The 67,694-nt window shown below is 29.9% G+C and overlaps 7 protein-coding genes and 1 long non-coding RNA gene across 18 annotated transcripts in view; 5 read left to right on the top strand and 3 right to left on the bottom strand.

Moving 5' to 3' along the window:
• LOC109807680 (mediator of RNA polymerase II transcription subunit 15a) overlaps nucleotides 1–2,255 on the top strand; it is an 11,395-nt gene extending 9,140 nt beyond the window's left edge. Inside the window, exons 10-12 of one of the 2 annotated variants that reach the window (XM_083064603.1) lie at nucleotides 378–575; nucleotides 665–753; nucleotides 1,699–2,255. In XM_083064603.1, coding sequence (XP_082920729.1) covers nucleotides 378–575; nucleotides 665–753; nucleotides 1,699–1,903 — 492 coding nt within the window. In that variant the 3' untranslated portion in view covers nucleotides 1,904–2,255. Of the gene's footprint in view, nucleotides 1–377; nucleotides 576–664; nucleotides 754–1,698 lie in introns of those variants that run through there. The other variant, XR_014429952.1, reaches the window with a different exon arrangement.
• Nucleotides 2,256–7,058: 4,803 nt separating this feature from the next.
• Nucleotides 7,059–14,075, top strand: LOC109798498 (protein FAR1-RELATED SEQUENCE 5-like). 4 transcript variants are annotated; one of them, XM_083065959.1, is made up of 5 exons: nucleotides 7,059–7,492; nucleotides 8,655–8,746; nucleotides 9,146–9,211; nucleotides 9,313–9,379; nucleotides 12,384–14,075. In XM_083065959.1, exons 4-5 carry the CDS (start codon nucleotides 9,361–9,363, stop codon nucleotides 13,712–13,714), a joined length of 1,350 nt encoding a protein of 449 aa, XP_082922085.1. In that variant the 5' UTR covers nucleotides 7,059–7,492; nucleotides 8,655–8,746; nucleotides 9,146–9,211; nucleotides 9,313–9,360; the 3' UTR covers nucleotides 13,715–14,075. The 4 variants fall into 4 exon arrangements, with proteins under 4 accessions (XP_082922085.1, XP_082922084.1, XP_082922083.1 ...); XM_083065958.1 differs by having other exon boundaries at nucleotides 12,337–14,075; XM_083065957.1 differs by having other exon boundaries at nucleotides 12,289–14,075.
• A 2,668-nt stretch (nucleotides 14,076–16,743) lies between these two features.
• On the bottom strand, nucleotides 16,744–18,503 carry LOC145952874 (uncharacterized). 3 transcript variants are annotated; one of them, XR_014430370.1, is made up of 3 exons: nucleotides 17,829–18,503; nucleotides 17,431–17,558; nucleotides 16,744–17,346 (listed from the first exon to the last, which is right to left on the bottom strand). It is a non-coding gene; the product is annotated as an uncharacterized LOC145952874 (long non-coding RNA). The 3 variants fall into 3 exon arrangements; XR_014430369.1 differs by having other exon boundaries at nucleotides 16,745–17,346; nucleotides 17,436–17,558; nucleotides 17,829–18,499; XR_014430371.1 differs by having other exon boundaries at nucleotides 16,745–17,346; nucleotides 17,472–17,558; nucleotides 17,829–18,499.
• A 1,471-nt stretch (nucleotides 18,504–19,974) lies between these two features.
• On the top strand, nucleotides 19,975–23,326 carry LOC109807509 (Major facilitator superfamily protein). Its single transcript, XM_020370044.3, has 3 exons — nucleotides 19,975–20,706; nucleotides 21,287–22,191; nucleotides 22,624–23,326. The coding sequence occupies exons 1-3, from the start codon at nucleotides 20,377–20,379 to the stop codon at nucleotides 23,087–23,089; spliced, it is 1,701 nt and encodes a 566-aa protein (XP_020225633.2). The 5' UTR covers nucleotides 19,975–20,376; the 3' UTR covers nucleotides 23,090–23,326.
• A 1,788-nt stretch (nucleotides 23,327–25,114) lies between these two features.
• Nucleotides 25,115–25,939, bottom strand: LOC109809195 (Sterile alpha motif (SAM) domain-containing protein). The gene has a single exon (XM_083065960.1). The coding sequence runs from the start codon at nucleotides 25,884–25,886 to the stop codon at nucleotides 25,296–25,298; it is 591 nt and encodes a 196-aa protein (XP_082922086.1). The 5' UTR covers nucleotides 25,887–25,939; the 3' UTR covers nucleotides 25,115–25,295.
• Nucleotides 25,940–32,791: 6,852 nt separating this feature from the next.
• LOC109806849 (Transmembrane amino acid transporter family protein) lies at nucleotides 32,792–34,863 on the bottom strand. The gene has a single exon (XM_020369377.3). The coding sequence runs from the start codon at nucleotides 34,634–34,636 to the stop codon at nucleotides 33,188–33,190; it is 1,449 nt and encodes a 482-aa protein (XP_020224966.1). The 5' UTR covers nucleotides 34,637–34,863; the 3' UTR covers nucleotides 32,792–33,187.
• A 1,162-nt stretch (nucleotides 34,864–36,025) lies between these two features.
• LOC109808573 (hydroxyproline-rich glycoprotein family protein) lies at nucleotides 36,026–38,383 on the top strand. Its single transcript, XM_020371622.3, has 6 exons — nucleotides 36,026–36,370; nucleotides 36,452–36,528; nucleotides 36,606–36,671; nucleotides 36,747–36,821; nucleotides 36,906–36,980; nucleotides 37,675–38,383. Exons 1-6 carry the CDS (start codon nucleotides 36,049–36,051, stop codon nucleotides 38,110–38,112), a joined length of 1,053 nt encoding a protein of 350 aa, XP_020227211.1. The 5' UTR covers nucleotides 36,026–36,048; the 3' UTR covers nucleotides 38,113–38,383.
• A 27,006-nt stretch (nucleotides 38,384–65,389) lies between these two features.
• LOC109807219 (topless-related protein 1) overlaps nucleotides 65,390–67,694 on the top strand; it is an 8,738-nt gene continuing 6,433 nt past the window's right edge. For 2 of the 5 annotated variants that reach the window (XM_083065179.1, XM_020369738.3), the window contains exons 1-6: nucleotides 65,390–65,561; nucleotides 65,999–66,134; nucleotides 66,348–66,527; nucleotides 66,622–66,735; nucleotides 66,805–66,963; nucleotides 67,507–67,684. In XM_083065179.1, the coding sequence (XP_082921305.1) occupies nucleotides 66,055–66,134; nucleotides 66,348–66,527; nucleotides 66,622–66,735; nucleotides 66,805–66,963; nucleotides 67,507–67,684 (711 nt within the window). In that variant the 5' untranslated portion in view covers nucleotides 65,390–65,561; nucleotides 65,999–66,054. Of the gene's footprint in view, nucleotides 65,562–65,839; nucleotides 65,899–65,998; nucleotides 66,135–66,347; nucleotides 66,528–66,621; nucleotides 66,736–66,804; nucleotides 66,964–67,506; nucleotides 67,685–67,694 lie in introns of all 5 variants that reach the window. The other 3 variants (XM_083065177.1, XM_083065176.1, XM_083065178.1) reach the window with 3 other exon arrangements.

Here is a 67,694-nt window from a genome sequence, read left to right as displayed (position 1 = left end):
AATAATAGCAATCACAACCAATCAACAGAAACAATGTAGTAGTAGAATGCAATGATCATATATTTTAGGCGCATAGACTGGTTCATGTTTTGAATTATTACTCTTTAATTCTTTTGATTAATAATTTGTCTCATTTTTACAATTAACTATTATTCTCCCCATTTATGAACAATAATCATTATAGAATGACTTAAGTTTTGCATGACCTGGGTAGCTATGGATATTTGTTTCATTAGAGCATAATGCTTTGTCGGATATTAGGTTTTAAAATTATTCTGAAGTATGCATTGTGAGGATTAAGAAATCACTTTATAATTAATGGATTTGCTCTACACAGCCTTTGATTGCTGATAAGGAATTTGTGTCTTATATGTCAGGCTAATCATTCCCTTTTGGAAGAAATCAGGGAGGTTAATCAGCGACTTATTGACACGGTAGTAGACATAAGTAATGAAGAAGTTGATCCAACGGCAGCTGCTGCTGCTGAAGGAACAGAAGGGACCATTGTCAAATGTTCTTTCAATGCTGTGGCTCTCAGTCCGAGCTTGAAATCCCAATATGCTTCAGCACAGATGGTTGGCTTAAAACTCTATACAAATCAAGTATTTATTAATATTTTTTGTTATAGAACTTTGTCCTTTATTTGTGTCTTAATTCCATGCAGTCACCAATTCAACCCCTGCGCTTGCTTGTTCCTACAAATTATCCTAATTGTTCCCCCATACTCCTCGACAAGTTTCCAGTTGAATCCAGGTGAGAGAATGAGCATTTTGGCATCTCTTACGCATCTTATTTTCTATTAAACAAAAAATATGTATTCTCACCAAACCTTGAATTATCATGACTAATATGTTCTATGCTTGCATTTATCAACAAAAAGGAGAAATATAACGCCCACATTTCCAAAACTTCTTTCGGTATTATGACTTTTTTTCATTGATGAAAGATGTATTTGCTTTATTGTATCAGACTCAGTAAATATATCTAAGGATGAACATGCACTCATATTTAATGATGAGCCGACACTTCCATATTGATGGACGTGCACCAATATTATTGGGACATATTCATTTTTTAATCTTTAGACAAGTCAGCTTAAAATATAATATAAAACATTAAAAATTAATGTCTCAGTGTCCCACTCTTTATATTTTTGTCTAAGGCTTGTTATCTTAGAAAAAACATAGAAAGTTAGTTTAAGAAGGTTAATATACCTTTCTGAGAGATATAACTTTATTTTCTTATCTTAGAATAAAAAAAAAACTTTTTTTTTTAATTTTAAAACAATGTCTCTTAATTATTTTGTGAGACTCGTATCATGAGGAAAAGGAGAATATACCAGAGTAGACAAATATTTGTTATCAATTTAGATATTTTTTTTACGCTACTCCGATTTTGGTTTGTGTTGGTACGTTACAAATAGAAAAAGGTGTTATATTTTTTACATTAATTGTGCGAGTGTTTGTGTTGTGTTTGGTGTCCTTATCCGACTCTGCTTATTAGTATAACGCTGATGTGCTAACGAGACTTGCCATTATTAATTTTTATCATCCTCTGAAATGTTGGATTATGCCCCTTCAAAACTGATATGATCAACTGAATGCATCTCACTTTAACTTTTCTCCATTATTTATGTTAGATTTGCTGAGAATATTTCTGTTTTTAATAAAAATAAGCGTTGTTGAATATTTCTTTCAGTAAGGAGAATGAAGATCTTTCAGTGAAAGCAAAGTCAAGGTTTAGCATATCGTTGCGAAGTTTATCACAACCTATGTCCCTTGGGGAGATAGCAAGGACTTGGGATGTTTGTGCTCGCACAGTTATTTCGGAGCATGCACAACAGAGCGGTGGTGGGAGTTTCAGCTCTAAGTATGGGACTTGGGAGAATTGCTTGACCACTTGATCATATCCTTGCCGTTCCATGCAAAGCATCTTTTTGTTTTTGGGTGCAGATGAAAGCAATTGTGGAATAGTTCTGTTCTAGTGAGATTATTTAATGCATAGTTGTGTATTGAGTGTATCCATTTTCTTGTTTATTTACATATCCAAATTGCGATATGTGATGCTTCCTAAGATGCTAATTGTTGTGTAGGTGTTTGACTTAAATTAGATTGCCTTAACCAAGGCTTTGTTAATAACAAATATAGTAGCCCAACACGTAGTGCTGCCCAAGATTAACTCTTCCAGAATCCCATGTTAAATTGTGAGTTATGATTATTTGGTTATATATCTTTAAAAGACTGCTTCATGTGATAGCTTTCTATGCTCACTTTATTTTTATATTAAATTCTTTTGTGAGTATTTAACACTTTATTTTTAGAGTTAATCACTTAACTGTAAGTGTAAAAATTTATATTGGTAATTAATTATATCTTTTAATTGTGTCATGTCATTATAAACACATTTATTTTTAACAGTGACATGATACAATTAAAAGATATAATTGGTTGTTCGTATAAAAAAACTTGACACTGACAGTGTATAGATGATTAGTTCTTATTTTTATATTAAATAAATTTAATTTAAATTTTAATCATTTCAAACTCTATCGATTAATACTATTCAAAATTTCTCATTCAAATGCAACCTAAAAATAATTCCTTTGCTTTGTATCGATTAACAATGTAAATTATTTATACTATCTAACCGTCGATTCATATACTTTAAAGTTTAAACTATAAGAAGAATATAAATATATTGAATGATATACTATATTAAAAAGGAAATTGAGTTTTAAACTCACTCATTATTAATGAAGAAAGAAATACACAGTTCAAGAACAGTAACGTTAAGCACTGAGTGCGTATTGCAAGGAATTGTAGGTCGGCACATCATATCAAAGTTAATACTAAAAATAAATTTTAAATTCATTAATTGAATAAAATACATTTATACTGTTTTTAATATATAAAAATAAATAATAAAAAAACATAAAAATAAATGTGAAATATAAAAAATCACATACTTTCATATTATTAGTTAATTAAATTTTATTTTAAATATAAATTAGTATTTTAGCATAGACAATATATATAGTATATTCTTATTTTATGTAACTAAATTTTATAATAAATAAGTATTTTTAAATAAATAAATTAATTATATTATAATTAAATTTTGTAATAAGAAAATATTTTTATCATATAATTATATTTGAGATCAATGATAAATAATCTATATTATAACACTAAAATTTTTTAAATATTTTAATTTAATTATAAATTAAAAAAATGATTAAAAATATCTTTAAAAAAAATCTATACTAATATGTAAAGGGATATCCTTTTAATAATTACATTGGTTTTTACATTTCATTGACTATTATATCTTTTTATTTTTAAAAAATTTTGAAAATATTTTTTTAATCAAATTCAAAATCTTGAAATTAATCATAACATCAATTAAATTATTATATTTTTATTACTTAATTTTTATTTTCAATTGAGGTACAAAGTGTCTTGACTCGCTAATAACTAATAACACTTATTACAAAATAGTGTATATAAACTTTCTTGTTCAAGAGAGTTATTTATACTAATATATAAAAGTGATACCACATTCAATAATTATTTTTTGTTTTTATTTTATATGGATCATTTTATACTTTTATTTTTTAATAATTATTTTTTTTATAAGTAACTTCTCATTCCTTTTATTATTTATTTATTTATTTCTTTTAATACAATACAGACCTTTTTCTTGCTAATTTATATAAAGAGAATATTTTTAACTAATTATTATATAAAAAAATTCTTACATATTAACATATCATGATATAATTATATATATATATATATATATACATCATTAAATTATCAAAATAATTCAAGATTAAGATTTTTTTTTATTCTTTATTTTACAGGTTGTTTATCTTTTTTATTTAAAATTTAGTGGCTGTTTTTTATCTGAGCAGCCCACAACATTCCGAAATCTCAACAAAAACAAAGAACGGGCCGCTCGGCCGCCCAATGTTTGTGAAAAATACCGCTTTGCTGTCACACCACTGCTTCCCGATTCTTCATTTTTTTTTTAATCAAATTATATATTTTATTTATTTAGTCACTTGCATTTTATTTTTGTTGCATAAATAAACTCTTACGTTTCCGAAAAGTGAAAAGGACAGTAAACGCTTACATTCAAGTATGTTTAGTTTTTTACTTTTCGTTTTTAGATTTCGTAATTGTAAATCTCTAATCATATATAGCTTATAATATACTACTCAATCATGTTAATATTTTCAAATAACATGTTATGGTTAATCTAGTCATTCCATAAAATTAAAAGATTCAAAAATGTAATTTATTAGTCCTTATTTTAGAATTAAGATTTTTATATTTAATTGATTATAAGTTTATAAACCTCGAGAATTTTGATATTTAATAAAATAATTTAAATATTATATCTTGATTTATTATATTGATTATTAAATATAAGATTTGGTTTAAATTTAATGAGTATATGATGGATCATATGTTAAGTTATATAGGTTGTGTAAAAGGTTGAGTAATCTACAATTAATCTTCATCTATATCATCTTAGTAAATCTTTTTTCATAGGTCCATCTCAAATTATATTTAAGATAATACAATATCTTTATAAGTTTCGTAATATTGTGTTTAATCTGACTAAGAAAATATTTTACTTGACATTTTTCATCTCAAATTATATTTTTTTTTTTATGATACATTTATTTATAAGCTCCTAAGTCTTAAAATGAAAGAATTTGTTCAAAGCTTATCAATAAGTCAATCTTAACGAGTTTATTTTAAATTGTATTCAGAATGGTAAAAATATAATTTAAATTCCTTACATAAAATTAAATATTTATTCTCTAACTTCTTATTTATTATTAAATTAAATTATTTATTTTAAGACTAACATTTTTTTGATTAAAATCTAAAAAAATATGAAATTATAATAAATTTAAACTAATAATAAATGTATAAACATTATTGATATTTGTATATTTGAAATTGGAGGGAGTAGGGTATAATTACTGTTTTATCCTCCATTATGTGTTATATAAAGGTGAGTGAAGGTTGTGTTGGTTTGCGTAACTGCACAAGAAAATTGAAAGGAAAACGAGCTTCTTTCTTTCTCACTCTCTACACCAATGGCCATACCTTCCCCTTCTTCAAGAAGCCAAACGTGGACGTCGAAGAAGAAGACGTGCATGTGTTCCCCTACGACGCACCCCGGGTCGTTCCGGTGCGCCTACCACAAACAGCAAGCGGAGAGACAGCAAACGGCGTCGTGGAGCGGAGGCAGGAAGCTTGTGAAGAGGGCCTTGACCACTCTTGTTAGGCCCTCTTCTCACCACTTGCGTCGCCGTGAGGCCTTCCAGCCCAGGCCCACTCGCCTCTCCGTTATGTCCTCCGCCTCGGCCCAACATCTCCACTCTTTGTAGCATACCATTCATATTTCTTTTTATAATCAACCCAAATTGCTCTTCTTTTCTCACCATCTGCATTCTGCATTGCATGCATCTATTTGCCTCTCTAACTTCACCTTGTCAAGGACTAATTTTCTTTTAGGCTTGCCTTTTCTTTATCCACACTTTTAACTAGACTCATCATACGTTTACTTCGAGTACTAAACACATTTTAAAATTATTTTCATAACTCATACCATAATTAAAATCAATTTTATTTAAATTGGATAAAATCATTATGAAAAGTAAAGTCCTCCCTTAAATATTTAACACAAATATATATATAGAACTCGAGTTATGCTTATGCGGAAACAACTCCATACCGATAATCCATGTGTTAGAAAATTAACTTTTACATTTTAAATAGAAAACACACATTCCAACGTTAATTAAATTTTATTAAAAAAATTATTTTAAATTGTTTGACTCAAATTATAGACAAATCAACCGCTATTGTGATACACCTTAGTGTAGTTGTAGACGAAAGTTTAATCTTATTAGCGGGCAATAAATGTATAAATAATCCGCGTGTAAATCATACACATAGAGTTTGATTGTGTAAATGGAAGTGACAGTGACTATATTCCATGTTAGGCTTTGTGAAGTACGAAATGTAACATAGATATGCAATACAAGACTTAAATACGTATTAAATAGTTGTAAAATTTGGGTATACCATAACAAATGGAATATATTTATTTTAAAAGATCAAAAGTAAAATAGAATGAAATGTCAGTTTCGATATAATTCATCCCGACTTTTTGACTGCATTCAATAATATATCTTTTTTAAACACTAACAATTTAGTACATCAGATAGTTTACTATACCTCTGCTGTTATGGTCTATTTAGGACGAGGGGATGAATTTAACGCTTAATATATTATCATCTCAAAGCTTAATGAATTGTCAATTTGGCGTTATATTTTGAAATGGAAATAAAGTCAGAGCTTTCTCTATATTATCAGTGTGTAAAATGAAATGAAAACTAAAAAAAAGAGGAAAGAGATCGAGTTGAGAGTAATGAATGGAGATGAGTAGTTGAAGGATGAAGATGAGTATTAGGCGAACATCTAACATATTTCAAAGCCAACAGAATTTAGACATTGATGACTTAAGTCTATTTGAATAAATGTTAGATTCTTTATTAAAAATATAAAAAAAATATTTTTTTCAGAGAAATTATTTCTAAACTTGGATTCAAACATATTATTATAGAAGGTTCCAACAACACTGAGATTCTTGCTAAGTCACCAAAAACATTTTTCAATGGTAGTGTTTAGTCGGACGAAGTATTGGACATCATCCATGTTGAGTCAAGTCCTATCAAGTTTTCGACTGAATTTGATGATTCCTCCATGTCAGTTTAGCACAAGAAATGCCCACATTAGACCGAAGAAGAACACATGTACCTCTTAAATGAGGGGTACCGGTACTGTCGATGACGTGTCGATGACGTGTCGATGACGTGTCGATGACGTGTCGATGACGTGTCGATAACGTATTGATGATGTGTATGTACACATCATTTAAATGCCATGTTAAATGCCATGTCAGTCTTTTAAACAAGAATTATTTTATATTTAAATTTTTATATTATTTATTTTTAAGTTTTTATTAATATTTTTATAATTATACGATCCCCTCTTTCCTCCGTCTCCCACCTCTCCCTCGCCCCTCAGTCCGTCTCCCACCTCTCCCTCCCCCTCCGTCTCCCACTCCCCTCCCCTCCGCCTCCCACTCCCCCTATTTCTTCAACTCTCTCGTCCCTCCGTCCGTCTCCCACCTCTCCCTCTCCCCTCCGTCTCCCCCTCCCCTCCCCTCCGCTTCTGTTTTCATTTTTTATTTATTTAAAATTTACGTAAATAAAAAATTTAACTTTGACGGTTTTATTTTTTTCCGTATGTTTCTGCATGTTTCTCGGTTCGTGAAGATATAGGGGAAAATAGAAACAGAATTTGTGGACGTCCCCCTTCGCGAGCGACTGAGAACAAGAAAGTGACCGGATTTCTGAGTGCTGAATTTAGGCAACGCGGTTCTGGTTTTTCCCCTTCGCTTCCTGGTTTTTCCCTTCTTCTTCTTCTTCTTATTTTTTTTTTCGTTATCTCACTCACGTTGGATTTAATTCGGGGAGTATTCATAGATATCATTGCATGTTTTTATACTTGTCTATTTATACTATGGAGTAGTTAAATTGCTTCTCCGCTATCAAAGTATCATAGCAAAAAGAAGAAACATATGAACAAAGCATGAAGTGAATTAATGATTGTTTACAAAATTCTTTTGTCGTGCTCTATCCGTTTAAATGTTCTAACTTTTGTGAGCATTTTGAATCGAAAATGATTGCTACTTGCTTCGTTTAAGGGAGTACTACAATTATAATGTATGTAGAAACTGCAGCTACCTCATTTTTATTATTATTCTCTCCGTTTTTTGTTACCTTTTTTTGCGACAGACTATAACAACATAATTTTCATGTTACAGAAAGAAAATAGATATGTTTACATTAAGAACTTTGTTTTGGATTAGAAAATAAATTTCATTGATTCGAAGCTTTACCAAGTGAACAAATGTATGTATATATGGAGGCTGTTATTAAATGCCAAAAAAACAAAGCAATTACACATGCATATAAGATATTAATGTAGTCACCGGAAGGAAATACTGAAGTTATTATAGCACAATGATTAACATTTTGGTCCTCAACGTTAAAATTTGTTATTCATGTAAAATTCTGGCTGACTTTAGCCTAGTTAGTACAATAAAGTTTTCCTGATATCACTTGCCACCCTCAGTCATTCTTTGGCATACCTTTATGCATTATGTTCTTTTTTATGCATCCCAGGTTTAGCAAAAATAGTGCAATAAATATATCCATTTTTTTATTTTGCAGTTTTTTATTTTAAACGGTGAGCTAGGTTTAGTGACTTGCAGTCCTTGAAATACAGTTACCTGTAACATCATTTAGCAAGTTTAAAAGTGATAGAAACTTTTTTGATATAATATCATTGCATGTCAGAATGTGTTACGAGCCTAAGACCGATGTCATACTTGTGACTGAGTAACGTTAGGGAGAATTCAACTGTACAAGTATTAATTCTTCAAATCAATGGCAATAAGCATATAGTTTGCAATACGATGTCTAGATTTTACCATGTGATAATTGTCTTCTTCATACTAGCTGACTTGCAGTTAATATGGCTAGCCATTCTTATTGTATGCAGGCACAGGCAGATATTGTTCCCAAGGAGATTCACTCTATCGATATTAATCCATCATGCCTATATCAGTTAGCATTCCATATTGTCGATGGTTGGTAAGTTGCCAAATGTATTGAAGGCTATGTTTAGGTGTTTTCCTGCCTGCCTGGTTTCTTTCTTCAGAGACTGTTAATAAGGAGAATTTCCATAATTATATCCTCAAAAAGTTCCTATCAATAGACTATAAACTAAAAGCAGAACTTAATTCCTTATCACATGATCGGTTAATGTTGTTTCTGAATGGCCTCATTTTCTTCGGTGTTTGATTTTGAAATAATTAGTTTGTATTTATTATCTACCTTTAAACAGTGTCATTTGATGTCGGTAGGGGTTATGTACATCAAATGTAGTTGTTTGCTACTCTTCTGTTTACTGAATTTTACTAGTCAATAAAAAAGCTTCACTACATTTAATTCTTCGTTGTGCTAATTTTTTCCTTTAATATTTTCATGTAGGTCAGGCGTTTTGGATATTAATAATTTTCAAGTTACACATATACATTGCCCACCCCCTTTTTGGTTGTAAGTTTCAGTTTTCATTTAGAGTCACTTTGTTGAAATTTGTGAAATGGATTGTCAAAATATGTCTGATTATTTTGTTTTCTGTGTTTTTTTTTTGTTAGAAACGATACCTATGTTCACCCTGATCTATCATATACAGCAAAACCTGCATGGTTATCAACGTGTTTGGTAAGAAATTTTATTGAATATAATGCACCTACTTTACTTTTTCACATGATTCCCAACAAAACTTTTACCTCTAGTCATATTGGCTAGCTTATACTTTTAATCAGTTTCTACCTCTAATATAGTACCTGTGACAAATCTGGTGGCAGTTTGGGTGTTTAGATTGAATTAACTATAGAGCGATTATATCATTCACAAAAAAATACAATTAATAGTCTATTTCTGTTGTGCACATTCACGATTTGAGATTATATAAGTAAGGACTTAAGGGCTGAATCTTGATGTAATCCTATCCCTTTAAGTCTCTTGGTCTCGACTCCTGAAGAGAGTTTCAAACCCGAATGAGTGAAAAATATAAGGATTATTGGTACCAATACTTTTACAATATGTCAAAACCTCAATAAAAAAATATAGTGACCAATATAAAAAGAAAAATACAGGGATCAAAAGATAAATGGATGAAAGTTATACGGAAGAAAATTTTATTTATACGTTATTGTTTATTTTAATCTTTGCGGTGTGTTTGGTTCAGTTAAGAATCTCTAAATTATGATTTTGACAATGTTATGAGAAACAAAGTATCGGTGCTCGTAATAGTCACTTGTTTGATATAATATCACTTGTTTGATATAACATCATTTAGCAGGTTTAAAAGTGATAGAAACTTTTTCTCAAGTCATTTAGTTAAGGGCTCTTTGCACCTTAATATCCTTCATGTACAACGAGAAAATGTGTGATTGCTATGAGAACTAGAGTGCATTGAATGGAAATTTGAAAGTGTATATGTATCATCTACCCTGGCCGAATAACTATTTTTATTTGCATTGCCTGGAAAAGTTATATTGGTTTGCTATTATGGAAGTAAGGGGTTACATAGTTGTATTCAGGATTGTGAAATATTATGTTAAACTATTTTTATGGGAACTGGGGACATCTTGTAATTTTCATGCTAAACATGAGTATTGAATTCCTTTATCCTTTAAGTATTGCACTGGAAGTTTGGAATGCAATTATGGACAAATAAAAATCTCATCTAAAATTTCCCTTAAGGAGGTGATTTATTGTACTAATTCCATCATTGATTTCTTGTTATCTCTTCCTATGAAACACTGAAACCTCTCTAATTCAAAGCGTCAAACATGTTTCCAACACCCACGCTTCCCAACACCCCAAATCAGGTTCCCAATTAAAAGAGTATTAATTTGTTGTTGGCTTGGACACTTGAGTCGATAGTAGACACTTGAGAGAACTCCATATGGATGGACACACACAAATATATATATATATATATATATATATATATATATATATATATATAACTTTTAGATAAGTCAACTTAAAATATAATATAAAGTTTTAAAAAATCATGTTTCTTGCTTTTTTTGAGGTCTGTTATCATATAAAAAATATAGAAGGTTGTTTTAAAAGAGTGAATATACCAGCAATTTAGATCTTGTGTTATGTTACTTGTTTCATTTCATCAGAGTCTTTTTGTGTGTATGCACTGTCCCAACGTCCTATATTTTAGGCATTAACCGTGACAGGGTGTTCATATCCGTGTTGTGTCCAATGTTAATGTCAGAGTCCACACTTCATAAATCTCTTCTCTTAACATAATCTATATAGCCTAACACAAGTCAACCCTCTTCCATGGGTACCACTAGTAAATTTTTCCAGTGAGGATTAAATATGTTTAGTCTCAACTTTTGTCCATTTTTGTTTTTAGTCCTTAAACAATTTTTTTACTAATTTTAGTCTCTGAACTTTTTCCAAATTTCACTTTTAGTCCTTGAACTTTTCCAAATTTGTTTTTTTAGGAACTAAAACCAAATAAAATTTGTTCAAGGGTTAAAAACAAATATTGACAAAAGTTCAAGGGCTAAAAAACATATTTAATCCTTCTAGTTTCATGTTTTAAGCTACTTATTGTACTCTATTTTGCATGTTATTAGACTATTAGGTTCTTATTTACATTCAGAAACTACTTTTGCATCTTCAGCCCTTTCCTTGCATCCCCTCAATATTTTTTCTTTGGGCATTACTAATAAACCCTCTATAAAAGAAGGGTTTTGACATGCAGATCGAATTTAATAACAATGGTTTCATCTTACTCACTGAAAATACCCTGGTTTTGCCTACATAGTACAGATTGATTCACACTATGTTACCTTCACTACAAAAGACCCTACTTCAACCGTACATTGGAAACTCTCATACATTAGCAAAGCTCTCATTTATCGAGTTTCTTCACATCATTACCAATAGTTTTAGCAAAAACCAATTAAGGCAGGTGCAATTCATAATTTCAAGGCAGTAGTTGTTGATCTCTGATTAAGCAGATTTGTGGCCTAAAACCATGGTTCCGGGCAGCTGCTAGAGTAGAAGTCCGAAAATAACGTCTTTTTAGCATCTTCTTTAGAAAGTAAAGTAGCAGCAACAAGAACAAACAAGAGGAAGTAGTTAGAAGCCATCTATGCTTTCATAAAGTACACAAAAACCAAATAATTAGTGCCTTCTCTTCTATATAAAACAATGTAGGCTAAATTTGGTCAATTAAGTTATTCAATGTCGTTGGAGTTGCTTTTACGTAAAAGTAAAAATAATGCTAGTTTTGTCATGTTAAAGCTGATGGTATTGGTATGCCATGTAAGCCATTTTTCTTTTCTATTTGGCCATGATTAAAAGAATAGGATTCCTGACGGTAAAAGAATAAACATGTGCTAGGTTATGAAAAAGGTAATGGACTTTTAATTTCTAATCCAAATCAATGTTATTGTATACTTTTTATGGTTATGAGTGTATCTATGTTTTTGCCTAGTATATTACGTGAAATTAACTTAGCCATATTGATCTTTTTTTTTTTGTTTCTGTTTTGCTATTTGATTATATTATATGCATTAAATACGTAATAGTTATGAGTTTTTGATAGGTGATAGCTTCTAATAGTTCTCAAACAACAGAGGGTAAACTTTATATTTGATGGACAACTTCGATGATTTGTCAGCAGTTAATTTAAGTGATGATGGAGATGTTAAGCATTCTGTTTCTTCTAAAGAATCTGATGAAAGTGATAGTATGTATCATAATATACAGTGTGATCAAAATGTGAATTCAAATATGAAGATAAGAGATGGTGAATTTAAAAAAATTACAGACTTGACGACTGATGACATATATGGGCTAGAGTTTGGAAGTGAAGAGGAAGCATATGACTTTTATGAGAAATATGCAAAATGTCGTGGTTTTGTGGTAAGAAAAGATGAAGTGAAACGTAATGTCAATGGAAAAGTGATAATGCGGCAATTTGTATGTAATAGACAAGGTTTGAGAAACAAGAAGCACTTCAAAAGGGTAGACAGGAAAAGAGATCATAGACGTATTACACGAGTTGAATGCCAAGCTAGGCTTCGTGTACACTACAACTTAAAGAAATCAATATGGACAGTGACATGTTTTGAAGTGGCCCATAACCATGAATTAACACCTTCAAGATATGTGCACTTGTTCCCAGCTTACCGTGGATTGACGGATGCAGATAAAGCTCAAGTTGATAGCTTGCATTCATATGGAACCAAAACTTGTCATATAATGGGGTACATGGTGGCTCAAAAAGGTGGACATGCTAGTGTTGGTTTTACCAAGAAAGATTTATATAACTATTTTGATAGTCAAATGCGTGGTGAGATTAAAGATGGAGATGTTGCTGCTGCCTTAAGTTATCTTCGTGGGAAGGCCGACAATGATCCCATGTTATACGCAAAATTTGCAACTAATAGTGATGGTAGATTGAAGCAAATTTTTTGGGCAGATGGATGCAGCAGATCTGATTTTTTATGTTTCGGTGACGTTCTTGCGTTTGACACGACATATAGGAAAAACAAGTATAACTATCCTTTGGTAATTTTCTCTGGATGTAATCATCACTCACAAACTGTCATATTTGGTTGTGCTTTGGTGTCAGATGAAACCATTGACACATATAAATGGGTCTTAAATTCATTTTTAGAAGCAATGGGAAACAAACATCCCAAAACAGTTGTGACAGATGGGAATGGGGCAATGAGAGAGGCTATAAAACATGTTTTTCCAGATACATGTCATCGACTATGTGCCTGGCACTTGCATAAAAATGCATGTGAAAATGTTAAGAGTTCTGCTTTCTTGATGGATTTCAAGAAAGCAATCTATTCAGATTTCACTCGGGAGGAATTTGAAGATTTTTGGATGAACATGGTTGAGAAGCATGGACTTGTGGGGAACAAATGGGTTTCCAAAACATATGAGAATAGATCATCATGGGCCACTGCTTACTTCCGTGATATATTTTTTGGTGTGTAAGTGTCATATATATAATGCACATACCTTGATGCAGATTACGGCTTTTCCTATAAGTGATAATGAGATTGGTTACGATTTGATAAGATTGTGATCTTATCAGTTTATCTTATCGGTTGGGGAGCGGTCCAACTTGATAAGCTGATGTGGTACCGATGTGGGTAGTACAAAAATAAAAGTGCAACTTAAAATTAAAAACTCATAATTAAAGTGTCTCAAGATAAAGAAATAATATTTATCACCTAACAATCTGAAAATGACGAAGTATATATAAACTCTTTTAGATATTGTATTAAGTAACCTTATATTTTATGTTATTGTCAAAATTAAGATATATAAAACTAACACCACATATTGCTAATATTACATATTAATAACTTAAACAAATCGTAAAAACTTTCTTGTCGAATTTATTTTAAAAAATATTAAAGTATAATTTAAAGATAAATTTGATAAATCAAAATTGAATTACATGTTAAATTTTAAAAAAAACTTTAAATTTTTCTCATCAAAATTATTTAAATGACAGTAAAAATTATTTAGTAGGATATATGTGATAACTAAAATTTGAGTTACATAAGAAATTAAAATAATGTACAATTATGAAATATTATTTTATAGATAACTATGTAATTTGTCAGAGATTTTTTGAAAATTTTTTTTTTATCCAATTTGACTTATATTTTTTATAATTATTTATTAATTAACCTTTACTTATTAAACACATATATCTATCTTATCTACAAGCATCTTTAGAGACTTTTCTTCTTCAACAAAAGAATTTTTAAAAAATAAATTTTAAATCAGGCCATTGTACATGTTTGTTTATTATATATAATTAATAGGAAAAGAAATACTTTGTGCTTCTATATACTTATTTTTTAAAATATTTTTAAAGAATTTTTAATAAGTATAAGGATTATAGTGTCCAATATAAAAAAAAAATTTATTTTTTAAATAATTTTTTTTATTAAATATATGGATAATAGTATCTAATATAAAAATAAAAACTAAAAAATGTTAGTCACCAAAATTTATTATCTTTATAATAGGTATACATTAGTTGGTGTATTTTTAATGTCATATTTTTTACATAAGATCATAATTAATATTATAATTTTAATAGTTAACTAATGTGCATCTAATATTTGAACCAAAATTGTAAATTTCACTTGATTGAAGAACTAAAATTGTGAAATCAAACATTATGGAATGAAAATTGTAGATATGATATTGACTTAGTTTGTTTGAAATTAAAAACAAAGCTAATTTTTTAAAATAAGATTTACTTCTTAAAAAATAGAGAACTATTTGTAAAGAAAATAAACGTTTTTTTTAAACAATTAAGACTAGCATTTTCTTAATACCAATTTAGACCAACAGGTTAAGTAAGTAGAAAATTGTTATTTTTAGTTGAAAAAAAAGATGGTAGCAAAGAATCAATTTTTTAACAAAAAAAAAATGGTAGAAATTTTATTTCTAATAATCAAAATAACAAAACTGAATAAAGGAATGAGTGAGACTAACAAACATAAACAAATCCGAACAGATCTTATCTAATTGTATCATAATTGGATTCAAGTTAATTAGATTCTATCTAATTATCAGCTGCTGTATCCATTATTTCCGGCCTTGGCCTCCTTCAATGTGTATCATATTGCAGGTCTAACAGAAGGAGACTAAGTCTACAACAGCATTAAAGAGAGTCAGGGAGAAAGCAAGGGATGTCCCGTGAAAGAACTTAGATCATCTACAATTCGTTGGTCTGGATTATCAATGATTGACTGTGACTGAATTTTATAGAAAGTCTGATTCTTCAAATAGCGATCCATGTAGCTTGTCATCCAAGACCTCCATCTCAAAGAAAGTGTTTCTCTTGCATAATCTCTCAAAACAAAAAACTGCAATGAAATGATTAACAAAGTTAGAAACAACTAAGTCATTAACTAAGAAACCTCATCAAAATTGCTACCATACAACAGTCGTGTATTTCCCTTACATTATTTTTCCTTTTTATTTGGGATAAAATCTTCATGTAATATTTATAAAACCAGGATTTCGTTCATTTGAATATCAATTACAGATTCAGAAGATATGCTACAATGCATTAAGAAACGAAATTACTTCCAAAAAGATCAAAGGAGGAAAATTCATCTTATCTATTGTCTAAGTCCTCATATGACAGATAAAGCTCCAAAACATGAAAGGGTGTGATAAGCACCCAAACACTTGGAGAACCCTCCCTTAAAAGCTAGTTGTCAATGGGGGACAACCGAGAGCCAGAGAAGTACTCCATCAAGCATTCCATACAACTTGATGTCCAACTTATGCACCCAATAACACCCAAGCCCCTATCAGGGCATAACTTTCAAAAACATTTAGGCAATCCATTCATGAGTTAGTGTTTTTTTTCACTCTTGTTTCTTTCAAACTAAGATGCTGGATCATAGGACAGTACACATCACTCTAAGAACTAAAGCAAAGTATAGCAGAGCTATACCTAAGAAAGTGCAGCAATGTGCTCACCGGGATTCCTCCAGCAAAGCCACCCAAAGATGCTTTTGGGATTTTGCTTCCTTCTTCGCATCAAAGTCTTCATAGATCCTGTACCAGCATTTCACCTATCCAAGGACCTGCTGTTAAAAACTTTGCACTAAGGACGACTCTCAAAGTAGAATTGACACTAATTCAATCTCAATGCAATCATACTCATGAATGAAAAAATGAAAATTTTCATGAAATACCAAATACAGTAAACTAAGTTTAAATTTCAAACAATATCCTTGTTCTTATTTACGCAAATAAGCATTCTCCTAAAAGCATCTGAACATGTTTTTTTCCACCTTGGCATTCCTTTGAGCCAAGCACTACTAATATAAATGAAAGAAGCCGACTACAAGTTGGTCAAACAATAATAATATAATTTATCTTGCTACCCATCTTGAATGTGACAATTTGGAACATTTTTCATAAATAACATCTGAGATACAGGAAAAACAATGATAAAAATAGTACCATCTATCACAAAAAAAAGCTTATAGTTTCACTTATGTACACAAGTCTTGTGTGCATTCATATTTCCGTCTAGATAGAATCCATTTGTTAGATAGGATAGCATAAAAGAATGTAGGAAATCGTGCATACATGCATGTCTTTTTCAAAGAACCAAACAACAAATAATGGATTAGAAGATTGCCTCTTGTTCCATACACTCAACATTCAAGAATCTGAAGTACAATATTATATAATTATGCATTTACCTGATCCTGCCATGGTTTATAAACATAGTACATGATTCTTCAAACAAATCCAGAGAAGAATTAACATCGATGAGGAAGTAGAAAATCTACACAGGAGTTGTATACCATACCCCACAACTCCATGATATGCAATACATGTTTACAGCACTGTGAAAGGTGAGACAATTAAGATCAAGGAAGCTATATCCTTAAACTGAGGCAAGAAATGAGTCAAATGACAAATAGTCAATTAGCTTATAGGCTACAGCAGCTCAATTATCTATCTACCATAAGTAATCACACAAGAAAAGAAATGAATGTCACGTTACCTGTATCTCCCAAGATGGTAATGCAACTTTTGTTAGATCCTGGTGTCAGATTCAGCTGCATTGAATTCTGTGCAAGGGGGAACAAAACAATTTTAACATAAATTAAATTTGTATAGTTTAGTACACAGCTGAATCAAAGGTAGTTTAGTACTAAGCTGAATTCATCTAACACATTGATACGAGTCTGGATACCGTGTTGACAAGACATAATGTTTCAGCTTCATTAACAAAGCGAAAATTCCATAGCATGGAATCTGCAATAATGCCACCGCAAAGTACCTAACCATCAATTTCAAAGCATTGAAAAAAAATGAGGAAAGAAATCAGCAAATCAATTCTAATAATTTATAAGAATCAGGTATCTTAAAAGCTAGTATAGAACAAGAACTAGAGCAATTTCTGAGCTTCTTAAAAGTGTTTTTAATACAGAACAATAAAAAGTAATTAAAATAAAATTTTCTATAAATTATGCATAAATTACAATAAGATTTTGAAAAAGTCAAGAAATGGATACGGTCACCTGTTTTTTCCAGAGAAGAAGAAACTTACATTAAACAATGATGTCTTCATAGTAGTTCAAGCCAAACTAAAAATAGTGTCAGTCAAAGACTTTATACCAGAGATTAATGCAAGCATGAACAATCCACTGGAGAATCACATATGTGACTGTCCATAGGCAAAAGTATCCTATTCTGAACTAAGGGAATCTCTGAAGAGGAATAAAAAAATAAAGGGTAAGAATTTTCTGATGCATAAGAATTGGAAGTGGACAAATAAATGGAATCAAATGCAGAAACTCACCAGACAATTTAAAGCTGTATCACCTATAAGGTAAACTGCATTGATTGAGTGCATAATGACTATCAATTTAAACCACTTTCTTACCTTTACAGTCGCAAATGTTATATTATACGATTTTATTTTCTATCTCTTTGTATAACTACAAAACACACAATTAATTAATTCTTTACTGTTATGAAATTTATATTAATTAGGAACCAAAAGTGTGAAGGTAAAAATTAACCACAATAATATTGTTACTAACCCTGCAACTTGCCAATCTACAGACCATGGCCTCTACTCATCATTGCTAGAAATAGTACCTTCTTCATGTATTTTTTCTAGACATGATTTTTTGGACATGCCGACTGTAACGCTGGGGTTTGATAAAGAGATTAAGAGGGGAAAGAGGTGTACTACACGAGTATGACAAAGTGAGCAAAAGGGGGAATAAGGGTATGACAAACTAAAACAATACAGAAGGGCATGCATAAATGTTGTTTCTATTCATAATAAAAAATAGTTGAGAAAAAGAGAAGGAGATGGAATATCAGTGTAATTGTTTTACAGGCCTACATAAACCTGTTGACAGCTGCTTCAAAAACAACTAAGTCATTAACTAAGAAACCTCATCAAAATTGCTACCATACAATAGTCGTGTATTTCCCTTACATTATTTTTCCTTTTTAGGATAAAATCTTCATGTAATATTTATAAAACCAGGATTTTGTTCATTGGAATATCAATTACAGATTCAGAAGATATGCTACAATGCATTAAGAAACGAAATTACTTCCAAAAAGATCAAAGGACGAAAATTCATCTTATCTATTGTCTAAGTCCTCATATGACATTTACATTTGATGTGTTAGTTGGGAACTCTGATATACAACCCCTTTGCTCAAAAACAGAAATGGGACTAAGAAATGCAAGATTGTGCACGATTGTATATACATGATAATCATAATAACATCACATGAATCAATGATTGCATTATGTAAATTAACGATAACAAGGAGAAAGCACTGTAATCAGGGAGTCATATCCTAACCTAATTAACATTTTTTCCCAAGACATTTTATCAATATAGTTAATCCAAACATGAAAGGGGAACAAAAAGCACATAAGAAAATCTAAAACAGAGCCTCTTTTTTACACAAACCACATAGATCACAAACAGAAATAATTAAACCCTAGACTCACAAATCCGGCAAAACTAAACTAGCGCTTTCTTTCTATACAAGAAGAATCCACCAACTTTTCCAATTCTCGCGGGAATGTCAAACGCCCATGGACCACCACGCCCGCCCCAACGCCGCTTCCGCCTCTGCCGGCCACGGGGCCACAACTGAAGTGGTCAGGCGCCCCAGGGACCACCCTCCCGGCTCCAAAAACAAGCCCAAACCGCCACTCGGGAGCCCGAGACCGCTATGACCCCTTTTATTTTAGAAATCACGGGCGGAAGCGAGGTGGTCGAGGCCCGGGCCTGGTTCAACCACAGAAAGAAGACGGCCGCTTTGATGTCTTCTCCCTCTCCGCCACGCTCCTCCCCCACGCCTCGCCGGCGGTCGCGCTCTCCGCCTTCACGACTCGCCGACCCGCAAGACCAGTTCGTCGGCGAGATAGAACGGGGAAAAGAGGAAAGAAACAGAAACCTAAAAAGAAGCCAGATACGAAATTATAAAACGAGAACTTCAGTTTGTGAATTTTAAATAAATAAAAAATTTAAAATGACATGGATTTTATATAAGACACGTAAATTTATATAAACGACACATCATCTGACACATCATCGACTGTATTGGTACCCTTCTTTTATAGAAGGTACCATAGAAATTCTCTAATTTATATTCTTTATTAAGTCTAAAAAAATATAAAAATATACAGTAATATGTAAGACCCATCTCTAGTGAATTCTTTAAATATGACATGACATGATAAAACCAACTAAAAATGAGTTGACAACTGTTTTTGAAATACTCTCAGAATAGACAAGAGACACTGAACGGATGAGATTTTTTTCCAACTAAGAACATATGGAAATCTCATTGAGTTAGGTTTGGACCGTTTGGTAACACTGACAGATAAACTAAAATTAGTGTCAAGGTCATGGCTGGGCATGAGGCAGAACACTCAAGAGAAACTAGTAATTTTGGTTCGCATTATTTGCTACAAGTGTTGGAGTTGAGTATTTTGTCCTTTAACCACAATTCAATTCAATTCAATTCAATTCTCACACTAATCTAACCTTTCTTCCTTTGGAGCCTTATAATATCCAATCCTTCAACAAAACAAATAGTGGGCTTGTAGTGCAAAAATGCCAAAGCTGGTTCTCAAAGTTGGGAGCAGACCTCCTTGGGTTGGTCTTGCAGCTGCAGTTTGGACTCAAATAGCATCTGGCAATGCATACAACTTCCCACTCTATTCCTCTGCCCTCAAATCAGTGTTGGGTCTCAACCAGCAACAGGTCAGTATTCTTGGAGTGGCCAATGATGTTGGGGAGAACATGGCTCTGCTTCCTGGTATTGCCTCCAACAAGTTCCCTCCTTGGGCTTTGCTTCTGCTTGGCTCTCTCCTTTCTTTATTTGGCTATGGCCTTATCTGGCTTGCTGTTAGCCAAACTCTTTCGCAATTCCCCTATCTCCTGGTAATTCCTCATTCCAAATATGTTCACAAACCACTCAATACTTTAATTTGCTTTTACGTATATTTCATACTAACACTCTGGATACTTCAATATAAGCCTTTAAAAAAATTATGAAGTTTCAATACAATTGATAAATCTCAGAATCTCGGTTTGGGCCTAACTTTATGTTATAAAATCAGTCTAAGGTGATAATTGCTCATGCTTAAATGCTTTGTTTTTGGTTTTAAAATTTTCTCTATATACTACCTCATGCTCAACACTATTAAACTTAATACATATATAAATGATGAGTGACATTTTTTAATGGATCTAGAATAATTTTGATATCATCTTAGAATGTCAATCTAAACCTAATTCAACCCTCAAAAGTAGAATATAGAAACATAGAACAAAATTATTGTTACTAATTTTTTTGTTTTTAGTAATATCTAAGAAGCATGTTCTTAATTTGAATTTGCAAAGTTACAATTATATACTTACTATGTTTTGTGAATCTCTAGACTATCTTATACATATTGTATCCTATGTATTTTTAGAATAATTGTATCGCTATATCTCTTTGATCCTTGTGACTTGGCAGTTATGGCTTGCCCTCTGTGTTGCCACTAACAGCAGTGCGTGGTTTAGTACAGCCGTGCTTGTCACCAACATGAGAAACTTTCCTCTCAGTAGAGGCACCATCTCTGGCATTCTTAAAGGTTATGCGGGGATTAGTGCTGCAGTATACACCTTAATATATAGCATGTTGCTGAAATCATCTGCTTCTGAATTACTCTTGTTCCTGGCAATTGGAATTCCTGTCGTATGTTTAGTTATGATGTACTTCGTTCGGCCTTGTACCCCTCCTTCTGGGGAAGACTCTTCGGTGCATGTGCATTTTATTTTTGTCCAAGTTGCAAGTGTTTTACTTGCCTCCTATCTTGTTATCACCACAATAGTGAGTGACATGGTCTCTATAGATGATGCTGTATCCTACATCTTGGTTGCTATAATGGTTATACTTCTCATGACTCCCCTTGCAATTCCTGTCAAAATGACACTATTTCCTGCTAATTCAAAGAGGAGCAACGTTCCACTGCTTGGTTCTTCAGATCAGTTGCTAACAGGTGATGATGTTTCAACTCAAACAAGTCCATTGCTGACACCATCTTCCTCAGCTGCCAATCTTGGAAGTTTTCATGAAAGTGAGGATGCTTCAGATGTTGAGACACTCATAGCAGAAGGGGAGGGAGCGATAAGGAAGAAAAGGAGGCCTAAGAGGGGTGATGATTTCAAGTTCCGTGAAGCTTTGGTCAAGGCTGATTTCTGGCTTCTCTGGTTTGCTTATTTTCTTGGGGTTGGATCAGGAGTAACAGTTCTCAATAACTTGGCTCAAATTGGAGTTGCCTTAGGTGTAGAAGATACAACCATATTGCTTTCGGTCTTCAGCTTTTGCAATTTTATGGGTCGTCTTGGTGCTGGTATTGTTTCTGAACACTTTGTTAGGTATGTATTCTATTTACACAATCGTGGACCAAACAAACTATGACTATTTTCTAAAGAAGTTCCCGACTTTACATTGAGCTTTATGACATGGTCCCCATCAATTAGAAATAGTTTTTTAATTGTGTAAGGACTTACCATAAGTAGTTTTTCCCTTATGAACTGAATTGAGATTTGTTACGATGTTAGTCTCTTAGGTCGTGTTCAGATAAACTTCCTTATAAATAAATATTTTCACATTTAGTTTATTCATAAATTAATTTTAACTTTTAGAAAAAAAATAATTCTTTTTACCATCTTATCTTCTTTTATAAGTTTTTATCGATAAGTTTATCTAAACAAAACTTTACGGGAAGACTTTGAAATCTCTTCTGGTACTTGTGATTGCTTTTTACTTGGTTTGGGCGTGTATCGATGAGGCTATCATCATGGCAGGTTGATAACACTACCGAGAACATTTTGGATGACAAGTACACAAATAATCATGATCGTAGCTTTTTTACTTTATGCTTCAGCTCTTGATGGCACTCTTTATGCTGCAACGGCTTTGCTTGGGATCTGCTATGGGGTTCAATATTCTATAATGATCCCAACTGTCTCTGAGCTTTTTGGTTTGAGGCACTTTGGTGTTATCAGTAGCGTCATGATGCTAGGAAATCCAATTGGTGCCCTTATTTTCTCAGTTTTCCTTGCTGGCAACGTGTATGATGCAGAAGCTGCAAATCAAGGAAACTCCACCTGCTATGGTGCAACTTGCTTCAGGCTCACTTTTCTGGTTTTGGCTGGTGTCTGTGGACTTGGTACCATCTTGAGTATAATTTTGACACTCAGAATACGACCAGTATATCAAATGCTGTATGCTGGTGGTTCATTTCGTCTATCTCAGACTTCAAACCACTGAGTGTGTACAAAAATTACCTGCCAGGTACAAGATATATCAATTTTGTGGATCCATTCTTCAAAAAATTTTATGTGTTGCTCCTAAAAAATTATGAGCCTTAGGCGATATCCCTGTATTTGCTTGCTATTGGAAACAATTCTAAGGAGTTATTCTTTTGTGATTCTCACAATGTGAGCGATCAACAGTTTTTAGGTGTAGATTAATGAATTTCCCAATATTTAAATTGTGGTTAGTGTATGTCATATCATGCTGCTAGATTCACCTAGTTTTTCTTTCCGTAGAAGAAATTTCTTGTTTTTTCAGGTACATGTCAGAAATTTAGAATGCACTAAAATTTTTCATGGCATGCAGCATAATTTCATCAACCTCAATTTCGATGGCATAGTCATAGGTAGATAGATGTAGCTCAGTTTGAACTTTAATGTGAATCATGTGATCAATGCTTCAATCAATTGAAGCTGCCAAAGTATGCATATACAAGTCCATAGAAGCTATTGGAAACCCCTGCCCCAGTTGAGGGTTAGTTGAAGATATCATCCAAAAAGACAAATAAATAAATAAAGGCAATTGACAATATGGCCTTCTACATGTGATTCCAAGCTCTAATTGGATGAAAAATAAACTTCCATGATGTTATGATTTCAGCATTTATGGTTCCCTATTTTCAAATGTCGAATTTTTTTTTTTTAAAAATAGAATGTAAATATGGCATTGGGCATCTAGTGTTATTAATTTGGCTCAAGTTAGGTAAGACAAAAGTAATATAATTGAGTATTGCAAGTACTGTATTAGCCCATATTGTACAAGTGTTGAAAATTAACAATGGATGTAGTTCCTTTTATATACTGCCAGTGGTAGAGGTGCTTTTCTCTCCTCTCTGAATAGCCTAAAATATCGTAAGTGCTAATTTTTTAAGCCTCAATCGCAGTTGACAGTTGCTGTCTTCCTTATCTCATGTCCTTGGTTATTTTGGTTTCTAAGTTTTTTCTGACACAATTGTTTGCTTGGATGGACACTACTTATGATGTCCATTATATATTTATATTTATTATTACATAGCCAAAAGTTAAAATAAAATAAACGGAATAAACCATTAATTTATTTCATGAAGTATCACTCTCTCTGCTAAATAATTTTTAAACCAATGAAATTATATAAGTATATCTATCAATTTAGTCTCTACATTGATATATTGTACTAATGCAGATTAATTTGAAGAACTATTAATATAATTTTACTAGTTTAAAGACTATTTAAGGAGATAAAGTGATACTTGGTGCACCAAATTGATGGATTATTCAAAATAAACGTAAGCATTACATCATTATTACATGGAAGGAGATGCAAGACTGGCAATAAATTGGAACAAAAATGAGGTCCCTGCCGATGAATCCCGAGAGAGCTCTTCTGCTAGTTAAGTGCTACCTACTCGGATCTGCAGTCACTGACATCACATGGTCACCTCACGTGATCCACCTCTTCTCTCTACATAGTTTCAGGCTTCACAACATATTGGTGTTTCCCAAAGGTCTTCTACCTAGATGCAGTAAAATAAGCATTAGATGATTACGAGGAAGGCCCTATAACTCAAGAGACTTGAATTCCAAGATGGAATCAAATAAACTCGGTTAATACCATTGGCACCACGATTATACATAACACACAGTGCCTAAAGTCAAAGCCTAACACTTTGTGCTTCAAAATTTAAATTATATACTTCTTGCTACAAAACTTAAACATTTCTCTGTTCATGAAGACTCTAATCTGATACAATTTTCCCCCTATCAAACATAAAGGACATGAACATACATAAATATATACTACAAGCAAGAGAGACATATGCTCAATGTACTAAACCAACCCATCTCCATATGTTTGAATAAGTATCTCTAGAAGTATTTCTAAAAAAGAAAAATAAGAAGAAAAAAAAATTAAATAAATTTTTCTATAAATTAAAACTAACTTAAGCACCAATTAAAAATAAAATTACAAAAAACTAATAAAAGAGAATTTTTACGATACTAATTTAGCTTATGAAAAAGATTATTTCATCTTTCCTTCCATATTCTTCTCTAATAGTGTTTACACAGAAATTCAACCGAATACATGCTAAAGGGGAAGAAAAAAACCCAAACCACTCTCTCTCTCTCTCTCTCTCTCTCCAAATCATGGGAAGGAGTCAACCCAGAAAGAAAAGAGAAAAGTTTCAGTTTGGCTTTAGATCCTGGAACATGGTATCCCACTTGATCTCTTCAACAGCAGCAGTCCAATATCCATCATCATCATCGTTATCATCTCCATCCATCTTCTTCTCCTCCTTTTGGAAATGGTACACCACAGGACTAGAAAAACCAAGCTGAGCAGTGGGACTTCCATTAGTGAGAAAGAGTGTCTCTTTCTTGGCCACCGTCAACTTCTTCTTGTTCCTCTTCATCATAGCACTCTTCCACCTTGTCCCCAAGCCACTAGGCCTTGATGGTGGCACCACAACAAGTGCTGATGACGATTCTTCTTTCTGCATAAAAGTCTTCACATAGTTTTCTAAGCTCCTCTTTGTCCTCTTGATTGCCACCACGAGCCTTGCCACCGCAAGTGGCCTCTTTCCCTTCTCTTTGCGGGCGAGCTTCAGAATCTCTAGCCTGTGCTTCGCTATGGAGATGCCCATGCTTTGGAGAAACTCGTGGTTGAAGTAAAACATGTCTTCTTCTTCAAGCTCGTTGTGAGCCAAGGTCAGACCATACTCGTACACTAGGGATGGCTCTAGACCAGTTTTTGAAAGCCATGAGAACCAATCCATGTCTGCTCAGTTTATGGAACGTCTTTTGATTTCAATCCACCTTTCTTATTTATATATACAAATATAGATTATGTCAGAGAAATACTTCAAAGTCACCAACACATATTCATCATTATAATAATAAATACTTTATATCAATTTCAATATAAAAATATGAGAAAATTATGCCATAGTACCCTCAAAAGTTTTATGAAATTGGACAAGCTTTACGTTAATTTTAAGATTTACATTGATATTGTTATGGGGAAACATAATTTAATATTTATTAAATAATTAAAAAGTTAATGTAATATAAAAGAGTTTGTCAGTATAATATTTTAAAGAAAAAAGAAAGAAAGTTAGTATAAGGATAGAAAAAAAAATAAAAATTAATGTTATCTTGTGAAATCTAGTAAAATGTTTGTGTAATTTACTATAATAAATATAGAACAAAAGGAAGGACGGTAAAGAAAAATTTAAAGATAATTAAAAAAGGTTAAGTATGAGGATTGAGGAGTGACTTTGGGGTTTGAACTTTGTAAGGGGGTGGCTATGCTTTTAATAAAAATAAAAGGTATTTTGTTGAATGTTGAGATAGTAATAGTATGAAGGCATGTGAGGGCATGTAAGCCATGTTCACTGTTTGCTGCAAAATGAGGGCCAAGTGTGAGACTTTGATTTTGAGGAGTGTGAGACCAATGAATTTCATTTTCATGTGAACATGTTATGTTATGTTATGCCGACAATCAAGGCTTGGACGACGTCGATGACCACCCACACAATTTTTGGCGTATATATGTAATAAGAGCTTTCAAATTAGGCTTTTTGTTTGTATATATGAAGTATGCTTTTGCAACCAAAGGTTGTGAATTAATATGATTGATCTCAATCAAATGTAGGTTTAAGTGGTGAAGAATTTTTGTTTTTCTTTATTGAAATTCTGTAAATAGAAAAATAGGCAAATTAATTAAAGCCTACCGTGATTTTTCAACACTGAAGATTTAATAAAAAAGAGAAGTAATTGATTTGCCGTTGCTTCTGAATATTGTCCATGTTGTCCCAAGTAATACGCTCCAAGAAAAATATTTATTACACTACTAGAATTTTTTTTATTACATGCGAATTTTCTTGCGAATTTTCATGAAAAATTCGCAGGAAACGTTATTCTTGCAAATTTTCCTGCAAAATTTTATCTGCAGGTAATATCTTCGTAGATAATATTTTTTTGCGAATTTTAAAATTTGTAGAAAATTTTCTTGCGAAATTTCTTGTGAAAAAAATTTGCAGGAAAGTTTCCTGCAAAAAAAATTTGCAAGAAAATTCGCAAGAAAGTTTCCTGCGAATTTTTCGCAAGAAATTTTGCAGGAATATTTTTTACGAAAAAAAAATAAAGAAATTACTATAAATTCTATTAATAATTTTTCAACTTTCAAATGCTCGCAATAAATTCATCCGAAGCATTTGTTTCCATGCCTCTAACATGTGATACATAATCTTTTAAATTCTAAGATGATAGATTATAAGTCTAACACTCAACCATATAAATCAACTTGTAAGGTAAGTGTTGCCCCAACTTATATACTCTTTAATTTCTTTATTTTCAATCGATGTGAGACTTGAAGTTTTTTTAAAATATTAAAATTATAAATTCAAATATTTTTTTTTTATTTTTCCTGCGGATTAAAATTTGCAGGAAAATTCGCAGGAAAAGTTACCTGCAAAATTTTTCTATCATTTAGTAAACATTACTTGCGAATTTATTTTTGCAAGAAAATCTGCAAGAAACAAAATAAAATTCTTACAATATTTTCTGCAAATTTTTACCATGGAAAAAAATTTCTATGATTATTAAAATTGTAGCAAAATTTGTAAGAAATATCTGTAAATTATTTTTCGTAAATAAATTTGCAAAAAATTTCTGCCAATATTTTTTTGCAGGAAAATTTGCAAGAAAGTGACACTTTTTTAGTAGTGTTATTTTCAAAAATTAAAAAGATAATTAATTTTTAATAATAATTTGTACGGTCCATATATAATTTTCATGGAAGATAATTATCTTCAAACCAATCAAAACATCATAAATACTAAGACTCTCTTTTAGTATATATATTTTAACAACTACAGTAAAAGTTTGAACTCAAAACTACTTATTTAAGTGAAAAACTCACACTAGTTAATTCTATATTCTTTTATCTATAAAAATTACAATAACAATAATAATATTTGAATATATAATTTTGTAGATATAATTTTAATGTTCATTATTAGAACAATCTTGATTAATCCTTATATATTAAATTCAAGTCACTTTTTTATGTGAGAATGTTTTTTTTAAAAAAAAATTAACTTTATATAAATTTGATTTTATTTTGTCATAATTATTTATGAAATAAATATTAATATTTTAAATAAATTATTAATAAATAATTTTTTTTTGCTACAATATAAAATATTTATGATAAATTTAAAATATAATTTATATGTTTAAAAATATTTATTAATATAAATTTTGAATATAATTTATACAATTAAATATAATATTTTTATATATGTAATTTATTATAAACTTTAATTATATGTAATAAACATATATCTATGTATTACACAGGCTATACAATACTAATTAATTAATCAATTCTCTTCATATATAGAGGTGTTTTAATTTGTTAAAAGTATTTTATGGTAATAATCTATATAATTAATCATTTTCTTAAAATATACATAATGTAAAAGACAAATAATGAAAGAGTTTGATGTTGTGTGCCATCATGATCGAAAATCGAAATAGCCTCTAATCTATGAGCACAATATTTGTGTGATTCGTCTAAATGTTTGGATTTGTTTAATTATGCGCATCAGCGTCGTGTTGTTTCTTTGAGACTTACATTAATCTTCTTCTCTTTCTCTGAATTATATGAAAGATATTACGAGCATGTAATTCAAGTTAATATGTGTAATTTCTTTAATTTCAGAAAGATTAATAACAATGTTTTGGCCACTCAAACTATATTACTTTCATATGTCAGTGTCGGTCACCGCGTGAATTTCTTTCTTTCTTTATTTCAAAAGCATGTTAGTGTTTCAGTAACTTCCAAAATTTAATGATTCTTTTCCTAAAACTAAAGTGCACCTAAAATTTAAAACACAAAGTAATGCATAACTTATGCTGACTCATTATAATATTTTTTTAAAAGGAACTTTTCTGGGTTTTTTTTTTTATTATTAACAAGAATCGTTGAATTTAAATTCTTGTACATTTATCGTATATTTCCGTTAAAGTCAATCTTAATAGTTCTTTTTATTGTGTTTATATATGCATTATAATCCAAAACAACTGGATTGAGATGATGATAGTTTTTTTTTTCCATCAACATGTATCTACGTAGTTGCAATTTAAAGTTTAAAAAAAATATATACTGTTATAATTTTTTTAACATCATTTTGTACACATTATTTATATACATATATAACAATAATAATGAAAATTGAACTTAAGTTTTAATATATATCTCTTCCAATCTCTTTATCACTAAATCAACCTTAATAATTATTTTATTAAATGTTTTAAATAACTTAAAATAATTTTTTATCAATAAAAAGAGATGAAACTGATTTTTTTTACCAAAACATAAGATTTAATATTTGCTAATACATTAAAATTAAGTTTTATAAGAAATATTTATTTACCGGTTCTTTACTATTGTCCGAATAAAACCATATTTTAAAAAGTAAGCATTGGATTTATTTGATATAATTAATATATACTTTCAGATATTTTTACTTTTAAATTCTAAAAATTGGAATAGCTGGTCCAACCCTAATAAATGACTCAGACACTATCCATTGTCTCCCAATGGTTGTTTGTGTCTTTGTTTTGCCTTTACGAACATGCTCCTATCAATTAAAATTTGGATCCATGCAGGTTCACGAGCACAAATAAAATATCAGACCACTATTCCCATGTGAATATGTTATATATCCTTAGGGTTCGTATATAGTCCAATTCAAGGTGAAATGATGATACTCATACTCCCATAACCATCGATCACATTTTCCCTCGATTCATTTCCTCAATATTCCTTAATTATTACACTAATAATTTGTAAATCAATTGATAATAATTGGGCCCATTTTTTGTTAGATGTTTTATCATTCTTTTTACTCATCTCTTTTGAAAAGAAAATACTTATATATCTGCCATTTGAAAATTCCAAGATAATATAATTAAATCCTATCCTCATTAGAAAAATAGAGAGAAAATAATAGTGTATGGAATGTCAAAGTAAAATAAGATAGATAAAAGAATGAGTTTTATTTTAATTAATATATTGTTAGTGTAAAAAAATTACCATTAACAAATTAAAAAATACTTTAAATATGACTTCTAAAATAATAATTACAAATGTTAATAGTTTTTTCGTTGAGCCATACCATTTTTCGGTGAGCAGAAATGTTATTGAAGTTGAGTTTGGAGATTTTGATGCAAACAAAAGTGAAAATAGTCCATGAATTAAATGTAAAGGTATAAATTAATCAAGGTTTAGATCTCGCAACACTTCGTGTTAGTATTAATTAATGCTAATGAAAACAGCAGATTAAATAGATCTATGTGTTTGGTTCAAAGCACCAGTCAAATTGAATATAATCATGTGTGTCAAACTAATTAATGACCAGAGTTAGTATATGTACAAACATCAATGTTATGGAAACCCATATTCTAAAAAAATATGGTCATATTTGTGTGCACGGTATCATTTCAGCATTGTGCAAACCCAACTGCTTTGTATACGCGTGTTTGATTATGGAAATAGACATCATAATTAACCTTATTTATGGGCATTAACAAGTGTAAATTAAGCATTAACTTTGTTAACCAAATCATACTTTTTAACAATAAACAAAGCCAAATTTTCCAAAATTATAATTGGTAGTTAATTATGGGTGGAAGCAGCTAAGTCAGGCCAGGTGAACAAGTGATGAGAAGTTGAAGGAAAAATATGAAGAGATAAATTCAATTCTCATTATTATATTTTTTTTTCTAATAATCAAAAATCAATATAGTGTGAACAAGTGTTTTCTTCAATTATATATGTATGTGTGTATTAATTGATTGATCATAAAAAAAAATGCTAATTGACAAGGCACCTTAGCAATTAGCATGATATGACATAAAATCTGGACCATGTGAGTTGCGTGATGTTAGATACAAGTACTCATGTTTAACTACTGTTGCTTACTTTCATAATATTATTTATGGGATGAAGATACCCCATGTTACTGCATTTAAAAGGAAAAGTAGATGTGTTATCGAGATTTGAATACCACTAACAAGTTCTCAATATCTTATTACTTTTGACGTGTCTCATTATTAATGAGAGCATTACTTTTGTTGAATATTAAAAAAAATGAATTATACTAGACTAATTGTTTATGATGTTCATGATTTGATAGATTGATTATTAGGAAAAAAAATATTTATCTGATTATAAAAATAAATTGCAGCTTAATTTAGAGTAATTTAAATATTAAAAGTTTGATCTAATTTGATGATTTTATGGCTTAGATCAAATTAGGTCATTTGATGTTTATGGCTTAGATCTTGAGGGTTTCACCACCGAAGTCTAATTTAAAGGATTCTTCAAGAGATAATGATTGACATGTGTTTTACTGCCCAAGCCTAATTTAAAGAGGGCTTCAAGAGATCATGATAAACTTGTATTAATTTTACCGAAAAATAATACATGTGTTAACTTAAGATAACTGAATAGTATTATTTAACTAACCAAGCTTTCATTCTGTTCTCCACAAACCGAAAAAGGTTTATGTGGATTAATAGTTGGAACATACTTAGATAGGAATCTTTATCTTCATGAAAATCTAGAGCTCATTTAGATAAACTTTTTTATAATTATTTATAAATAATATAATAATAAAATAAATTATTTTTTTCTAAAATTTAAAATTAATTTATACATAAACTAATTTAATAAAAATATCCTTTACTAATTTTTTCAAAATATATTTTTTAACTAAAGTATAAGCTAATTTTAATAAAAATTTAATAGTGATACATGATAAAATAAAATAATTTTAAACTACCAATCAACCAAATTTCACCATTGATATGACTTTTTAGTTATAATAAGAGTTAACAATGGTAGTTTATAATTGAATAATAGGATAAAATTGTTTTAATCAGTGTATCATCCAATTTCTCTTTTATCAAATGAAAAAACATTTTTATTTTCTTCTCCTTATGAAAAAGTTTATCAGCACATACCCTTGGTCCCCTACTCCTTAGAGAAGCCAAATCAGTGAATTATGGTATTGCAACAAACATGGGTTCCAACAATTTAGCATTGTTTTAAAGCTAAAGATAAGGTATTCCAGAAGTCTAAAAATGAATGCAGGGAGGCAAACATAATTAAACACGTAACAACAAACAATCAAACAAAGTTACATATAAGATTCAGAAAGAAAGAAAATAATAAAAAAAAAATCATAAAAATAGTCACCTCCTTAAAGCCGAGACAGCTAGCACAACTTCGGAAAGGATCAAATCTATGAAGCAAATTGTTTGCATTCTACTTTGAATGTAATACCGAAATACCGTTAATAGTAAATGTTACCATTGTGCATGATTCTTATGCAATGCCGCGTTGTGTTGTATTGTATTGTAGTGTGGCGTGTGCAGGGCCCTCCTGTATTATTTCCTAGGCAAATATAAACCCGATTCACAAAAAGACATTTTATAACAAGCCAACAAGTAATTTTCTACTGAAAATGTTTCTAGTAGAACCAGCTTTGTTCAAATAGTGATTAAAATCAAGTTCAAATGTTTCAAGTAACAAGTATTAACAGCCCACTGTTGGGAGAAAAAAATGGTAGATAGAAAATAACTAAAACACAGATTTTCTTTTGGAAAATGAAAACAAATCTTGGAAACGAGCCGGTTAACCAATTGTATGAATGTTACAAAATGTTACAACACCATCCTTGGGTAAAATCAATGAACAAAAAAGATAATACTAGCATAAAGAACAGAACTGTATACATAGCTACATCTGTGGCAAACTAATCAGCCACAAATTCCTCTTGTACCGAATCAATTGGTCATCATTCCTCAAAATTCAAGGACTTTTTAAGGTTTATGTGCATCTCATATCCTATATATCATATCCGGGGCAAAAATACTTATCCCATATTATAGAAAAATCCTGTCACCCCCTATCTTCTACTGTTTGAACAACATTGCAGCAGAGCCAATGAACAAATGCTGCGTACTCAAAAAATCACCACATGAAAAAGAAACCAAATTGTGACTAAGACTTACTCTCAAGGCTATAGATATTGCCAACAACACCTACTATGCTAACAGTCACAGCCAATACCAACATTATCCATGATAAAACCCATTCTCCACGGCTTAAATCCCCCTGATGCCGTAATCTCAATGAAACAAGTGAAGGAAATATAAAACCCAATGAAACAGCAGTAGTTGCCCCAGTGAACTTGAAAGCTGTCCATATGCTTGGAATCATGGTAGACCCAATATATATGAGAACCAACAAAACCACAGTCAACCCAAGAGATCTCTTCCTACTTTCTGACAATGGAGGTGATCCCTCAAACACTAAAGCATCCACAGTTTGGCGCAGGGAGAAATGAATCACGGGGAAAACAAGTATCAAATGAAGAATGTATCCTACCCTAACAATGTAGTTTATGGCAGAGCTAAACCTAACTCCAAGATCCTTATCAAAATTAGTCAACACATCAGACTCAGTATCAACCCCAAACAGAAGGTAACCAGATATGGCTGTGGAGGCGTACACCAGGATGCACAAAACCGTGGTGAGCCTCCCAACGCGGTTCATCTTCTGCGGCGAACGCTGCTCAAGCTCATTGTAAATTGGCTGCACATTGAAATGACAAACATATGCATTGGTCATGATGGGAATCACAACAAGCAAATCCAAAATTGCGCTTTTTGAGCTGAGATCAGGAACCATCCTGGGAGAATCAACCTTCCCTTCAACAAGCTTAATGAAAGCCACAGTGAAAGCAACAATCACAAACAACACAGCAAGCGCCACCGACGCCGCTGAGGTCAAACTCAACGAATCAATCTTGTCAAGGGAACAAAGTGGAGCAAGGAAAACCACCATAACAACAAGAATAACAAGCTTCCTCTGATCCCAAACGCCATTCCCCATTAACTGGTCAAAAACCCCCATGTGGTGAACCGAACCAGACATAACATCACCCATGATAATCAAATAAACGACCAAAACACCAGCATTGTTCACAATTATACAAATTTCCGACACAACCCTCGCGGGCCTTCCCATGGCGTGTTGCACAACCTCACCATAGGAGGATGCCTTACACATAACGGAAAACCTCACCAACAATTCGACACTAATTTCAGATAAAATTCCCATCACGATAATCAACACAATCCCCAAAGCCACTCCGAGAACTTTCATGGTGGCGGGAAGGGCCATAATCCCTGCACCAATAATCGTAGTTGTCAAATTGAAGACAGCGCCGGGTACTCCAGAACCCAGAGTGGGAGCCGGAACAACGAGGGGATAGTTATCGATGTCGATTTCTAAATCGTCTTCGTCGTCGTCGACCTTGGATCCCAAATAGACCTCGGCTTCGTCGAAAGAAGGGGATTTGGAGGAATCGGTTTGGCGCTGCAATTCAAGGTAGGAGGAGGTGATGGGTAAGGAAGAATAGGTGTTAGTGTCGTTTCTGTGAGACATGATGTGGGAGATCGGAGAGAAGAGTCTTTGGATCTTGAAAGAGGGAGAGAAAAGAAAGGTTAGGGATTTGGAGATGAAAGGATGAATGAATGAATGAAGCTAGATCTCCGTCAACCGAATAACATGAGAAAACGGAAGGTTAGGCTATTTTTTTGGAGAGAGAGGAAAACCTCCCTTCACTCCTCTCCTACCTCACTTTCTTCTACTCTTACTAATTTATTAAATATCTATTTTCAAATCACTAAATTCTTACCATCTACTTTATTAAGATTCAGAGTTTTGACTTTTGTCCAAGTCCAATAACGTGTATAGTATGTCCAGTTGAAGGCGTAAAATATGGGAGTCTGCACCAACACAACTAAGAACATGACATGTTACATTACTTTTACTTTTCATACATATCAGCTTTGGTCATTGCACCTAATGTATACAAATATAAAATTTTCTATTTTTAGGTGTTTTATTAAACTGTTTTTTAAAATAATAAAGTTTTCATCTATATATTTATCAATTTACTATTTTATAATATAATTTTTTATTATATATCTTGAAAACAAGAAACAAATTAAAAATAAGATAAAAATTTGTAATTAAAAGTGAAAAAATAAAATAAAAACATTTTCTCAAAATGACTATGCAATTAATTTGTGAAACGCGAAATGTTTAAGGAAATTAAAAAAAAAATAGAAGAAGAATAAAAAGAAAATAATCTGTGTTGACCATATAAAAGAATTACATTATCATTCATTCAGAATTTATCATACATAGTGAATTTATTTAATTTAAAAAAATAATATTTACAATAATTTTTAATAAATTGACGATGTAAAAGTTTTTATAGTGTGTTTGGACGAAGAATTTTACAAATTCAAGGAATTTTAAATTCTTGGTATTTGAATTATTTTGATTTCAATTTCTATCATTCTTAAAATATTTTGTTTGGATGAGTCAATTCAAATTTCTTAAATTTTAAATTGTTAGGTTGAATATGATAATTTGATTTCATCATAGTAAAATTGATTTTAAAAATATATTTATATGTTGAGATTTTTAAATTAAATTTTATAAAAATAAATATTAATCTATTTTTAAATATTTAATAATTTTAAAAATTAATATTAAATAATATTTAATAATTTTAAAAAATAATATAATATAATATTTAATAATTTTAAAAATATTTTTGAATATCCAATAATTAAAAGAATGAAGAGATAAGATAAAATATATAAATGAATTTTAATATAAGTATTTTTGTTGTGAAAATTAATCTGGAAAAGGAAATTGAAAGTGGGGTGGTACGTAAAGAGATGTAGATGTAGCAGGCCTCTAAGTTTGGGCTTTGGTGAAATGGCCCAAGAGGGAGGGAAGAATATAATCTTAATCTCCATCGTGCAACAGAGAAAGCAACAATGGATCGAGAATGGGGATCGAAGCCGGGGAGCGGCGGCGCGGCGTCGGCGCAGAACGAAGCGATCGACCGGCGAGAGCGTCTCCGGCGACTGGCTCTGGAGACGATAGACCTGGCGAAGGACCCTTACTTCATGCGCAACCACCTCGGGAGCTACGAATGCAAGCTCTGCCTCACTCTTCACAACAACGAGGGAAACTACTTGGCCCACACTCAGGGCAAACGCCACCAGACCAATTTGGCCAAACGCGCCGCTCGCGAGGCCAAGGACGCCCCCGCTCAGCCCCAGCCTCACAAGCGCAAAGTCTCGCTTCGCAAAACAGGCATTTTTCTCACTTTCCTCTTTTCTCCATTCATTTCGCTTATTAATTATATTAAGCAAACACTTCGTGTGCACTGTGCAGTTAAGATTGGACGCCCTGGCTACCGTGTCACCAAGCAGTATGATCCCGAGACCAAGCAAAGATCTCTCCTATTTCAGGTTCTCTTTTACGGAACATTGACCCTTCTTTTATGCCATAATATTATTTATTTATTTATAATTCTGTATTGATGTAGATTGAATATCCTGAGATTGAAGACCTAACCAAGCCCAGGCACCGCTTTATGTCTTCATACGAGCAGGTTTATTGATTTACCTTTCTATCGACTTTTTCTCACTGTCGCCGTGTTTTGATATTTATGTTTTGATGCTTACAGAGGGTACAACCGTTCGACAAAAGATATCAGTATCTTTTGTTTGCAGCTGAACCGTATGAAATTGTTGCTTTCAAGGTAAGTTATTGCTTTTGGTTTGGTCTTTCTATGCACTTTGATTTTCGAGATTTGCTCTTTGTGCTTATTAGTCTATGTTTTCAGGTGCCTAGCACGGAGATTGATAAGTCTACTCCTAAGTTTTTCTCGCACTGGGATCCAGACTCAAAGATGTTCACGGTTAGTACATTTACATTTACATTTACACCTCTTTTGCGTTTGTGATGGAAAACTTGGTCTATCGAAGTGTTTACATGTTTTGTTTGCGGGATTGGGAATTTGTTAATGTCTCCTTCATCTCGGCAAAAAGGAAAGAACAAACCTGTTTTGAAAGAAGAACAAATATGATTGGGGAACTATGAATTGACAGTGAATTTTAAGTTTACATGAAAGTGATAGTAAAACCCATACATTGTTGTAACTCCTAGACTTGTACAAATCAATGGAAGCACTGTGCACTTATCCTAAGAGCGTGCAATTTTGAATGTGTATTGATGCAAAAAAAAGTGATACTACATCCTAATGACCTTGCAGCATATTTGATAATTTTTTTCTGTGAAAAAGCAATAATTATTTTGTTTTTATAGGCTCTTTCTTAAAGCTTTTAGTTATAACCTGTTTTTTGACCGTAAATTAAACCTATGAACACATACATTTTGTCCTTATCATTCAAGCACAAGTTTGGTCAAGAAAATCCGAATTGTTGCATTTTAATTGTTTGCCCTAGTAGCTACCAATGCAAAGAAATTATTGTTGCATTTCCTGTTTTATTTCTTGCTTTTTTAATTCTCTGTTTGTGATGTGCATTACTGATTTATAATTTCCAGTTTCCCACCATCTGCCATTGATGACTTGAATTGATACTTGTCTGCAGCTGCAATTGTATTTTAAGTCCAAGCCGCCAGAGGCTAACAAACCACCACAGCCTGCTTCTGCAGCCAATGGCACAGCAGCACCTGGTGCTCCACCAAGGCCTTTGCCCCCACCACCCCAAGCTCCACTGCCACCACCTCCACCTCCTCCACAAGGGCTACCTCCTGGTGCACCTATGGCAAATCCTCCTAGAGCTCCTCCACCTCCAATGCCGGGATCAATGCCACCTCCTCCTCCTATGGCAGCTAATGGTCCTAGACCTGTGCCTTCTGGCGGAATGCCATCTGTCCCACCCCCACCCCCTGTTGCCAGTGGGACAGCTGGTTTCAACATGGGTGGTAGACCTCCATCAATGCCACCTCCACAAGGTTTTCCTTCGCAACCAATGCAGAACCAGGGTGTTCGTCTTCCTCCACCACCCCCTAATATGGGACAGTAGGTCCCAAGGCTTTAGGGGTAGAGCAGTGAGCATCATTGGAAGCCTTCAACAACTATAGTAGAATGTACCGTCCTTTAAGGACTCGTTGCTTTGTATGTAAGAGGCTAGGTTTCATAAGCAATACATTAAATCACCTGTACACTCTTCTGATATTTAGTATTGATGCCTTTTGAGTATTGACCGTGTCCACAAAGTTAGTTCTCAATCTCTTTATACGGTTGGAAACTGGAAAGCTTCTTAAAGATTAATGCTTGATTTGGCCATTTTTTTATGTAGTAGCAACTATTTGACTAATGTGGAACCATTGTGTCCAAGAATTTCATTTTTCCTTGTTTTGTTTACATATTAAAAAAGTTAAGATATCTGGTGTTGACCATGATTGTTGATGAGCTCATAGTATTAAAAGTAAAGCTATTATCTTAAAGGTAAAGAAAGTACAGGAATATCCTAATGTTTAAAGTCATTTTCTTTGTTCATGTGGAAAAATCATCTTTGTAAATATTTTTCTTTGTTCATGCAGAATAATTATCTTTGTAAATCTTTTTCTTTGTTCATTGTGGAATAATAATCTTCGTAAATCTTTGTTTGATCGTTTAGCTTCACATTTAATTCAGTGTCAATTGATGTAATACCCTTAACTTTTGGTGGTTCTTGGACCCCGATTCAGTGTTTAAAGATTATAGGCATTTCTTTGCCTTTATTGTATGAGAGGACGAGAGGTTGTCTATCGCATAATCCAATCCATATCTTTTCTTTTTCGCTAGTCTTGGTAGTGTTAATTCTCTTAATTGTTAACTATTAATGGGGTATCAAACTATAACACATTTTTCTTTTGGTAGGGAAATTCTTATCATGCTATGTAGACTCTTGGTTGTATCATTTTCTAAATATTTTGTGGATGATAGTCTTACCTGATATTACATGATGTATCCTTTATTTTCTTCGTTTTGGGGATTAGGATTGGATAACAGTGTTACACCCGGAGGAAGCTGATTGAAATTGACAATTAACTTTTTTCATGCTGGGAAACCATAGCGTAAAGTAAATGGATCACGTGAAGCCAATGGAGGTATATAATTGGCTATATACTTGTATATAGGACAGGACCTGAAGTTAGAGACCTTCTGTTGACATATAATGAGTGCTATATTGATTGCCACATGCATCTTGTTTATATCTCTACTCTCATTTTCTAGAAAAGTAAATAGAAAAATAAAAAAGATGTTTTGGAACAAAATTGCAATTTTACAAGAGATGCGAATAAAATCAAAGGTAAAGCTGACAAGATGTTTTATAATACTGATGTTGCCAGGAAATGCTTTAAGCCTTCGGAAGTGAAGAAGTAGGCCATTGATGATCTGAATAAAACAATTCAGTGGCTGGAATGTCAAGAAGAAAAGGTTATGAGTTTCCATTTCCCTTTTAAAGTCGGCTTTTGTTCGTTCTAGATGTTACAATTTTCTTATTTGCATCCAGAGCCTGCATAGAATCAGACTAAATTGCTAAAAAGAGGTTTGCATTGAAACCAAATTCATTTGTTAGAAAAACATAGTATTTCACTCCCCAATCAATCACTCCCAATGGTAAATGCTTGATGTCTGTAGCCCTCTGTTGTTCGCACTTAATTGTGCTCAAGGTTGATAGTTATATCCTATATGAATCTAAATTTTGTGTTAATCATTTCAGTCAGATCCAGTGAGATGACAAAAATAGCTGCAGAGGGGATTCTAACTTGTTTGCAAGATGCAATATGTTCTCTTGAGGAAAAACGGGTAATGTGCACAAAAAATTGTCTATCACTTTTCTTAGTTTGAAAGCAACTTCTCCGATATTTTCTTTCCCTGGGGGATGCTGGCATAGGTAAAATTTTCCCCTTCATATAGGTTTTAATTTCCTATGCAGTCCTTTGTTTAAATTCTCTATCAGAACAAGCACTAGCAGTGTATCATATTGATAGATAAAGAACAGACTTTTGTTATTATTTAAATTTCAACTGAATTTCCTTTATGAACACGTAAGGCAAGGGTCGCTGGCATAATTTTTTAAAACTTATTTTAAATGAAATTTGTTGTTATTTGAGTATTCATCATGATTTGTTTATCTCAAGGAGATGTGAATTCAGCAAGAGTACTTAGTATTTTCTATGTCCTAATCCTTTGCATCCCCACATTTTTGTGGGTGCTACTAAGTTTTATCTGCAGCATGCTTTTGGGATCAAAGCTCATGAACTCGGTGGCCCAATAATAATATGCTATGTTTCATGTTTCAACTCGAGTGATGACAAGATATTTTACCTTGGTTCAAAGTATAATTTTCTATTAACAAAAGTTTCTTAAAATGGCATTGACTAACACCTGTAATTTGGGCTATTGATGTTTTGGGTCCAAGCGACCCATTATGCGGATTGTCTGAAGCCCAGTTTATATAAATAAAAAAAAGTAACAGTGATAAAAAATTAAAAATAAACATATACGATATTAAATATAACATTTAAAGTTTTTAAATAATCAAGCTAATTAAATTATGGAACATACGTAACATTTTGGTTGCAGAGTGCTTAACGGTCGCCCCTTGTGGTATTTTAATTCGATTCCAAATATTTTTTGTTTTAAGTGCAAAATATGTTACCGGTCAACTAATTTATAACTTTTTATGTTATAATTTTTTATTTAATTTCATATATTTTATAATATAGTAATGTTATATTATCATGATTTGTTTTATAATATTTTAAAATATCATCTGGCTTTACTTTTTTCATTTTTTTCATGTCTTATTCAGTATGAGTTTAATAAATTGAAGCAGTTAAACATTTTTGAGTTAAATTGAGTCAGCTTGATTTATATTCAAGCATTCCAATATTGATCAAAGATAAATAATCGACCATTTATGACTTAGGAAGTATTTAGAAGAGTACGTACATAATTTATTTAAACTTGTGAAAAGGATTTGTAATTTATTTTTGTGACGTGAAAACAACTACAAGATTATTAGAAATAGAAGGTTAAGGGAGGGAAAATAGGAGCTCCACATAACATGTCTGGCTAAAAATGGGAGGAACTGAATCGTTATCGTTAGCTATGTATAAATAAGTGGTTGAGATGAAAATTAAAAGACAAATAATGTGGTAATTACAATTTAGTCCCGAGAAAAGGGTGTGTCGGCAAATACATTTTACCTTTAATTATCCTCTCACTCCAAGCGTGGCTCATCTTTTCTATCACTGCAAATTCAATCACGCAATTTTATTTATTAATATTAGAGGAAAAGATACTACTTCCATTAAAATTAGATAAATAGTATCAATTGAGTAATTAACTTTTTGTGTATATGTATTATTTTTTATTTATATTGATAGAAACAAAATGAATATAACAAAATATATAAATGTCTTTGACAAAAATACGAAACAAAAGTACTTTTAGAATTTGAAGGTTAGGGCGTTCAAAACCTGAACGTCAACGCTGTACACCAACCCATTTGAAAGAACACCTTGACTGTAAGGCACTCATTGCAGAAGGACTGCTTAGCAAATTATTAAATAATTAAACATAGAAAAAAGATGTATTAAACTAGTAATAATATACTATAACCAATCAATTTAGTATAGCTAGTAGACTTGTAATAATCTTTAAAGTATTTATCATGGGAGTTGTTTATAAGCAAATTTTATCCACTTTAAATGGATTTCATACTGTCATGTCACTCATAAGCAACTTATATTACATTTTTATAATTTTTACTCCAATGAAAGTTGCTTATAAGCACTTTCACCTTTTAATCACTCATATTTTATTTTTTAAAAATTTTAATTATTATAGTTGTTAGCGTCAGTGAAGGAAGGAAATATTAAATTATTTTTTTATTCATAAGTAACAGTCTCTTATATAAGTAATGCTGTTTAAATTTTAGCAATTTGACCTACCATGTCAGCATGCTCCAATGCAAGTTTCTTATAAGCAATGAGAGCTTAAACTTAAGAACCGGATAAGAACCTAGCATTGGAGATGCTCTTATTACCATTATTACATAATTAATACACATAATAAATTTTTGATGATCAAATTGGGACAGTTTTAGGGGGTGTATTGGTTTAGGATTTCGTAGGATTTTAAAAGACTTTTTTTGAGTAAAAAAGTCCATTGGTATTCAATTAGGATTTTATGTCACTTAAAAACAATCCAGTGGTATTCAATCTGGATTTTCAAGATTTTTTAAAGAGTCCATTAAAATCCACTGGTATTCATTTGAGTTTTTTACAACTTAAAAACAATCCATTGGTATTAAAAAATATAAGGATTTTAAAGGATTTGTGTGAGAGGGATTTTGAAGGACTTTCTAGTGTTATCTATAAATACCAGATTCATAAAACAATCCCATCCAAACCCATCGGATTTTGAAAGATTGTTTAAAGTGATTTTTCAAGTGTTTCAAGAATTTTCAAGTGAGTTTTTCATTTTTTTTTTCTATGCTCGTGTCTTCTCTATTTTTTCTCTACTAATAATACTACACTATTGTTCATTGCTCATATATAATATTGTAGTACTGTTCTCGTCCCATTCCCCTATTTTGTGAAACTCTAATATGTAAATGATAGTGTAATTGACTTGTTCTATTTTTCTGTTCGTTCTCTTTAATTGACTTGCTTTATTTTATTCTATGAAGTTGAATTTGTTCCTTTATATAACACAAAAAAAATGCTTGAAATTTCAACTTTTAAGTGGTAATTTTTTTTATAACACACGTCAAGAAAAGAAAAAGGTGAAAGATGAAATTGATATGATAATCTCTACAATATATATATATATATATATATATATATATATAAGATGAATTTGTTAGGGTTTTTGTGAGTAGAATGAGATAAAAATGGATCTTAATTGAGAGAATAACCCTCTCAGCATAAAAATTGCGAACTCTCTCCTTTCCTTGAATTTGTTACTCTTATCCCTCCTCCTTTTATGACTCAACAATTATTTTATTTTTTTTACTATGAATTTTTCTTTTTATTTTTATATTGTGAAATTAAGATTTTTTATATTTTAAAAAAAGAAAATTAACATAAGACATTGCAGTATCTAATTTTTTAGGATTTAGGATTTATGTCTTCATTAGCTTATTTTTTTAAAAAGAAAATATTGTTAAAATATTTGTTAGAATAATTTACATTTATAAATATCGTTAAAAATTATCATATAATATATAACTAAAATAGTATACATATATATATATATATACATATATATATATATGAGGAGGGTTCAAACGACACCAGTGTAACTTTTACTAAGTGTTACACCGCTCAATAACTTTATATTAAATATGAATTTTGTAAATTCAACCGTTAGATTGAAAGTTCTTTCCTCTTAGATCATATATACAAAATTTTATATTAATCCAAGATGATTTGATACTTCATTCTTATAAAACAAAATTGACGTAATATATTTATTTCAAAATATACTAAAATATGAACACTTTGATTACCCTCAAGTTGTTGTTCGATTTTAACAAAATTTGATATACACATATAAAGTGATATGAACTTTCAATCTAACGGTTGAATTTACAAAATTCATATTTAACATAAAGTTATTTAGCGGTGTAACACTTAGTAAAAGTTATACCGGTGTCGTTTGAACCCTCCTTCATATATATATATATATATATATATATATATATATATATATATATATATTCTCTATATCTAAATACTTCCGTTTATATAAAAAAAATTATATATCTAAATATTTTTTTAGTATCGAATATACTGATTTTTTTATATAAAAAATTATCTTATGTTTCTATATTTTCGTTTTAACATCTTTTTTATAATGACTGAGGTATTTGATCCATTTGGATAGCCAAGATATATTCGATCTTGTATGATTGGTGTGCTTCTAAAAATAATAATATAATTTTATTGATTTTGTCTCTTATCCATAATTATTTATATAACTATTTTTCAACATATATTATTTTAGTAATTCAAATGGGAGATTCACAAGGAAATAATAAAGAAAAAAGAAAAGAGAAAGAAAACTATTAAACTTGGACCAAGGAGGATTCTGATGAATTGTTACAATTATAGTGGATGCTATAAAAAGAGGATAGGATATTATGGAGAATTATTATTATTATTTATCTAGACATTATTGTTTTTTTTTTATTATTTTTGTCTTTGACTTTTTTTAAATTTGAATGTATGAATATTTTTTTTAAATCTTATCAAATGTCAAAACTTCACAAAATCCCACAGAATCCATTAAAATCTTGATTTAAAAGTCTTGCAGAATCCATTAAAATCCTGATTTTAAGTCTTTTAAAATCTTGCAAAATTTTAAAAGTCATGAAAATCCTGCAAAGTCTATTAAAATCCGCAAGATTTTTTTTAACTAAAAAAGTCCTTTAAAATCCTAATCCAATACACCCCCTTATTTTCTTAACCACTATTACTAGGGTTGTTGACTTCTTTTTTATGAGTAATTGAAATTTTCACTTTTTTTTTCTACTTTGTAAACTTATTTTAAAAGTAAAATATTTTTAATTATAACTTTATACCAAATAAAAGTTTTTAACTTCTAAAAAATTTTGATTTTTTAAGTTGGTTATGAGATTATTTTTAATTTTATGTGATAGTCACATTTTGTAATAATCAAAGTTGATTTTTTTTTCCTCATAAAGAGTATGATAAAATTAACAAGTTAGCTGAAAACTTATAAATTATAGGTTAGGAATTAAATAGTTAAAAGTTTATAAATTAATTGATTGAATTGAAAATGTTTGATAAGATTAACTAATAAATATAAAATGGTATAAAATGATATTTATAATAAGAGTGAGAAAATTAGGCAAAGAATTTCATTAGTGAGTATAAAAAAAATAAAAATAAAAAGAAAACAATTAAGAATTTATAAGTTATAAATTATTTCAATTAATCAATAAAAATAAGTTTTAAGCATCCAAAATAAACTTATATAAACTTTTATATCAAATAAAATTATTTTAATCAAATTAATTAAAGAAACATGTAAACTCTTAAAATATCTTGTCAAACACATTCAAACTCAATATCTATACCAATTAGGTCACGGTTGTTAATTACCAATGAAATCCAATTTCTCATCCTTAACTTTTTTTTCTTCATAATCTTTTGTGAATACGAACTATTATTGATTTTGTTTTGTTGATGATTAATGGTTGTCATTATAAAAGAATTGGAAGAGTTTGTTGTTATTTTCAAATATACGATGAAGTGGGAAGGGTTTAGAGAAAAAGTCATCCAGAATTAAATTCTAGATGAGGTAATGAGGATATTTTTTTTCTTCCTTTTATGTTACGTAATTTGTCGTATCTGGTAAACACGTAAAGAGGCTTAAAATGATGTCGACAGAGCAGTGTGGAAAGGTTCAATGTCAACTTCAAACATAATGCATTAGTTGAATTCAACATTCAGTTGCTAAAATGTGTTTGTGTGCATGGACCAACAACTTCTACGATAATCAAAATTTCTATTCGCAGATAAAACTTCTACAAACAAATCCACACTTCAATAGTCACAGAACATTGAGACTATATTTTATTTGTTTATGTTTGTTTTTCCAGAGAAAATTTTATGGTGAGGCACTGAGGCTGAAGCTATGACATTATACATGTCTCTCAACATGTAAATGACATAAACTATAGAAAGAATATTAAATTAAGAAAAGACACGCTCCTTGCATAGACTATATCATTAATTAAATTAACATAACAAATGAATATTTAATTTTCTTCAATTAATATTATATATTTAAAAAAATTCAAATATCATTAAAGCGTAATCTTATAATTAAAGTATTTTTGACATTTTTAAATTTAAAAATTTTTAATATCTGAATTTTAATAATTATTATAGTTAAAATATTTTATATAAATTAAAATATTGTTTTTACTATTCCTTTAATTTTTTTATAAATATAATTTTTCATTAGATGAGATAACTAACTAAAGAAAATTAAATTAAAATTATCAAACAACTTTTAGTTTTAAAGAAGCTTTTAAACTTAAAAAAAAAAAAATAAACGTTATCTTTAAATAGTAGTATAAAATGTAAAGCGCTCTCCTCGGGAACTTGTGTTAAATTATATAGTACGAAAGTTGTGTTAATGGACCCATCATCATATTGGACAATATTAGGCAAAAGATAGCATATAATTAGCTAATGCACACCACAATTCAAACATGACGGAAAGATGAGTAGAACAAAAAGATAATGCTTTCTCAATACTAATTTAAAATAATAAATTGTTTTTTATCTTTAATTTTGGGATATATATATATATATATATATATATATATTATTTTGAAATGTGTGCATAAATAAATAAATTAAATACAATATAGATATTGCGGGGATTAATTGTAGAAAATTAACTTTCTAAACCACACACAACGTGCAGCAGGAAAAAAAATTATCAGGAGATTGAAATAATAATCATACTATATTAATAGTTAAATTTATTGAGTATTGTGTTGTTTTGATTTAAAAATTTAAAGTAAAACTATTTGATTTAAAATAATAGTATTGGAGATTTAATTATAAGGCTGGTCTAAGGATAAAAAAGGTTGAAATTTTTATTTTAAGCTTCTTAGAAAAAAGATAAATATTTAGTATTAGTACGTATGTAATTTTTATTATTAATTAGTCTCGTATAATGGTAGTTAAGGTGTTTTTTTTTTCTTTGATAAATGGGGTTCATATCTTACCAGAAGAAAAAGTTTTTTTTTTATTGAAATTAACGATTGAAAAGTCTTATTTCACTTTTTTTAAAATATTAAGAAAGACAAATTTAAAATGATATAATTAGCATTGTTTTGAGGTAATGTTGACTAACTGAAATTATATTTTGCAAGTGCATATTAGTTCTTATTATGGATTTTAGGATAGTGAATCACATCTATGAAGAAAAAAAAATGAATAAAAAATCTAATTTTTATAAATAAATAAAAAATCTATTTTTCAAATAAAAAATTTGTTGAGATTATTGATAATAAAATTGTAAAATATCTTGAATAATCATTCTATTACTTTGTACTATGAGAATAATACAACTAATTAAGTTTCTTTATTCATATTAATTAGGACTTGGGATTGAATTTAACTTTTCTCGTATTTTATATCATTTTATGCATACTTATGTTAAAGATGAAATAGACAATTTATAATCTCATTATAAATCTTCAAAGAGGCTAATAATTAACTCTAATCATACCTTATCCTAATATAAATTTTTTGTAATAAAAAATGGATTATTTTTTGTACATAATAAATCAAACAATTGTTGCATCAAAAATATATATTTGGATAATTTAAAATGTATGATATTTTTTATTTCATATTTAAAAATGTAAAATTAGTGTCATTGAATAATTAAAATTTAAATGAAGATTGTTTGAAGCTTGAACATTCTATAAAATATTATAAACCACTTAAAATCACTGTAATCAGCACAAGAAACCACTTAAAATATTGTTTTTGTGCATTGGTTGAAACAGTTTGCAGGGTGAAACTTTTCCATGAAAAGAAAGCACATGGTACAGAGTTGGTTGGGACTAGGAGCATGTAATTCTAATCATCATCCATTTTTTTCATTGGTCGTCATTTCTCTGTCATGTTACTTTCAGGCCACTTGCATTCCCACCCACCACAATTCATCCTTTATAGTCTTTCTTTATTTTCAATTTTTATCCTTTATTTAATTCCTTACATATTCTCCTTTTAAATGTCATTATTAGCTTTAAATGCACTCAAGTCTTTTTCTCTTTTCATTCATTATTTTCAGGAAATTAAAAATTAATGTTCGCTTACTTTTTCTTTTTTCTTTTAACATTTAATTTAACTCAATTTCATTTTCTCAATTTTCAAATAATATTTGGTCAATAAAAATTATAATAAATATAATATAATTAATTAACTTAGATAATATTTTTTATAAATTTATAACTGAAAATATATATAAAAAAACAACAACAAAAAAACTTATAAATTATATAAATTCAATCGTAAGTAATGTTTGGGATGAAAACACAATCCATTAGAAAAGTTAAATTATTCATTAAATATATTTGCTTTAGTCAAACAAAATTATAAAGTAATTAAATAAGTTATAAAATAGTTAAAATAACATACCAATTATAAGATGGGTATAGGATTTGGTTCATTTAGTCTATTTTGCTTTTGATCTACTTTTAAATATATTAGATTAGGTTGGGTTTCTTTATAAATAAGTCACATCTTGACTTAATTTGTGTTCAATCCACTTAGTTCGTGGGCTAATAGACCTTGTATTATAGAAATTTTTTATTTTTGTTATTTAAAAAAATATTTTTAAGTCTAAAATTAATAAAAATTTTGTTAAATTATTTATTATTAAATATATTTTTTTAAAAATTATATTTTAAAATAATTAAAAAGGAATGAAGAAAATTTAGCCCCTTTGAAAGATTTATGAATGTATGCCTAAGTTTAATGTTTGATGATATGCGGCCAAATACTCATAAATGACTTGTCAAAACTATGTTTTGATTCAATTTTAACCCTTCTTATATGATTTTAGCTAAAAAAAAGTATTTTTTTTATTTGAGAATAAAATTAAGACATATTTATAATAAAATAAAGATTATGTATATAGATTTAAAATAACTAAAATTTGCAAGGATTGATTGTAACTTTTTTAACCATAAAATATTTATCACTAAAAATAATGACGGATCTTTATTGAGAATCATAAATACACATATTAAATATTTTTCTTTTAACATAATTTATTTTATTCATCCTAATGTTTTTATTAAGTATTCACAGTTAAAAAATTATAACATTGTAAGTTTGTGTTAATTATTGTCTTTTAACAATAATTAGGAGTTGAAGTGTTTTGGAGTTGAAGTGTTTTGGAGTTATAACATTCTAACTAGATATTTTAGAGAATTTTTCTACACAACAGTAAAGTTTGACCTTGAGTGAAAAAGTATATAAGATTTCTTTTAAGAATTAAGCCTCATAAACTTATTTTTCAAATAACCAACTTATTTCCAGATAACCTAGAGAGATAAACTACAAAAAAGGACTCTAAAGTTTTGATTCTTCTTTTCTTCCTTTTAGACTTCTCGAGGGTGTAGAAGATCCTTGTTGATCAGTTGAGTTGTGATTTGAATTTGATGAAGTTGAGGATTTGTGTTAGAGCGGAGTAGCTCATAAACGTTTTATTTTTCCCCCTTTTTCTCTTGGATTTTGGGACTTGGAGGAAAGGAAAGTTAGATTTTTAGTTTTTTTTTTAATTGTGAAGCTACATGATGCTTGATCTTACTCAATTCGTAGTTGTGTTGGTTGATTTTGTGTAGATTGGATGATTGAGATTGGGGTTTTGGTGCTTTCTTGAATGTTTTTAGAGAATTTGATGATTTGTGAATGCATGTTGTTATTCTAAGTTGATTAAAGATGTTGATGATGAATATGAATGATATATTTTGTTGTATGATGGAGATTTTCTAAGTTTCAAGTGGATTGAGCCAAAAATGCGAATCTACTAAGGGTTAGATAGAATTCACATCATGTTGAGTGCAACTTCAAGGCATAAGGCATGACACACATTTGAGGCTTTCTGCCTCATTCACGTCAAGTGCAGGATTGGTGTCACCAGGTGTGAGATAGAGGGAAGTCTTTGATTTGGTCACGTCGAACATGGCTTGAATAACGTTGGACGTGAAGAAAAAGAAACATCTCTGACTTGGAGACATCGAGCCCAAGGTTGAGTGGCACCCAACATGGCCAAGATAGAACTCTCTGCCTAGACGATGAGAGCATTAATGTGGTAATGTCGAGCGTGAGTCAGACAAATACTCTTTACCTGAAATGAGGCTGGGCGTGAAAGCAACAAGGTCTCTCAACCTCATCCACGCTGGGATTGGAAAGATTGGCATTAAGCATGGGCAAATTAGAGACTCTCTACCTCATTTCACACCAAGCACGAGAAGAGTGGTGTTGGGTGTAGACTACCTTATAAATATACATTGTTTGTATTGTTAAAAAAAATTGAATATGTATAGGTTTATGGAGTCCGTTACATGTTATATGATGATTATGTAGTGCTATATGTCATATGTTGATACATGATTTTGAATATTTTTACTTTGGTGTAGTATAATGTATAAAGTTGGTTAAATGGTTGGAAGTGAGTTGAGTTATATGTTGTTCAGTTGAGTAGTTGTGTTGAGAATACTTTGGCATTAAAGTTGTACTATGTTGATCAACCTAGTACTAAAAGAAAATTTATTTTTAAAGTTGTATATCCCATTGTGAGGATATTGTGTTATGGTGATCTAAGAGTCTAATTTGTTGAAAACTCTTTTTGTAAAATGAAAGTGGATACCTGTGTCTATTCTAAAACCTTAGTTGATGTGATATGTGGGTCAAGTTGAGGCATACCAATTACAAGCAACCAATATTGATCTGTATGTGGGCAAGGTTGAGGCATATATGCATAAACGACCAAGCTAGAGTAAGGTACAAGGTCGAGAGCCAAAATTTCTAAGTAAGTATTGGAAAGATGTAATATTTGGAGGGTAGTTGGTAGACTAATCTCATAGGTGACTTAGTTATGTTAGCTAAGTTGTTCTACCTTGACAAGAATACTAAACTTCCTATTTTAAGTGACGAAATTCGAGAAACCATGTTGTATTATGGCTTTTATCCAAATTAGTTGTTGATCTAGCTACATTAAGAAGGTTGAGTTGTTGGTTCAATAAGATTAAACCACTTAAACTACTCATCTATGTTGTAGGAGATCTCCAAGTTGAAATATGTGATGAGGTATATAGTTGTTGTATAGTACATATGATGTGTTAACTGAGTTATGTTATTCACATGCTCTGTTGAATTGTGATGGGTTGCATTGAAATGTTGTTGTTGTGTTGTTTAAGTTGAAGAATATGTTCTATTATGTTAAAAAGTTGTAAATTGACAATGTTTTGAAGTAAATTGAGTTGTTTATGTTAATAGTATAGTTTTTATTTCTATAATCATTATGTTGGTTTCTTTTGAATTCTAAATTACTCTTATACGTTTTTCCATGTGGTTAGACTGTGATGGTGTTATGTTTGATATAAGAGCAAAGCATAAATAAGTTAGAGATGAAGCTTTTATGACCATGTTAGCAATGGTGGTGTAGATCTTTTGAGCTGCCCTATAGTAACTGGTTTGTAATAGTATTGTTTGATCAATAACTAGAATCTATTTCCATACTGATGTATGGATTACTGTATATACACACACTTGTTATATGATTTAGTAGTTAATAAACTTTTGTATATATATATATATATATATATATATATATATATATTTTATGACATATATATTAAAGTTTTATAAGTATGTGAATCTTGTATGTTTTTATTACTTGTAGTTGAATATTAAGTGTAAAAATTATGACATATCATTATAAAAATAATAATTAATCTCGATAAAAAAACGCACAATAAATATTTTCTTTGTCATGTAATTTATTTTTTTCATCCCAATGTTTTTATACACGAGATAAGAATAAGGTGATAGTGGCAGTGTTTTAAAACCCGGACCGATTCGGCCGGTTGGACCGGTTGGACCGGGAACCGGTGGTCCAGCCGGTCCGAATCTGAAGTTGGATCGGTTATGCAGTCGACCCGTTTCAAATCGGATTGAACCGGTTAATTTTCCGGTTCAACCAGTGAACCGATGGGTCAAACCGGTTCAACCACTTTTTTTTTTTATAAATTTTTTTAAGGGACCATAAATCACAAAAATAATAATGAAAATTGAATCTCTTAATGAAAAAGTAAGAAGTCTTATTAAATATAACAATGACTACTTGTTCTAATATATTTGTTTGCAATATATACAACTTAAATAACTTTTATAGTATATTATTAATTTTAAATTATATATTTAATAATTCAATATCTATGTAAATATTACATATATTATTTTGTGATATTAATTGCAAGCATATTATATATGTACATATTATTTATATTTTTAATTTGTATTAATATATCGTTTAACATGTAATTTTTTTATGTATTTTTTTACAAAATAAAAATAAAAATAATTTTAAATAAGATAGAAAAATTTAAATTTAAAATAAGATATGAATTTATTAAAATTTATAAGTATAAATATATTTAATATGAATATTTTTTAATAAAAATAAATAAAAATCGAGTCATGCGGTTCAACCAGTGATCCACCGGTTCAACCTTTGACCCACTAACCCAATATCTTAACCGGTTTGATGACCGGTCCGATTTTTAAAACTATGGATAGTGGTCCTCTAAGAGGAGAACGAAAGGGACAACCTAGATGCCTCCCAAGGCCCCAACCCCAAAGTTAGGAAATACCCAAATGAAAAATCTTTTCCACATTTCTTCGTATATTAAGAGTACAAAATTAAAGTACGTAAACGAAAGGAGTAATATTAATAAACAAAAAATTTTACAAAAAAAATAAATGAACAAAAAAAAATACACAGTAAAATTGATGATAATTAAATTGTTAATATTTTTTTTATAATTTTTTTTATTAAAGTGTAATATTTTCATAAAATCAACGAGTTTTTTTATTTTGATTTTTATAAAAAAAAAATTATTTCTGCTTTGTTTTAAAATTTGTAAACATGGGTTTTGATCATTTTAAATGAGTGAGTTTTGATTAAAAAATTTATAAAATGTTTTTTTAAGATGTCAATATTGACCAAAACTAATTTTAAAAAAAATTATTTTGTAATAAAATATATTAAATAAGGATGTAAACATTATAAAATAAACTCAAATGTAATGATTCCAAATGCTTAACTCAAACTATGTCAATAATATCATCCTACCAGATAGGCAAAACACAGAATTCATTGTTGGTTATGACATAAGTAGCATTATTTTTCAATATATAAAAAAAATTGAATTAGTCGTCAAGGTGATGGGACACTCAAAATTTGTTTAATAGAAAGAAATAAATGCATAAAAATAAAATGAATAAAAATGAGAAAATGAATAGAAATACATAATAAAATATTTTGCTTAGAGAATTAAAAAGTAGAAAGAAAAAAAAGAGTGAATAAAATTAATTAAAAAATATAGTAAAAATAAGCGGAAATGGCATAATTTTTATTTGTTTCCTTTTCTTATTGATTCAACCAAACACACTCATCCTTGTTCTTTGTGGTGTAGAGATTGAAGCAGACAAAGACACGCACTCGCGTCAAGTTTGACAAGAAGATTCGCTGGATAGAGTCAATCACATGGAAAAATATAAATATAAAATATAGTTTTCATTACTTCTACTTAAATTATTAAAAATTACTTATTTAGATATAATCCTCTCATAATTTTATTAAACCTGTTGTTTTTATATAAAAAAATAGTTTTATATATTCGAAATCTGTAAAATTATAATTAAAACATATTGTAAAAGACTATTGCAAAATTAACGAGCAATCTTACAAAGGGTCATTGGGTCAAAGTACTTATGAATTATGATTAAAAAAAAAAAAAGCAAATTATAGATTTCCCTCATTCGTCAAAAACATTTGTTTAGAAAAGGGTTGATAGATAATGAGATCCATTTGCTGCTCCTTTTTTATCAGGATTTTTCTCATGTTGAAGGATGGTGATGATGTCCTTAGTCCTTACTCGTTAGAGATAAATATTCAACATTTATAAAAAAATTATGCGATGTGAGTATGATATTTATCATTGAATGTATTTGAATTTAGTCCTAACTTATTATTCTATATACACAATTAAATGTTTATTATATATATTATAATAATAGCTAAAATATACCAAATATTTTTACACACTCGTTAGTACATGTATAATGTATTTTAAAAATGAAGAGAAAAATAGAAAATGAGTGATTAGGAGTTGACGAGAAAGAGGATAATTGTCATTGGAGGATTCTATATATGGTCCTATTATCTTGCCACTATTGTGTAGATGAGAAACAATCACTGAGATTTTTTCCCAAAGCGTGTTGTTTTCTTATTATGGAAGTATAATTCTTTTTATTAACCTAATCATTAATTGAGTAACATAAATATTAAATTATTTGAGTTAACAATTTTTTTTTGTTATGTGATTGACTAACCGTGGTGAAGTGCATTACATTACGAATACGTTTTCATAATTGTCGGTGCAGCCTATAGAGTACGTCCTTACATCCATCTTTCTAAACTACGTATAAAACATGACAAAATAAATACGTATTTTGATTTATTATTTTTGTAAAATATATTTTCACTGTAAAAAAATAAATTTATCTTTTTTCCATAAAAATAATATATATATATATATATATATATATATATATATATATATTCTTAATTTAGCTGATTTTCTTAGACAGATTTTTCTCAATTTCTCATTTTTTATTTATATTTTATATTTAATTTTAAATTGAATATAAGTATTTTAAATTATAAATAAATAAAAATGACATTATAATATTAGTGATATATAATATATTTTAAAATATTCATAAAAAATGAATAATATTTATGCAAGTTCCACGTTGTTTTTGTTTGGAAAGAAGAAAGAAGTGATGGTGAATGGTGTCGGGGTGGACAGATATGGTGGGCCCAAATGTTAGTTTGGGCGTAGCAACTCCTGTGGGCCATGTGCTCTGCACGCAAAATTGGAAACAGACAGCTGCAATGGACTTGTTTTAGGGTACTATTTTAATATTATTCCTTCTTGTAATATATTTTTAATTTTTAACATTTTGTAAATATGCCACTGAGTAGTGGTGAGTAAATTTAATATTATAAATAAATAATATCACGGTTTGCTTTATAGAATATTTAATATTTTATGTTTTTAATTGCTATTTTATATTTTTAAATAAGATTATACTGTAAGTAAAACTGATGATACTTAAATATTCATCTTCATTTGGCAGGTGCACTTAAATGTAAGCCTTTTCCCTTAAATTTGTTATAGATAGCTTGGATGGAGCCCCTTCAATTCAAATAGAAGTCGCCATCCTCCTTGCCCGCTGCAGATTATATTGACTCCCTTATTATGGATGAAATTTGTCAAAAGAAAATATTGATCTTCATAAACATGTATGGAGTAACTTTCAGTAAATATATTTTATAACTAATGAAACTATAGTCAATAATTAATTTACATAGTTGAAAATTTCATAAAATTAAATACCCTTTATTCTTTTTCACATTTAGATTTTTTTTTCACTTTTCCTCTCTCACACCCTCTCTTTTCTCAACAAGCTTAAACAACTCATGTATCACTTTCTCCTCTTTCTTCAAATCTAAAATTTTGTATAAATGAGAGTGTATCATATTGAGTCTCATTGTGTCGGGGTCTATTATGGACATTGCTTTACAAACATGCTCAAATTTATGCATAACAAATTACTCCGGTTTTTTTCTCAATAAATAAAAAAAAATAGGTCTCATTATAGTTCTTAATAATTGTATTTTTTCAAAAATAATTAAATTAAATTATTAGATATAAATTTTATCATATTATTTGTAATTAATTTATTGACAAATGTAATGATTCATCGTGGTCCCTATGATTAACGACTCAACATCTAGTTGTAAAAAATAAATACACTACTCAATATTAATATATTCGATTCACCTAGACATAAGTAACATAATATATAAATAAGTGTGAAACAACAAGGAAAATAAAACATCTTTACAAAAACACACACGTGTGTGAAACCGTCCAACATGCATCTCATGGTTCACATCATACAACAATCAACATGGTATCAACAAGTTTGAAAGGTAATCAACTTAAACAAATCAAATTTATACCACAATCATGTCATACAACCATGTAAACACCAAAGCATATGAACAAAATCAAATTACACCCATCATATGCATACACCACAACTAATTTGTCGTCATACATTTACCTTTGGAGATCTTTTACACCAAGATGAGCACTTTAAGTGGTTTGGTCGTAACAAACTAACATGATATTTTTCACGTCTTTTACTTATGTTAGATCAACAACTAAATAGGATATCAATCCCTACAACATGATTTCTTAGATGTCTCCACTTAAATTAGGGAAGTCGGGTACCACCGTTAGGTATAACATGGTTTGGGTATGGGCCTATTATGACATTAGCATGCATTAACCAAATCTTTTGTTGATTACAACCCAATTAACTATCTTCACGGTACCACATACCTCTCCAGTAATCAATTAAGTGTAATAGTCATCGACTTCATACTTTACTCCAACATCAACTGAGGATCTAGAGGAGACTCAACAATTCACTTTAAGAGATAATGCCTACTCAAGGAGGATTTTTCAACAACTATACTTATAGAGCATCACACCCATATCCACACGATGGGACATATCTTTTAAAAAATTCTCTCCTCTAGTCCTAAGCCAATCAACATGCCTAAATGTATACACATTTTCAACATCACATTTCAATAGTGTATCAACACAACATGCCTAAATGTCTATAACACTCTTAGCATCAATACCTTAACAGGTCAATAAATCATGTCTAAAGCATTCGCAACATCACACCTCAACAATTCATCGGGACAATGGATATAAATCTAACAACATTAATCAACTTATACATATAAAAACACCTCATCTGTTAATCCATACAACCATCTATATATATCATCCCAGATCAAGATACATAAAACAAATATCACTCATCAACATGTCACATGCAATAGATTCATCTAACTTGTCCATATGCTCATCAATTAATAAAGTAAACAAGTTATTATATAAGGCAATCCACGTCCGACGCTATTAACATTGCGCTCGACGCCATTGAGGCAAGGAGCCCTTTGCCTCACCCCACCCTTGACGCCATTCAACCCAAGCTCGGCGTGGATGGGGTAGTGATCCTTGGGTTCTCACTCGTGGCATGGCAAAGTCTCACGCCTGGCCACATTTTAGGTAGAAATTAGTCTCTTTTCTCATGTTCGATGTCAATTTAAGCAGAGTCAATTATCTCATCTCACGTTTGACATCATTCAAATCACGTTCTACTCTAGTTCATCTCTTACCAAATACTAAGTGTGTTATTTTTTTTAAATTTTATGTTGTGTGGACTAAGAATTGTGAATTGAATATTGACTTATTATTGCTTTATTGCTTAGTGTTACTTTATTGATCGTTGTTTTTGCTTATGCACTGAACTAGGAATTATGTTGGCTTGTTACTTTATAAGCTATTGTGGAAACTGAGAACTAAATGAGTAAAAATGTTGATGGCATGTTTGATAGCATAGAGTATGATTTAGATACAATAGAAACTCTACCTAACACAAAGAGAAAGACTACTCTTGTTACTGATCATTATGTTACTACTATCGGTAATAAAAACAAGAGTCAGGATATTAATAACCAAGGCCAAGATAATAAAAAGGTCAAGAAAATAAATAGTAACACCTCTAGTGTATGGAATTATTGTGATCAAGTTGGTCTAATTGATGAGGTAAAAAAATGCAAATGCAATAATTGTGAAAAATTGTATACATGAAAAGTAATTAGATGTTTCGTGACAATATATAATATTATTTAATTGTTATAATTTTGTATTATAAAAAAATAAATTTAATTTTTTAAATATATTTTTTTAATTAGATCAATTTAACCTGATGACCTAATATAGATCAGGTTAAATAAAAAATATAAACTAAATTTATTTAAATATCTAATTTAAAATAACATTTAATTTGTGTAAGAGGTTTAATTCAATTTATTTAAGATCTCTATAATTTATAAGAAATTAAGGATAAGAACGAAGGCATCACATGGTCCTTGTATAAGTCCCACTATGTGCAGTCCACCAAACAACCATCATAAAAGGAAAAAAATTACAATATTCACAAACTCAACTAATTATTATATGAAATATATTGAATTTTTTCAAAAAATAATAATTAATTACCTATTACGTCAAGACTAATTATTTATAAAATATGTAATTGATATATATAAGGTTATTTCATTTGAGTTCAAATTTTTAATATACTCTTCTGTTACATAGAGAAAAAACTTTACAAATAATTGGTAGAGACAAAGATATTATATTTTTTTATTAAAAAAACAAAAGAAAGTAGGTACTATAATTAATGGAATGCATGACTATTTTTTATACATATTATTTTATTTTTAAGAGATACATTAATGAGAGAAAAAAAAAGTATCAATATCTATAAAAAAAAATTGAACACAAAATATTACTAAGGACAAAGAAGTATACATTTATATATAAAAAATAAAAATAATAAAAATAATTTGTAAGTTAAAGGAGGGTGATTTAGAATAATTATAGAAATAAAAAATCTTAAAAAAAAAATGTAAAAAGAAAAGAATATTACTTTTACATACGGTTAATTGTAGATAGTTAGATTGAGGGATAATAATTTATCCATAAGAGGGAGAGGTAGGAAAGCTAGCTAAAGGCACCTACTCGATAGTGAGAAAGAAAGAAAGAATGTGCGGGCCCCACGGCACCCATCTTGCACGACTCCCTTTACTTTGTACCTTGTCATTGTCAATTTGTCATTCCTCACACTCACTGCTTCCTGGGCCTCCCTCCCACTCTCATTATTTCTCACGTCATCCCTTCTTTTTTTTTTTTTACTAATATCAATATCGCATTATATTTCCATTAATATTTCATTTCTATCCCAACCTTCATATTACTTTATTATTCTATTCATCATCTGCCCCATAAAACATACCCTATATATCCTAATTACACTATCTTTTTCAGAATCATGTAAAATAATAATATTCTCTCAATAATCTATTCTACACAGTAATGTTGACCTTAGTGTGCCTTTGATCCACACTCTTCGCATCTTTCAACTTTTCTTCTTCCATGGCCATCCATATATATGCGTCCCATTTCCATGTACTGCCCAACTGTCTCATATTATATATATATATACATAATATTCAAAATAGTATGATATCAATAAATATATAACGTTTAAGCACTTATCGTCTTGCTTTATTTGGTGGGGGGAAGAAAAGCACAGAGACCATGGTGGGGAAGCCATTTCAATTTGCATACCATCAATGACTTGTCATAATTATTTTAGGCATTCTTGTTATGGACGATTTTAGAGGGGCCATCTCATACATTTCACTGTCAACCTACATTTTTCTTGTCCCAGTTTTATCTCTCATGATTCTTTTTAAATACGTAATATTGTAGTTTAGTTTTTCAATTTGCATGCATGAAAAAATTAAAATATTTACTGTGAAAAATTATTTTTTAACTAAATCTTAATGTCAATAGGTTAATTCTTAATTTTTGATGAAAATATCTCAATTAAAAAAAGGGTGTATGTCTGGCTATATTTGTTAAATCTGGAAATGACAAAACTATTTGTTATTCTGAGTAATGCTGTTGGTCTAAACATATTCAGGAACGTACGTACATGAAAAAAATGTGAATACGTAGCTGATAAGAATAAAATGTTATCATTGCTTAGCAAGTAGCAACAACTTCTTGCATTATCATATGCTAATGCGTATAACTTGTTTGTTTGTGTTCCTTTTTTGTTCTTTTTGCCAATGGAAAAGTGCTAGTTTCAAGTTGGGTTAGTTAACTTCAATAGATACACTCATAACAATTCTGAAATCTCATGGCGGATTTAACAAGTTATTTGCGTTTTTTTGGATAGTTTTTTCGGATTCTTTTTTTTTTTTTTTAAGAAGTTCAAATAAAATTAATTTAGTTCATGTGTTGAAATCAACTTTTAGACGCTACTGGAATGAACATTTATATTTGTAGCTTATCATTGTTATTATCTATAATAAAATAATAATTTTTCATTACCAATTTATTTATTTATTTTGTATTTTAACCTCGTGCAACTTGTCTGTCTTTGCAGTTTCAACGTGCACATGACACGCAATATATGCAAGGCACGCATAAAAAAAAAAAAAAAAAAAATTCCCATCTCTTGCCAGCTGCTTCAGTTTCTTCTTTGACTGTGAACTAAGCTAATTGAAACCATATATGGCAAGTTAAATAGATGCAAACATAATGTTTTTTCCTATTAAATTTAAAAATCGTCATTTTATTTTATGACTTAATAATAATATTTTAAATGGAAATGAATAAATTATATACTCTCTTCTGTACTTATATAATATAACTAGAACTGGAAATATGTTAAAATAAATAGGTTTTGGTGGACATGAAGTTTGACCAAATATTAAGTTTGACCTGACGTACTTAAAACCCAGATTTAACCTTAAAGTCTGTGCTATGTAGCATGTTTCATATTAGGCATATAAATAGACCAATATGTCGGAGTAACTTAAGAAGCCTAAATATTATATATATAATTGTAAATTAATATACAATAATAATTTATATTTTAAATAAGTCAATCTATTAAATCTAATAAAATTTTAAAAGTCTAAAACATAGTATTTTTAATTAAAAATAATGTTTATAAAAAGTTAAAAATAAATCCTTTTAATATAAGTCCGGTTAGATTGTAAACTCTTGAGAAGTTACCTAACTTATTTTTATCTTTAATTTTAAGTTACAATTTAGAAAGAATTAGTAATTTTTTTATGAAACATTTTATAAGATAATTTTTTATTATTTGTTTTTATTAATGATTATGAATATATGTACTTCTTGTTGTTAAATAATGAAAATATAATTTAATAAATAAATATTTTTTATCGTCTTACTTGTAAGTATATTTTTTTTCCAAAAAAAAAATAACAAAGTCAATTATTATATGTATTGCTACGTAAATGTCTATTTTACCTCACAATAGATTACATGACAAGTTAATGATAATTGATAAACAAAAAATTAGTATATCTATATTTTTTAAAAATTGATAATATTAATAAATAATTATCTATATTAATCTATGTGACTCATTATTTGATGTCTTATTTATAATAACAAGGATAATAAGAAGTATGAAAAATCACATCCGAGTAACAATATTTAACAATATTAATAGATAATTGAGTTCTAGAACTATGTTGTTAAAATTTTGATTATCGATCATATTTATAAATAAAAAAGTATGTGTAATTTAAAAAAAAAACAATATGTTTTGCAATTTTAATATACTTTTTTGAAAAATTTAGTATCTAACTATCACTGAAAATTTTACTAAAAAAAAAAAAACTCTTGTGGACGAGTTTGCTGCAATATATAAACATAAACTATAATTTGTAGAATAATTTATTTTTCTTTAATTTTCACATCCTAAAACAATGCACTAAATTATTCTTAAATGGTAAAAGTTATTGATAATATTAATTATTTTCTTTGAGCGAGAATCTTCATTAACAGAAGATATTAATTATTGGGTCAAAGATGGCAATTAAATAAAAACTTTCCTAAAATGGTTGTTTGAAAATTTAAGTCACTTTTATTATAAGTAAAACCCACCTAAAATTACGGGCGATTTCTATAACTATTGCCTGAGTATTGATATTATTATAAACGGTGGAAAAGAGATATTATGTGAATCTATATATTTTATTTAAATAAATAATAATTAAAAAAAATTTAAGATAAAAGATGTGATTATTTATAATAATAAAAAAATAGTCCAATTTAAACGTGTAAAAAATGTTTCTATTAATACTATAGATTTTTAAAAAAGTATTAACATCAGTTTTTAAAATATTTGAAAGTGATAATTTTATAGTAAATGATGTGTATATTACTTCTAAAACTATTAGGGTTGACCAAATAATGAGAGAATGAGATAATATAAAAATAAGGTCATAAATTTGAACTTTGGTGTTGTTATTTTAATAAATAAAAATAAAAATATTATTTGTTTTTTATATATAATTTAATTCAATCACGAATAATTGTGTATGTTAAGTTTTTTTTAACTTTTATAACTATTTTACAAATAATATTAACAATGATTTTTTATTAAAAAAATGTCAACACCATACTCTTTTAAACTTACTTTATCTCATAGGTCGAGATTTATACAAAATTTAAAAAAAATTATACATCTTACATCCTATTTAACGAATATGTCATTATTTAGTAACTTTTAGTAATTTGTAATTAATTAATAATAGAGAACATTTAAAAGGTATGTTACTAATATTTTCCAATAATCTTAATTAGAGAAATTGATGGTATGATTTTTTAAATTAATAACATATAAGATTAAAAATCATTTTATTATAATATTTATATACTTTTATGTAATAAATAATATATATATTAATAGTGTAAAAATATTTATATTATTATTTGATCACCTACTATTATATAATGTAAATGATTGATGGTGTCAGGCATGAAGAGAGAAAAATCTCTCTGTCTTAATCCATATTGAATATTGGTGTAGTGACTTCGTATGTGAGTCAAACAAAGTCTCTTTGCCTAATTGGAGTTGGACGTGGGTTGTTGCCACACCAAACTTGAGAAGGTAAGAGGTTTTTTGCCTTAGCCACGTCAAGCCAAAGTATTTTAGCGTTGGATGTGGGTGTGACAGGAAATTCCCTTATCTCAATAGCGTCAAGTGTTCAGGGGATGATACTGGGCGGGGATTGTCTGCTATTAATATGATGTTTTAACTTAGTTATGATGAAAGATGTTGATTAAGTTGTAAAGTGAAGATGACATGATGATGATTTATTATGATAAAAATTGATATGTTATATGATGATATTTATGTTCTAAAGTGTTAAGTTAATAAATGATGGAGCTATATAAGTTGTATGACATTAAGTTGATTAAGTTGTTAGGCATGTGATATTAATACATGTCTTTGTTAAGATACATCAAAACTAGAGAAAATTAAAAGTTGGCTTTATAAATTTTAATATCTCATGGTGTGGAAATACACTGGGGTACTCTAAGTGTGTGTTTGGAAGAGAAATTTATATAGGGTAATTCATTTATTTGAAGAATTTCAAATTCCTTGAGGTGAAATACTTTATTTGGATGAAGAATTTACAAAGAATTTGAAATCTAAGCATTTGTGAAATTCCTTAAAATAGTAGAATTTCAAATTCTCCCAAAAATGGGAGAATTTGAAATTCCTCATATTTGTTTTTCTTATTTTACCTATATATTTTATCTTATCTCTTCATTCTATTAATTATTGAATATTCAAAAATATTTTTAAAATTGTTAAACATTATCTAATATTAATTTTTAAAATTATTAAATATTATCTAATATTAATTTTTAAAATTATTAAATATTATCTAATATTAATTTTTAAAATTATTAAATATTTAAAAATAGATTAATATTTATTTTTATAAAATTTAATTTAAAAATCTTAACATATAAATATATTTTTAAAATCAATTTTTACTATGATGGAATAAAATTATCATATTCAACCTAACAATTTAAAATTTAATAAATTTGAATTGACTCATCAAAACAAAATATTTCAAGAATAATAGAAATTGAAATCAAAGTAATTCAAATACCAAGAATTTAAAATTCTTTGAATTTGTAAAATTCCTCATCCAAACACACTATAAGAGCTTGGTTGAAACCCTTCACCAAGTATATTGGCTTTTGAAAGGTAGTTATTTTAAGTTGTCTTCTCTATATTTTATATGGTATTTGTATGTTAACAAGGTCAAAACATACGTGTATAAAACAACTAATCGAGTAAAATATCAAGTTGGGAACTTAGTTCCTAATCGAGCATTAGAAGAACATAGTATTTAGATGATAGTCGAAGGGTTAATCTCATAGGTGACTCAATGTTACAAGCTAATGTTATGCTAGATTTACACCCATATTGTTTTTATGTGACAGTAGCACTAGAATTTTTAACTTAAGTGACAAAACCCCAGAAAACCAATATAACTTATATTAGTCATTGTTTTTAATTTTATATTAATCATTGTGGTTTGGTATGGTTAAACCACTTAAATTATTCATCTTTATTGTAGGAGATCTCCATAATTAACATAGGTGACAACACATTAGTTGTATATTATTGTGTGACGACATGTTAAGTTGAAGTTGATGAGTTGTTTTATGTTATAAGTTGTATGAGTAGTATTGGTGATATGTTGAAGTTGTATGATTAAATTAATGTTGTTCATGTTAATATGAATGTTATGTTTGTATGATGCTTTTATTTCACAAGTCTATCTTATGTTTTTTCTTGTGGTTGAAATTGTAATCATATATTATATGAGAACAGACGAAACAAAATTATTAAGTTAACTCGTCTAATCATGAAGTGTTACACTAAAAATGACTAATTTTGTTTTTGATGGTATTATTCTTATGCAATTTTTGTCTTGTATATATGTCCTTAACATATGAGAGATTTTTCTTATGTAGATAATATATATGTACAATAATTATTTAGTTTTTTTATTATTTACATATGTGCATATGTATGGAATTTATTATCTGTCACATGATAATTTTAAATTAGTTGATATTTATTATTTTTTTCTTTTGCTTTGAAATTGAATTATAATAAATGTAGCATGTGTAGGGGACATTCCAGAAAGAGTATTTTTTATATTTGAATGTAATAAATATTAATTGAAATGATAATTTGGTTTAATTTAAGAATAAAAAAGGAAAAAGATAAGCGCAATAAATGTAATTGAATTGCGCATTTTATGGCTGGTTTGGGGAAAGAGGCGAACGTACACATCTGACAGGGACAATAACCTACACACGCTCTGACCACACATTTAATTCACTTCACTTACTTTATTCATTAATTCCCATCTCGTGACTCGCGAGTCATTACTTGCTCTCATCACATTATCTCGTATCGCAATCATGAACTGTATCACGTGATACATTAAGTGCCCTCCCTCCATGCCATGGCACACACCGTAATATTCCCCAAACATTCAGCCCTAACACTTTGCGGACTCCATATATTATCCTCTCCTTTTCACCCCACCATACCATCTTTCAAATAACTTCTCCGTCCAATCCAACGGTTCAGCTTAAGAACAACGCTAGAACTGGCAATAGAGAAACGCTATCCATCATCTAGTTTCACTCCAAGCCGATTTCCAGCTGTCAGCTCGAGATTCCGAGCCGATTTTTACACAAAACGAAGCCGGCTTAGTGGGCCCCGCATTAAACTGATCTTTTAATATAAGCAGTCGTGACTCTATTATAACTTATCGTCCATTCTGATAACCACTCGCTGATAAGCGAGTTTACTTATCATCTCCCTTCCCTGTCGCCTCCTATATAAAATAACCTATTTGAGCAAGTTCATGTGTCCTGTATAGTATATATATTTAGAGAGAGGTAATTAGAGATAGAAAGAGAGAGAGAGAGAGGACATTTCTTGAAGGAGAGAGAAAGGTTTTGTTTTGGTCTCTCTTGTTGTGGTGTGGTGGTGCCTTCTATATTCCCATGTGCGAGCTTTGAAGGTGAGAGCTTCTCCAAAACTCTTTCTTTCAAGTTTCCGAATCTGTTGCTTTAAAGTCTGTAGCTTTTATGTGTATTTTAATTTCGACTTTTCCTTGTTTCTTTCCTTTTATAAACACTTTTTTCCTTATTTTTGGTGTTGCATCTTGGATTCCCTTGCGGGATTAAAGCCACTTTCGTTCTTTCCCTTTGATCTTGTGGGATAGACTCAATTTCTTTTGCCCTTTCGTTTTTGCCCCCAAAACCTTATTTCACTGCTCTATTTTACTTTATTTTTTAGACATAGAAGATTTTCTTCCCTAAATGCTTCGCCGGGGCTAGTCAAATGATTCACTCTCGGTGTGGATTTTTTTTCTCTGCATTTTGTGTGTGGTTTTTTTTGGTGCAATTTCTCTAATTTTCTCGTTTTTTGAAAAAATGTATTTTTTTTTTCCCGCAGATCTAGTTTGTAGTTGCTCATTTTGGTGCTTGTCTAATTGAAGAGAGGCAGTTACGATGTCATCTCTCAGTAGGGAGTTGGTGTTCTTGATCTTGCAGTTTCTTGATGAGGAAAAGTTCAAAGAGACTGTTCACAAGTGGGGCTTGTTCCATTTCAGTTTGTTATTATTATTATTATTATTATTATTATTATTATTATTATTAGTATTGTTGTTGTTGTTATTATTATTATTATTGTTATTATTATTATTATTATTTCTACTACTATTATTATTATTATTATTATTATTGGTCATCTCTAGTATATTAATTTGACTAATTAATATTACTATTATTTTTTTAAATAAAAGGCTTGAGCAGGAGTCTGGGTTTTTCTTTAACATGAAGTATTTTGAGGATGAAGTGCACAATGGTAATTGGGATGAGGTTGAGAGGTATCTCTCTGGTTTTACCAAAGTGGATGATAATAGGTATTCTATGAAGATATTTTTTGAGATAAGGAAGCAGAAGTATCTGGAAGCATTAGATAAGTAAGCTTACAACAAGTTCACTTATGTATTCTGTTGACACTTGGCATTCTTTTGTAAGTATTGAACCTCAGGTTTTTTAATAATATTTTGGTAGACATGATCGGTCCAAGGCTGTAGAAATATTAGTGAAGGATTTGAAAGTCTTTGCCACATTTAATGAAGAGCTGTTTAAGGAAATCACACAGCTTTTGACATTGGAGAATTTTAGGTATGCATATAATTCTTAGCTTGGTGTAAAATTTCTGCAAGAAACAGAAAATGATTTCTGGTATTGTAGGGAAAACGAGCAATTGTCTAAGTATGGTGACACGAAGTCTGCAAGAGCAATCATGTTGGTCGAGCTCAAAAAGTTGATTGAGGCCAATCCCTTATTTCGTGACAAATTGCAATTTCCCAACCTTAAAAACTCAAGGTTACGGACTCTCATCAATCAAAGGTAATTCATTTACAGTCTAAGATATTGTCAATCAGTATACAACAGTAATTTGTGCACTGCATGTAATAACTTACTGGTACACAATGGCCACGAGATTGTTGATGGTACCTTTACTTACAATTGAAGGACCTCATCTTCCATATGCTATATTTACATTTGTCTTATTTGGTGTTCACATGCATCTTGTTATTGTTATCCCAGATTCCAAACATTGAACTCCAACTTATTTTTCATCAATGATAGGATGCATGCCAGCAATTGCCACTGGTTGTTATTTTGTTCATAGAATGTTTTGATTATCTATCCATCAATACTTTGCTGTCCAGTTCCTGCTTCAATGCTTCTCTTCATTAGATTATTTGTATGTTGAGGAGCTACAACATGTAGAGGGTATACTGTGTATGCTTTTGCATTGAAAATTCTCTTTAAACAACTGATTAGATAATCTTTTTTATTCTTTTGATGAGGATTATATATTCTTATATTATGGGTAACTAATTTTCTTTTTCATTTTCATTCTCCTGTTTTAAAATTAAACTACAGCTTGAATTGGCAGCATCAACTTTGTAAGAATCCGCGGCCAAATCCAGATATAAAAACTCTTTTTGTGGATCACTCATGTGGACAGCCAAATGGTGCACGGGCTCCATCACCTGCTAATAACCCGCTACTAGGATCATTACCAAAGGCCGGAGGATTTCCTCCTCTTGGTGCACATGGGGTGGGCTACT

Source organism: Cajanus cajan, chromosome 10 (genome assembly GCF_000230855.2).
Source record: "Cajanus cajan strain Asha chromosome 10, NIPB_CcT2T_4, whole genome shotgun sequence".
NCBI classification, from domain to species: Eukaryota; Viridiplantae; Streptophyta; class Magnoliopsida; order Fabales; family Fabaceae; genus Cajanus; species Cajanus cajan.
The sequence above is the reverse complement of the archived record's forward strand: the minus strand, read 5'-3'. Positions and strand labels throughout refer to the sequence as shown.

Bases quoted from the DNA above. Each gene is read 5' to 3' on its own strand.
- LOC109798498 (XM_083065958.1), top strand. From the start codon at position 12,356: ATGGACAACTTCGATGATTTGTCAGCAGTTAATTTAAGTGATGATGGA.
- LOC109807509 (XM_020370044.3), top strand. From the start codon at position 20,377: ATGCCAAAGCTGGTTCTCAAAGTTGGGAGCAGACCTCCTTGGGTTGGT. The intron at 20,707-21,286 runs GTAATTCCTCAT...GTGACTTGGCAG, and splicing joins CGCAATTCCCCTATCTCCTG to TTATGGCTTGCCCTCTGTGT. The intron at 22,192-22,623 runs GTATGTATTCTA...TCATCATGGCAG, and splicing joins GTTTCTGAACACTTTGTTAG to GTTGATAACACTACCGAGAA.
- LOC109809195 (XM_083065960.1), bottom strand. From the start codon at position 25,886: ATGGATTGGTTCTCATGGCTTTCAAAAACTGGTCTAGAGCCATCCCTA.
- LOC109806849 (XM_020369377.3), bottom strand. From the start codon at position 34,636: ATGTCTCACAGAAACGACACTAACACCTATTCTTCCTTACCCATCACC.
- LOC109808573 (XM_020371622.3), top strand. From the start codon at position 36,049: ATGGATCGAGAATGGGGATCGAAGCCGGGGAGCGGCGGCGCGGCGTCG. The intron at 36,371-36,451 runs GCATTTTTCTCA...TGCACTGTGCAG, and splicing joins AGTCTCGCTTCGCAAAACAG to TTAAGATTGGACGCCCTGGC. The intron at 36,672-36,746 runs GTTTATTGATTT...TGATGCTTACAG, and splicing joins TTATGTCTTCATACGAGCAG to AGGGTACAACCGTTCGACAA.